The 72089-nt window shown below is 40.0% G+C and overlaps 1 long non-coding RNA gene across 2 annotated transcripts; it reads left to right on the top strand.

The window, feature by feature from the left end:
• The first annotated feature begins 29934 nt into the window (after nucleotides 1-29934).
• Nucleotides 29935-52661, top strand: LOC140849661 (uncharacterized). Of its 2 annotated transcripts, XR_012131801.1 has the most exons (5): nucleotides 29935-30325; nucleotides 33142-33247; nucleotides 35719-35794; nucleotides 39314-39337; nucleotides 41941-52661. It is a non-coding gene; the product is annotated as an uncharacterized lncRNA (long non-coding RNA). The 2 variants fall into 2 exon arrangements; XR_012131800.1 differs by lacking the exon at nucleotides 29935-30325 and having other exon boundaries at nucleotides 31620-35794.
• Nucleotides 52662-72089: the final 19428 nt, after the last annotated feature.

Genomic DNA, 72089 nt, shown 5'->3' with positions numbered 1-72089 from the left:
TAGGCAGGGACCAGACCATGCCAGGCTGACTTACGGAGTTTATTCTGAAGATCAAGGGTGTCATGAGAGGTTTATAAGTTGGGGAGTGGCAGGGTCATATATGATGCTGGAGAACAAATTCTCATTCAGATTCCTAATGTGTGGAAGACTGAGGATGACCCCAAGCCGTTCCTGCCCCGGCATGCAAATCACTTGCATCCAAGGCAGAATACATTCTTCCCTTTCACTCCTCTTGAACCTGAACTTGGTTATTTGACTTGCTTTGACCAACAGGACATGAGTAAACATGATTCAAACAAGGTTGGAAGAGCTGGCACCTTAGGCTTTCTCCTCTCTTGCCACACTCAGAATCCTGAGACCACCAGGGAAGTGAGCCTGAACTAGCCTGCAGAAGGATGAGAGGCCATGAGCAGGACACTGAGGCACTGATGGAAACAGCATACCGATGGTCAGACACATGAGTGCGACCATCCTAGATAATCCAGCCACTGGCCAATACACCAGCTGACCACAGGTCCATGGGCATGCCCGGCAGAAACCAGCAAAGTGACTCGGACTGAAAGAGCTGCCCAGCCAACTCACAGAATAAGACTGATTAAAAAGAAAAGAAGAGAAAAAGAAAGTCTGGCTGTCAGGCACTTAGCAACAGTAACAAACTAGTTCAGAATGTGACCTGAATGTCAACTCCTCTACACTGAGACCAGTATAGTGCTGGACAGTAATAGACAAATAGAGACACTGCAAAAGTGTTCCAGAAATCAATCTCAGCATACTTAAAAAATGTACTATGTGGCAAAGGTGGTACTTCATGAAAAGTGGAAAAGGATAGGTTATTTAATAAATAGTCCTGATGTAGGTGCTTATCTTTCTGAAGAAAAATAAGGTTGGATATCTATCTCGTGCTAAATATAAAGAAAAAATGTAAAGTAAAATAAACTATTTAAATGTAAAACACAAATAATCAGGGGAGCATATACATACACAACCAAGGGGTTGGGGCCACCACAATAAACACACAAAAAGCAATAAAAATAATATTGATATAACTGACCATAAAAATTAAAAAAATATATGCATGCCAAAAGATACCATAAAGTCAGTAAAATGGGGAAAACAGGTGAAAATATACCATAAAATAAATAAAATGGGGAGATGATGGATAAAGGATCAGTATCTAACATACAGTTATCACATATTATTAAAAAATAAAACAGCGAAGTCTATATATGTATAAATTGTAGAAGAGAAAATTCAAATGGACAACAAACACATAAAAAGATGCTCAAGTTCACTCATAGACAGGGACAACAAAATGTTTGTCATATATCCATTTACTACTAAGAGTTAAGAAGTGCAATAAACTGCTGGCATGGATGGGAGGAAGGTATTCACAGACACCGCTTGTAGGCATGGTACTTACTACATCCATTTTGGAAAGAAATCTGGCAATATTATTTTAAAATTACAATACACCTTTGACCCAGGAATCTCAGTTTCAGGAATCTATCCTATAGAAATAAAGGGAGCAGTATGTGTGTAAAAGTGTGTATTGCAGCATTGTTTCATTGGGGACAAAGAATCAGAACAAAAGACATATCCATTAGTAGAATAAGATGGAATAAATTTTAGTGCATCTGCATTCTTTATGCAATACTGAGTGGTCATTAAAATGAATTCGAGCAATAACAGTTAACTTAATGGGATTTCTATTAAGTACAGACAAATAAGAAAAATAAGATGTAGAGAAATGTATATAAGATACAATGCATTTTTTTCTAAAGGAAACAATGAATCCTCAAAACCCTTTATTTATGTATTTGTGTGTGAATAGATATCTGTATGTTTATAAATGGTTATAAACGGTTACAGATGCATGGAGAAATGATGCATAAAAAATGCACTTCTCAAGTTAGCACGGGTTGAGGAAGAGAGGAAGGAACAATGTGGACAAGAAAAATGGCAGAAATTAGAAATAAAAATAGGAGAAGGAGAAAAGATGACACAATAGAGTAACATACAGGGTATAATCCCATTTGTGAAAAACATAAGTTTACCTATTAAAAAATAGAGCAAAAAATTATATACAACTTTTACATGTATTTTATATATAATAGTATTATGGAATATAATATATAATTATATACATACATAATTTATAAATATTATATATAGTCTAGTTTAAACCAAAATGGAGATGATAGAGGTAAGAAGTGTTGGACTTGGAATATACTGAAAGAGAGTCAAAAGGATTTACCTAAGGGTTTGGTGCAGTCTAGGAGAGAAAGAGGACTGATGGGTGGCTATAAGATTTTTGGGAGATGAGCCAATGGAATGATGGGCTTTCCATAAACTCAGATGGGGCAGGTACAGGTGTTTCAGGGGGGGCAGAATATTAGGAGTTCCATGTTGGACATATTAAGTGTTAAGAATCTATGATAGGGGCAAAGAATGACAATGAGCAGGCAGCAGAATGCACAAGTCTGACTTCAGGCAAAGGTCCCACCTATTAGTATAAGGGTGGGAGTCAGCAGCCTAGAGATCTCTAATGGCTTGGGACTGAATGATATCACCAAGAGACTAAGTGGGCTAGAGAACAGGTCCAAGATTAAACCCTGGATGAAAAGAACCATGATTTATGGTATATATTCATGATATGTACATGATATCTTATCAAAAACAAGTTTCAAAGCAGTATGTATAGTATGATGCTTTCTGGTTTAAAATAAACCTAACTGAACCCTTACATTACTTTATATAATATGCATACAAGAACAAGGGGAAAAATAGAATAGACATGAGCTTAGCATCACTGGCTGCGCTTTAGGGCATGGAAAGCAAAGTGCCACTATGGAGGGGATCATTAGCTTTGCCTTTAACATTTCCACGGTGTTTTCTTTTTAAACGTATTTGTTAAAACAGGCAGTTGTTATATGTCATAAAATCTCAAATAATGAACAAAAATTAAGTTTGCTTCCCACCAATATAGTGATTTCCAATTTCCTTCTAGGTGGGAGAAATAATAACACAAGTTCTCTGCAAATCTCCATGCAAATATTCAGGCTAAATTGGAAAGGTAGGAAGGCCTCTTTCTGGACTACAATTTCATGGCATATCATCTGGAGATTCTGAGGAAGGAACTGGTATTCAAAGTTGCCTAGAGAAAGAACTCAGCTCCAGGAAAAGGTTCAGCTCATTTTCTTTGGCTGTGGTTAACTGAGCTGGAGAAGAGCAGAATCCGTTCTGAACACCGGAGATGAAAACTGGGAAAGCATATCCTTACAGACAGGACGTTTCAAATGGAAAACAAGGGAATGGCAGCAAGAGAAAGACCCCACATGCTGGACTGGAGCTGGAAAAATTATTTGCATTTCTGCTGGTTTCAGGAACAATTCCTGGGTTAGAAACGGATGCCAACTGTACAAGATACTGGTTGAGACTATTGGCTCTGGACTCATACTGACTTTCTTCCAACTCTAGCTTGGCTAATTCATTGTCTCACCTGAGGAAGGTATCCGACTTCTCTGTATCTCAGTCTCCTCATAGAAAATGGTGTGATGACGGTTATGATAATGATGAGAATAATCATAGTAATGGAAATAACAACAGGGCTTGCTTCATAAGGGTGCTTTGCTTAAATAAGGCAATACCTGTATAACATCTAATTCAGTGCCTAGTATATAGCAAGCATTTAATAAATATCTGCCATTTTTCCATTATCATCACCATTATTATCTCAGTAATATCAATTTGGTTAATGTTGTGGTTGAATTGTGTCTGCCAAAACAATATTTCTATATCATATTGCCTGGCACCTGAAAATATGATCTTATTTGAAAATAGAATCTTTGCAGATGTAATCAAGTTGAGATGAAGTCATACCAGACTGAAGTGGGTCCTAATTCAATAACTGGTGTCCTTATAAGAAGAAGAAAATTTGGGCACAGACACACAGTAAGAATGTCATGGGAAGATGAAGACAGATAGGAGTGATGCAGTGATGCAACTATAAAACAAAGAACACCAAGGATTGTAGGCACCCACCAGAAGCTAGAAGAAAGGAAGGGAACAGACGCTATCCCAGAATCCCCAGAAGGGATCAACCTTGTGAACATTGATTTCAGACTTCTCACCTACAGAACTATGACAATAACTTTCTGCTGTTTAAGCCACCAAATTTGTAGTAATTTTTAATAGATGCCATACGAAATTAATTATAGCTTAAGATAGGAAAGCAAATGAAGAACTTTTCTAGCAGTAGCCCCAACATCACAGAAACCACTTTGTCTGAGGATGCTTAGTCTTATGAACTTGCATATATTGATAACTGAACATGAAAAGGAATATTTTGTCATCCCTTCTATTTAGTGGGACCTCAGATAACTTATGGACTTCATAATAGGTCAAAGAAGACAGACAGCCCCAATCTTTCCTGGGAAACAAACTCTTCAAGCACAGTAAGCATTAAATAAACATCTATGAAATCAAACAGATTGAAGTGAATACCAGTGTAGAATAGGATCTTGTTGGAACCCTAAATGACCAGTTAAAAAATTAAGCTAAAAGCCTATTTTCTTAGAATATGTAACACAAATAATAACTATTAATTTTATACTTATTTTGTGCCATTTATTATTCTAAGCATTCTGCATTTATTAACCTGTTTAATTCACATTACAACCCTACCTAATAGGATTAAAGAGTAGCTGACACCACACTTTTTCACATGAGGAAAAAGGTATTATATAAATGAATCTCAGAAAGTGCCCAATACATATGACAAATTCAGACTACCAAAGATTCATGTGCCCTTATTATGCTACAGAGTTGTTGCCAGGAAGTAGTTTTCAAATCAGGGATTATATTTCCCAGTCCTCTTCCATTTATTTTACTGGGGCCCTGTTACTCATGGGCCAATATGAACAGAAGGGATATGCATCAATTCCAGGCCAAGGAATTTAAATATATGGCAAACATCCACCATTTTCTCTTTCCCTTCTGCTTCAGTTCTGGAAGCCCAGTGATGAGTATGGCTTCCCATGCCACAAGGAGGCTGCCTCCTTCATTGGAGGCAAATCTCCGAGGAGGGATGCCCCACGAGGAACGCCAATGTTTCCAGGCCACCATGGGCTTCTTGTTTATATCACTGAACACACCTTGTTTCATTATTATTGTCTTCATTAGAATTACTATCACCTAACTTTTCACTTTTAAAAGAAAAGAATGGACAGTTGAGAATCACTGCTTTACTGAAGCCATCCTGACCAAAGAAACTTTGTGGTCTAGAAACTCACTATGATGTCTCCAATGTCTGAAGTTTAGGTCAAGAGAAAAATCTTTCTTGATGCATTTGTTCATTTTCTTTCCAGACTCCATCTAAACAAAATAGAAAAGAGACTTTTTTCCCTGCAGTGCATGGATATAACACTTTTGTTTTGTTATTTGGCCTTCAGGTTGTGACTCTACCTGTATAATTAGGATGGCACCTAGACCTGGCTGATCAAGCTCACCCAGCCCCTGTATCTCGGCAACTAACATGTCAGAAACAATTTGATACGTGTCCACATCACTGAGTGGCTAAGCAGATGAAAAACTTGTTCCTCTCAGACAGAAATTTAAGTTTATAACTTTGCAATGTTTTCTGGAAAGAGAGAAACAGAGAAATGAGTAGCTGCAGTATTGGGTACTATTTTGAAAAAGATCCCTAATAGCCAATCTCCTCTCTCCAAATTTGAACTGGTTGAAACTGATTAAGGGACATTTCCTTAACATGTCAGCAGTCTGTTTTCCCTAGGGTAATATGCTGGATACTATTTGATTTATTTTTTTCCCTAAATCTATCAAATTGTCCTTTATACACTCAAGATTTGCATCCAAGTCAAGGTGGTTGGAGAAAAGCACTTAGCACAATTCATTGCACAACTTGTGGTAAACACTCCATAAAGTATATTTCCTTTCCCTTTCGTCCTTCATCATCTGCTGTCACACATGGCTCAGCTGTGCCTCTGTAGCATGCAAGCAGTTAGAGGCAATATGTAAATGAATGAGCATCACTCTGTTGCAATAAAACTTTATTTACAAAACAAGAATTTCAAACAGCGTTTCAAAGATGAGAAAGCAAGTACAACAAACCTAAGGCATCAATGTGAGCGTCACATTCAAGGGAAAGAAGGTCATCTGACCAGGGATTGATGAGTAAGGAGCACAGCAGTGAGAGAAGAGGTCCCAGAGATGTCAGAGGCCAGACCAGGCAGGACACAGTAGACAACAATTTAGATTTAGTCTCTGTGCTTCTGATGGATTAGATGTGCAGTGAGAGAAAGAGAAATCAAGGAAAATTACTAAATATTTTACTTAAGAGACAAGGTCACCCATAGAGGGAGACTGGGAAAGTTTGGAGAACAGAACTCAAAAATTCTATTTCGGCCAGTATGTGATTTGCAAACTATTCTCCCTACAAAAAGTTGAAATGATAATTAGTAACCTATTTGTTCAGTCTGAAACTCTGGTTCTCATAATTCCCATAATTCTATATCATGGTTTGGTGCCTTGGAAGGAGGGTACTGTAGTGTAGACAGAAGCAGGTTGAAATGCCAACTTTCACACTGTTCAGCTGTGTGAATGAGAGACGCCATCCTCTCCGAGTCTCTGTTTTCTCATGTGGGAAATAAGTCTATTATTATCTACCTCACAGAGTTGTTTTGAAGAAAAGTTCTCAATGAAGGATCTGGCATTAAGTATGCTCTCCATAAAAGTTGTTTCTCTTCCTTCTCATTTATTTATTCATTTAGTCAATATTTATTGTATCTTATGTCAAGTATGTGTCAGATACTGTTCCAAGGACTGAGATAAAAATGTGAGCAAGACCAATAATCTCAGCCCTCATGAGCCACACATATATACTGATGCAATATATATGGATATGGATGCATATAGGAACAGATCAGTTATTCTCAAACAGGAGTGATTTTGCCCCTAAGAAGACATTTGAAAATGTCTGGATATATTTTTGTTTGTTATGATACGGGAAGTTGCTACCTGCATCTAGTGGGTAGAGGTTAGGAATGCTGTCAAACTTGCTAAAATGCACAAGTCAGCCTCACCCACAACAAAGAATTATTCATCCCAAAATGCCAATAGCATGTTGAGAAACCCTATATAGGGACGTGTGTGTGCGCGCACTGGGGGGTGGGGGTGGGAAACCTATGAAGAAGAGTACAGGGAGGGAAGTGACAGAGCGTTCGAGAGTTCCACTTGAAGAGGTGAGCCGTGAGCAAAATCAAAGCTTTGTCTTGGTAATATCTGAAAAAACAAAATAATGTCCCCAATAAAATGACTGGAACTTATAACTGACCATGAGCACAATTTTAAAAAAAAACTTGAATCCAGTCATAAATGTGAATTTCAAGTCAGCTATTCATTTTGCTTTAATCTTCAAGGCTTTATGCACTTTCCTATTTTCTCATATTATGAGCTATGATGAGAAAGACAGTTTTGAAGTTGAAAAGACTTAGGACCAAATCCTGGATTTATATTCATTATATAACCTTGAGCAATCTCAATATCTTGTAGCCCTGGTTTCTTTACCTGTAAAATAAGGTTGATAATAGATAATACATAAAACAGAGTTGTTCGGAAGCCTAAATGAAAGATTCCATTTAAAATGCCTATATTAGTGTCTGACACACAATAGGAATTCAATAAACAACCAGCCTTCCTACCCAGTTGTCTTGGGAATGGGAGTGGCGAGAGGGATGATACAATGACCCCTGGCTTTTTCTATCTGTTCATTACCATCAGCAAGTCAGTGACTAAAAATCCCAGACTCATTTATGAATTTAATGTCTTTCCCTCTTCTCTAGCATTCTCTGTGTGAATCAGTTCCAGTTATATGGATGTAGTCTTTTTGGTAGAAGTGGATGAGTTTAGTATATACCAGTTTATAAGCGAACGGAGGGAGCTGTCCAGCAGTAAAGCAGTACCAGATTATACAAATGAAGCTAATTCTCTCCTTGACATTAGGGGAGTACATCTTATAGCAATACAACAGATGAAGAGAACCTCAAGGGAAAACGAAGATAAATGAACTTTAGGGAAGACTTTCATGTAAGGGAGACTACCCATCCAGTTGCCAGAGAAAGAAATTTCTCAAAAGCCTGAAGAATGGAGGCAGTCGGCAAAATCAGATGTGTGGTAGGATAGTGAGGACAAAATAAATCTGGTAATTGTAAGGGCACTGTCAACTCATTAATTTAGTAGAGTTGGGTGACTGGAATCCAGATCACAGGTGGATCCATTGGAACATAATAACATGGTGGTAGTTTACATACAGGATATTCTCAAGCTGCTCATAGCAAATGTAAGAATGTAATCCTAAAAAGGAAGTAGGAATGGTAACCTAGTGCAGAGGTAAAAATATTAATTTCGGCAAACAGTAGAGGAGAAGCAATGAAAGAGAAGCTTTGTAAAGATATGGAATAGATATGAAAGACAGTAACAAACAAATAAACAACAACAACAAAAGAAAACCTCTTACCATATCTCACCAATATTTCCAGTGAGGCAGGAGTTGAGACAATGGTGAGAGAGTAGGTAAATAATTTAGATGACAATGAAAAAGGTTTGCAAGTGTTATTTACAGAATACAGAAGATCTCTTTAGAGGCAAATCCTAACTTGAGGTTAAATGGAATCAACTCGTCATGAACTTAACTACCACACTTGTGTGACTATCTTCAATGACAGTGGATGGCATGGAGCAGAGTAAAACCAGTAGACTGGACAGTGGATGACCCATGTCAGCATCTTGGGATGACAACAGTGAAGAAGATAAAAGTTGGAAGGTAAAACCTCAGGATGGCAGCAGGATGCAGGGTTGGTCTATACATTGCTGTTCAGTGTGGCTGAGAAGATGTGGGGGAAGAAAAGGAATAGGGGGAGCAGTTATTCTTTCAATTGTTCATCAAGCATGTACACCTAGTACATAGGGCGGTAGGTGAGACTTTGGGGAGACAACTATGGCAGAACACAGCCTTGGCTTTTAGGGATCTTGCCATCCAGTGGGTGAAAGAACTAGTCATCACCTCGCAAGTTTTAGAAAGCATCCAATTCCAAGGGAAAGAAAGCCAGTGAAATTACTTTAAACTCAGTAGGGAATTTTTTATAAGGACAAAGATGTATCTCATAGAACCAAAGGTCAGGGAGTACAAATACTTTTCAGCAGGGGCTAGAAACAGGAATAGGAAAGACCCAAGGAAGAGGAATAGGAAAGCTCTACCTCCTCAGTTCCTATTTTTATTGAATCTTATCATTTTTCATTCCTTTCAGTCATCTTTATCTACAGTCTATTTTTCTCTACTCTCCTATATATTTTTTCACATCAATGCTTTAGCACCTCCTAGTTAAGAATCCAACCAAAAGAGACTAGTGCCATGATATACTGATATTAAATTCTAGGGAGAAAACAAGATTGGATCAGCTCTATCAAGGGTATTGATTCCCCATGGATCAGATGTCCACCCTTCAGTCAATCAGCTATAGTCAAGGGCTACAGGGTTACTCATTCAAGATGTAAGGGGTTGTGAATGGGCAAGAGACTCGAGAGGAAGAAAAAAAGTGCTCAAGAAGTCAGTCTCAGAAGGGAAATTTTGGTGGATCTTTTAGCTGGTTTCACTTCAAAGCAGTGGGTGCGTGAAGTAAACAATTACACCTACTATTTATTGTACTATGTGGCAGGAAATGTGTTTTAGTGGGATGAGGGGGCTTAGCCTGACTTTCCTGAAATTAGGGACTGAATCAAAGGCTTGTACACAGGTTGCTTGTTTAGGAAGGTGATCCCAGGGAGGATGAGTGAGGGTTGGAGACATGAAACAAAGGAGGAAAGCCAATTGGTCATTAGTGTTGAGACTTTCTGAAGATATTTATGAAATATTTCTCAAAACTGTTTTGTGCAGGGGATAGGTGGGTACAGAATTTATGGGTCAGATCAAGGAAGACTCCATAGTTACTTCTTTCCCTGTGCTTCCAGATATCTGTGAAGTGCATCCCAATCTTCAGTGCCAGGGAATCTCCAGGGAAGGAAGTAAGAGGTACTCAGTACAGGTTTAGGTGAGCTGCTGCCAGGTTGCACCTAGTGAAAGAGGTCCAACTTCCATGAAACTGATCACTACAGCAGTGGCTGCATAAAAGTAGTACACAAGGCCATCAAGTGCTTTCCATGAATAATGCATCAGCATGGGACATAAAGGTAAGAGAGACAGCTGTAACAGGAACCCAAAAGGGAAGGGGGAAAATATTTACCTGGCCTGCATTTCTTGCCATGCACAGAAATATAATATGCAGAACCATATTAATTTCCCCAGTAGCTCTAAGGTTTCAATATTCATGTCTCTTATTAAATATAAAGAAAGGTTCAGGTTAGTAAATAATGTGTACAAGGTCATATGACTAGTATTAAAATCCAAGTCTACTCTTCTATACACACTTTTTCTTCAAAACTTTATTACATACAGTTCTACTCTTCAAGAAGCTTGCAGTTTAAGGGAAAGGAATAAAACATATAAACACTAGTGATCAGGATACCATGTGGAATCATCTGACCACTGAGCAAGAGAAAGCCAATAATTGGACTTTGAATTCCAAGGATTGGGTAGAGATGCTCCAAAATATTGATTATGCCATGCCATTAGATGACTTTAGGAAACCTAGGATAAAAAACCAATAGGTGAATACTTTAAAAATTTTTTTTGGCTACCATGCAACACAGCATTTATTAACATTTTGAACAGGTTCTGCTAATAGGAATAATAGAAGGGGGAGTGGGAAGGAACCACATATTCACTTGACGGGCCCCATTAAATTGCTGCCAGGCTGGAGATGTTGGCAGTGTATCAGGTTAGGACTCTGGAGGCAGTGAGCACAGCAGAATTAAGATGGAGAGTTTTACCTCTATAAATGGGGGAAATTAGTTATTTACGAGGTTAAGATTTGCTTGCGGGGACTCTCTGTTTTCAAACAGAAATTTAGTATTTGTTACATACTTTGCATATTAATGAAATAGCTTCTTACAAAGTTGTCTTTGAGGACACATAAATGAGGACTATCGGGGCTGCCCAGTGCTGTAACTCTTGGTGGTTTTCCAAATGGAGTCCTGTTCAAGCAGCATGAATCATGATAAAGTGCAGAGAAGCTAAGCCATAGGCAGAGCCCACAGTTGAGAGTAGAGAATATAGTCCTGCCATGGCTTTCTCCATGTGGCTTTCTTCAGTAAGAGCAGCTGGCAAGGAGAAAAGTAGAACGTGGTATATTTGATAGTGGACGTTAGGCGAGATGTTGGAAGGGTGGGGTGAAGAAGCCAACCTGAGTCTTTGTGGTCACACACAGTCTCATCACTAGGTGGTGAGACCTTTTGGTCAAACACACTGATCCCTCTTCACTTCCCCTAACCACAGCCATTCACACACACATGCATGCACGACACATTTAAATAAGAATCTGGGGGGAGGGGAGGAGGAATAGGAAACCAGAACACTTAGGAGATGAAAATTCCCAGTTGTCAGTCAATTCTTGTTCCTGAGACAATTTGTTTAGGCTAAACAATGATAGCTTCTACTTATTCAGTGCTGATGATGGACCAGACTCCCTCACACTTAATGTTCAAAACAACTCTTCAGTGTGAGTATTTATTATGCTCATTTCACAGATGAGGAAGCTTCAGTTCAGGCAGATTAAATAACTTGCCCAGAGTCCTCAGCTAGTGAATGATGAGACTGAGATTTTATTCCATTTCTTCCTGATTGAGAGCTCAGATCTTCCCAGCATACACATCTGCAGACCCTACCTTAAGATTCTTTTACTGAGGAGGTATTTAATTGATTACCCATCCTATCTGTTCTGTTTCACTAGACAAAAGTAAAAATCACTACCCTCAATCCTAACACTGGATCAAGACTAAAAAGTGACAGATTTTTGTACATTTCCCATCTAGTTTTTACTTCCTTGTATTTTTATGTACTTTTTGGATACCATTAAATGATCATTAAATGATTTTTTGAATGACGGACCATGGTACTACTGCCCTAAATTTTTCATTAATTTATTCAAGAGTTATTATATTGAGCATTGCACCAGAAACTTAACAGCAAATTAGAAATAGTGTGCTAAATATCACATTGACAGTGATACTGTGAGAGTACAAAAATCTTTGCCAAAACAAAATAACACATCCTAAATGAGTTGGGAAGATTCTTGGACTTGGCAAATGAAAGGAAGGAATTATCATCTGAAATGGGAAGGTGGCAGAGTAGATCAAGTTTTGATGGTGGGTGTATGTAGGGAGATAATTGGCATGTTGAGTTTGAGCTATTAGACTTGCAAATAGAGTTGTGAAATCAAGAGCTGAACATAGGATCTGGAGTTTAGGTGAGGTTTGACTCTTCAGCATATAGATGGTGTTTAAAGCCTGATATTGGGTGGGATTATCAAGGGAACAAATTTGTAAGGAATGAGAAGAAAAACAAATGCTGAGCCTGGAACAGCCCCAGATGAAGAGGCCATGAGGACAAGGCACAAATAAAGGAAACTGAGAAAGAACCACCAGTAAAGTAGGAAGAAAATTTTGAGGCTTTAGCATCAGGGACCATAAAGAAAGTATATCAGCGAGAAGTGCATCACTTGCATCAGGTGCTGCTGATAAATCAACTAAGACAAAAATTGAGAACAGACCACCAGATTTAGCAATTTGGAGGTCAGAAGTTTCCTTGAAGTGAGAAGTTTCCATAGAGCAGTGGGAAGAAAATCTGCTTAAAGTGGCTTTAAAGGAAGAGCACAAAAATTGGAAACATTGAAAATAGCTCTTTCAAGATTTGCTACAAAGGGGAACATAGAAATGGGGTGAAGACTCCCAGGAGAATTAGAGTGAAGTAATTGTGCATGCTGATTGGATAGATCCAGTAGAGAAGAACATTCATTGAGGACGTAACACAGGGGCGAAGAATTGGTAAAGCAAGGTCATTGATAGGAGATGTGTATATAGGAGTATGATGTGAGTTTTTCATTTGTCATATTAAACATGGAGAAGGAAACTAGTTTATTTGGCACCCACTACATGCTAGGTAGGCACCATGAAAAATACTTTGCATTCACTATTCTATACAGTTTTTTGAACAGCTCTTTTAGACTGTCCTCAAGGCCCATAAGGATTGAATATCTTGAATAGCAGAGCCGGGGCTTGAATCTTCACCTTAGCCCAAGAACCATTCTCTTATCAGGACACATGCTACTTCGTCTGAGGAGGAAAAGAAGCAAACAAAATGGAGCTTCTAGCACGTGTAAATGATGGGGAAAATTAGGAGTCAGGAAACCAAATAGGAGGCTGGTTTAATCATCAGCATGAGCAGTGGTGACCATAACGGTCCTAAGAGCTTGGCAGTGGGCAGGAGAACTGAGGCCCAACCCAAACACCTCTCTGAGGAGGATTCCCCCGGGCCTGGGCTGCTGAGAGGCGAGGAGAGGCACTGGAGTGAGAAGAAGCATAGGGGAGGGCAGGGGAGGAGCCCCAAATATCTTCTGGCTTCCCCTGTGGGTATATGGTGACCTCTGGGCTGATGAGGTTAGGAGAGGGAGTTCTCAAAGAAGAAAAGAATTAACATGGAGGCCTAATGGTTTTGCCTTTCTCCTTTCTTTTTTTGCCTGTCACTCACTCCCTAATGCCACCTCCCACCTTCACCCCTCACTCACTGAGCAAACAAAGGTCAATTCCTGACAGAAGGATCACCTTGGACAAAGAAGAGTGGTTATAGGAAAAAAGCAATATGAGGGCGGAGAAAGAGAGGCCCTATGAATTGGGTAGAGAAGAGGAAAGGGAAGGTTGTTTCATGTAGTCATTGTTGATATTTACTGACCACTTATATACATGGCAGATGTGCGCACATGTGTGTGTGTGTGTGTGGTGTGAGTTGTGGCAAGGAGGTACCACGTTTAATTATCACAACATCCAATGAAGTAGGTGCTTTCATAAGATCCATGTTACATTTTGGAACAATGTAGTAAAATAGCCACCCGATTGATATCCACACTCTAATCCCTGGAACATGTGAAAGTTGCTTTATGTGGCAAATATGGGTTTTTTACAGATGATTAAATTAAAGATCTTTACTACACAGAGAGGAGAATGCATGTGAAAATGGAGCAGAGAGAGATTTGAAGACGTTGGTCCTGAAGAAGAGAAAGATGCAACCACAAGCCCAGTGATGCCAGCGGCCACCGCAGCTGCAAGAAGCAAGGAATGCACTCCCCCTTGGAGCATCTGGGGGGACGTGGCCTGCTGACACCTTGATCCTGGACTCTGAAATACTGATGTAATATTCTGACCTCCAGAACTGTGAAAGAAAAGATTTCAGTTGTTTTAAAAGACAAAGTTCATGGTAATTTGTTCTAACAGTCATAGGAAACTAATACAGACACCAAGGGTCTGAGAGTTTAGGTAAATGGTGCATTAAATGGCCAGGCCCTCTTACTGCCAGGCAGTTTGATTTAAGTGGCTTTAAGAACTCTGTGACTGTCCCTCTCAGTAACGGGTCTCCTTTAAATGTTTGAAAAGATAAGAGCAAATACCGGAATTCCTGTTCATTTTAGGTCTTGAACAGCAATGCCACTCTGCCACTGACCTTCAGGGTCTTAATTGATAAGTATTTTAGTAGGAACACAATGAAGACAGTGAATTATTAAAGTAAGTTTTTAACAACTACCTTGGAACATCTCTGGATAGGGTCTCTGGGAGGCCAGTGAATAATGCCTGTGGGGTTGGAGCCTTCTAATTTGCAGTCTTGTACTTCCAGCCAGCCTCCAGGGGAGGCAAGTCTACTCCCAGGGCTGTTGTCTGTCTCACCTTTCACCAAAGAGCAGATGGAACCTTGCCTTCACAGAGGGGAGGGGTTTCAACCTTTCTGCCAGCCCTTCACAGCTCCTTGTGCATTTTCTGTGGGCATTTCCCAGTGACTGAAGGAACTATGTTTCTGGCATGAAAAATACTTGGCAAAAAATTAAGTTTCTTCATTCTCCCTCCTTTCCTGAATTGGGATCCCTCTTCACTTATGCTTTTGAATAAAACTGTTTCGTATTTCCATGAAAAATCTCATCTGAACAATTGCAGAGTCTCAGGACTAAGAGTCTAGTCCATCTGTGCTCCTCAGCACCATGGACAGTCCCTCATCCAGTGGAGGGTGAAGCCTGCCTACTGGGTTTTATGCCTGCTTACTCCATTTCCTGCTACACACTCTTTTATGCACACACATTTTATTCCAGTCACAGGATTGCCTCACCTCCTCCTGTGCATATGATACTCTTTCTTCCCAAAAGAACCTTTTCTGCACCATCTAAGATATGCACAGCACTCCATCCTCTTTGGCTTGACTTCATCATACTCTCAATGGTCACTGCTGCCACTTCCTCTAGGAAACCCTTCTGGAGCAACCACCCACTAGATTTCTGGACACTTCTGACCTGTACATATCCTTGTCATGGCTTGTAATATTGAACAATATAATCATCTATTTCATTGTCTATGAGCTCCACAGGCAAGCATGTTATCTCATTTACTCATTTAATTTTATCCAGAATCATAGCACATCATAGGGGTTCACTAGAATTTGTAAATGATTGGATGTGTGTATGAACAAATGAATGTGTGACTTCAGGTCTGCTGTGTCTGCACTCTTTGTTCCTCAGCAGAGAGTCTAATGTGGAGAAATGTATCCTACTCTTTCTTGTCTTTCACAAAGCCTTGCCCAGAGCACGTACTCTATACTGTAATGTTGATTCATTCCCACCAAAAATCAATTTTGATTGAAGAAATTTCAGATGTTTCTGATCATATCAACTTTAGGTCTTTGAGTTCTAAAAACCTAGACCCAGAATCCATTTTCAAATCACTTACAATACCCTCCCCCCAAAAAATCCTCTAACATACTGTATTACTCACTGTTTTCTAACAGGACATACACTTGACTCTCTCTGTCTTTTTGTCCATGCTATCGTCTCTACTTAGGAATCCATTTGCATAGTCTTGGACTTCCCCCTTCTGTCCAGCTAGAAAATACTTTCCTGCTCCAAGTTCCAGCTTTAATATCTTCCTTGCCAGCCAGACTTCTATTGGATTTTTCATCCACTCCTATAATAGTTTATATAATTAAACCAACCTAGTTGTTTAAGTGTTGGTCCAAGTATGCTGTGAAATTCTTGAGAACAGAACAGTATCTTGTTGAACTATATTCCAATGCCTAAGGCTTATTCTAGAGCCCAGAACATTGAAATGTTCAACAAGAGTCAGGAATGAATTGGGATACCCAGCTTGCCCAAACCAGAGCCACGGAGGTCACCCCAAAGAACAACAAATTAAATTCTGTACTTTCAGAGCCACTTTCCTAAGAAAGTATCTGAAACACATAAAAGGCAAATGGCCAAGCCCAATAGCATTGTGTAAGTTAGTGGGGTAGCCAGAACAAGAACTGAAGCCCCCCTACACCCCCAAACCCCTCCAACACCTCTTCCACCTGCCAGCCTTGAAAAGATACAGCTCCGTCTTCTACCATCTTCCTTTATTATTAGGGCTGGCAGGGTCTGGTTGCCTCAGAGTCCTCCCACTTTTTTGACTCCCAGAAGCAAGCAGCTCCTTGCCCCAGCCAGACGTGTCCTCTCTGGGGAAGCTGCAGACAAACGTGATTAGCTCCCTCTCAGTAGCCTATGAAATGCAAATGTGTTTCACTCTTATAGCTGTGACATCCATTGTCTGCCTCTGTGCAGGGGCTGATAATGCCAATTAAATGCCAAGGCTCACTAACAGGTGTGCTGATTGCCTCTGTAAAATGATTTACTGGAGCAACACTCCAAGTGTAAAGTAGACAGGAAAGATCATTCTGCCTCCCCGTGATCCTCATCTCGGTTATTTATTAGCTTTTACATTTGGTCTTGGATGCCGAAAATTAACTTCTCTCCCTAAAAACAAAATCAGAATCATACTTTTTATGTGAAAGCTAAACTAGCAACATTTCTGGTATTCCCCCTCCCCCTCACTGCTTCACCACCACAGTACTGATCCTGAGGTCTTTCTCCTAGTCCCCTCCTCCAAATAAAACACCCAGCTTCTGGGGTGACCTTCCTACTCAAAAGCCTTCAATGACTTCCCATTGTCTGTTCAATCAAGTACATATTCTTCCAATGGGCATTCAAAATCTTCTATTGGCCCTGTCCTATTTTTACAAAATAGTCTCCCACTCCACAACAGCCTGCCATGAACCTTGTGCTCTACTTTTCATGTCTGCTTCCTTGAGCAAACTGCTGTCTGAAATGTCTTTCTTATGACCCCAGTCCAGTGAAGTAATATTTCCTCCAGAGCCACCTCTGCCTTTAAGAATCACCTTAATCAGAACTTCTTTCTCTTTCCCCACAATCCCAAAGTTACTGCTGTAAAATTACCGGTTTTTGAGCATTTGCTGCACATGCCAGACACATGCCAACTGCTTTGTGTAACTTCATTTCATCTTCACAAAATGAAATATTATCATTCTCATTTTACAGATGTGGAAACTGAGTCTCTGAGGGATAAAGTGACTTGCCCAAAGTCAGAGTTAATAAGAGGCAGAGCCTCATATTAAGCCAAGATATGGAGCAATTCAGATGCACAGGCTCTGATTCTGTACAGTATGTGCTGATATCCTGGATAGAATATTACTGATTTTCATGCACATGACAATTACTTCTGTGACTATTCCTATTATCAAGTTATGAATCCTGAGAGAAGAGGGAACATGCCATTCACCTGTGTATGTCTCTTACTCTAAATCAGAAGAGCAGAAATAGATAGAAATAGATGTTGCTGCAATATTTAGAAGCAATTCAATCTGTCCTGGGAAGAACATGTCTGTCCCTGTATCCACCTCTCACTTCAAGAGCATCTATAAACATGCTACATGAACATGTGGATTTAAATCCTCCTGGCATATAGGCTGGGGTCAGTGGTCATATCTCTAAGGTCTATGGCTGGGAGCCACAAGGGCGATTCACTTAATTTTACACACTGTGAAATCAAATGGTATCACCCCAGACTCATTAGAGCACTGTATTGCCATCATCTTTGGTTTCTGCCCTCTGCTAGCCCAACACCCTACTCAGAGAAAAACTTTGCCCATCCCTGTTGCCTCCTCAGGTCTGACTTCCCTCCCTCGAGTCCATGGTCATGATGCAAGTCCCTGCTGCTCTCAGATGGGGCTTCAGAGAGGCCTGACAAAAGACAATTTTCATTTCAAAGCTCAAACATGAAAAGAGCTCCCTTGCTGAGAAAATGAATCCACTGTTTTCTTGTTAAATCAAGCTCTGTTGAAGGGAAGCTAGAATGAAACTGGCAGAGGGATTGGAAAGTGGGGAAGTGGAAACCAAAACTTTGATAGCTTTTCTTTTTCCATTTTCAGTTTTTCGGCTAAGCTTACTTAACTTGGCTGAATAAACAAACTATGTTTTCCTAAGATGCACTGAGAAGGGTGAATAGTGGGGAGGGCTTGTTTAATGATAAGGTCTCAGTCTGTGGCCCTTGATCTATTTAAATGGATAATTAAACTGCTTAATCCAGCACTGAGAGAGCTGTAGTAGTTGAGATTTCATTTGTAAAAAGGTAGAAGTTCAGCTTCCTGGAGCCCATATCCATGAAGCAGCAGTCTCTTTACTACATCGAGAAAACTACAAAAGAAAAAAAAAGGCAGGAAGGTCTTCACAGTGGGCAAGATGCAATTCTACCTTCCTTGAATTTATCAGTGTGCTTTGGGTCTAAGCCGTTTCTTCTACAATAGACTGCAGTAATTCTAGTGGTTGAATGATTAGTAAAACTCAGTTACTTAGTTCCCTGGAAGAAAACAATCTTTTGTTTCTCTGGGAATATCTGTGTCTTCAGATGGTTTTAAGAGAACCCTGAATAGTGAGAAGAAAGGAAGAAGACCGGGAGAGAAGGGGACAACTGCCAGACAGATTGTGCAGCTGGTCACCACAATGCCACAGCTAGAGAGTAGCTTTCCCTTCACAGATGATCTCTCAGACTCTGCCCACATGTGTGAGCTCTGTGATTTTGAGGACACACACTAGTAACCCTCAGATAAACAGCAACAAACCTCATCCACTATGATTTGACTCTTTTCCATGGTATTAGTAACAGGAGACCTTTAGGGCCTCAGGACTCTGGAGCATGCAATTGCTTCAGATGTTTCTTGTACAGCCCCCTTTGGCCATCTACCCCTTCTTTCTTCTTGATGCCTGAATCCATTCCTTCAGAGCTGTGGGAGAGATATAAGAGCACGTGCATGCACACACACATGCACAGGTCGGTGTGGGTTGGACTCCGGCTGAGGCTGGGACAGAGCTAGCAGTAAAGCCCCAGCACCTGATGCAGTTAACTGGGATTGCAGATGGGACCACAGAGAAACTTAACAGTCCATTAGCTCCCCAATTCTATATTACTTCCCTCAATTCTTAACCCCTAGTCCTAAATGTTAAAATATTCTGGTAACTGCAAAGAAGAACAAGAGAACGCCAGTAGGACCTCCTTCCCCTGAGAGTCAAGGGAGGGCTTGCTTCCTCTTTGTTCTGCACCATGTTGAAGTTGACAGTCTGCAAACTGGAAAAGGATTCTCACCAGAATCCAACCATTCTGCCACCTTAATTTGGACTTCCAGCCTCTCAAATTGTGAGAAATAAATTTCTCATTTTTATAAACAATCCAGTTGATGGTATTTTGTTATAGCAGCCTAAGAGAAGACACTGCTAAAATAGAAGATTCGGATAGGAACAAGAATCTTATAATATTCAAAACATCCATAATACAATCCAAATTATTCATATACCAAGAAACAGAAAAATCTCAACTTCAGTGAGAAAAGACAATGAACATATATCAATACCAAGATAACACAGATGTTGGAATTGTCATGTGAAGATTTAAAGGCAGCTATAATAAAAGTGCTCTAATGAGTAATTACAAACACTCTTGAAACAACAACAATAAATCTTAAATACACAGAAGATATAAATAAGAATCAAATGAAATTTTAGTTCTGAAAAATAAAATAACTGGAATAGAGTTAAAGTGCCTGAGTTTGATGCAGCTACTTAATAACTGTGATTCTGTTAAAATGACAGCCTATTAGAATTCTAGCTTTATGGATTCCCCTCTCAGAGTTTGGGTTTAAGTCCTGCAAAAAATGAGAATAAAGCATAAAGTCTCTTAGAGCTGCTGAATTAAATGTTATCAAATAACCGTTTTAAAATGTATTATCAATTGTTATGCAACAAACTTCTACCTAAATTTTGTGGATTAAAACAATAAAAACATTTTCTTTGCTCATGAATCTGAAATCTTGCAAAGGCTTGACAGAGATAGACTGGTCTCTGCTCCATTTGGCTTCAGCTGGAGTGACCAGAAGATTAGGAACTGAAATCATTTGAAAGATCACTCATGCACGTGGGTGGTTAGCAGTTGGGCTGGGAAGACTCAAGTGCGTGAGAGCTGGGACTCTGTAGTTCCTGCATATACTTTCTCCAGCACAGCAGTTTCAGAGCAGATGGACTTTTTATGTATGAGTTCAAGACTCTCAAGTTGTATGTCCCAGGAAAGACAAATGAAAGCTGCCTCATCTTTTATGATTTAGCCTCAGAAATCGTGGAGCACACATCTGCTATAGTGCCAGGCACACTCAGATTCAAGAAGTGGGATTCTAACCTCCATTTATGGGTGTAAGAATATCAAAAAAGCATTATATGAGGAGCATATGAGATGGGATATAGTGGTGTGGCCACCTTGGAAAACACAATCTGCTGCAATATATGAAAGTACATTGTCTAATACTGTAAACCATGGATTGGCAAACTACAGCCAGCTCGCCAGTCTGGCCCTCTTTCTGTTTTTGTAAATAAAGTTTTATTGGAACACAACAAAGCCCATTTATTTACATATTGTCTTCTGCTGTGTTTGTGTTTCAACAGCAGAATTAAATAATTGTGTTAGATACTGTCTAGCCAAAACTTACAATATTTACTGTCTGGTCCTTTACAGAAAAAGTTCACTGGCCCCTGTTGTAGACAACTTCAACATCCTCCTAGAATCTGCACCTCCCCCAGAACTTCGGTAACACTTTCTCCATCCTTTGCTGGATTTGGAATTATCTGTGTAAATATTAGAACTGACTCTTACCTTAGGACTTTGGCTGTTGATGCTTGTTCTGCTAAATGTGTTTCCTTAATCTCCTCTAATGAGTGCCTCCTTCTCAGCATGGGGTCTCATGCTACATGCCATCTCTTCAGAAAGGCCTTCTCTGTCCACCCGGACTGATTCCCTGTTATTCCACCCGGACTGATTCCCCATTATTCATTTCTTTCATCACACATATCACTATCAGAAATTACCTTGTTTACTATTACCCTACTCTTCACTACAATATTAGTTTCAAATGGTACGTAACATGTCTGTTTTTTCTGTTCATTTGTTTTTGATTTTAGAGCATTCCTGGGACTCTAGGCTCTCAATTAATACCAATAGAATTGAGAAAATATGTCAGTTTTGACCCAACAGATTGTGAGTGATTTTAAAGCAAAGTGTTGTATTGATTACTAGCCTTGAGTGCTCAGCAGAGACCAGGACACATAGTTTGCGCATTACAGATAGCTTCTAAGTAATGGTCAGATGACAGACCTCTTAGAGTCTGCATCACAGTGTATTCTACAGAACATTCCAACAGTCTTTGGCTGTTTTCTATGATCTTAACTTGTCTCCTTATTTATGTCACATGTTACTTGAAGACAGAGATTGTTTGTCTACTTCTGGGTATTTAGAGTGACATCTGGGAGTTAATGAACATATATTCACCCACATGTCACCATACACAAATGATGACTGCAACAGGATGATGGCCAGTGAACAGCATCCAAACACTAAGAAAAAGATCAAGTGAGGAAGGAGTTAGGATCAGATCATGAAGAATTTCCTGGAGACCTCAGCAAGGTTTGAAAAATCTCAAGGGGCTAGAGTAGGAAAGAAGGATTTCAGGAATAAAGATCATGTTCAGAGGAATGGCATTTTAAACTTCACAATTCTCCTGTGCCAAATACTATGCTTAGTGTTTGCTTGCATTACCCCATTTTTTTCTTACATTAATCATATGAGAGAACTAATAACTATATCCTGCCTTAAAGAAGAGCAAACAAAATTTAAGTACTCTAACACAGGTCATTATGATCATTAATAATAATGATAATAATAGCTAATATTCACATAACAATTACTATGTGTCAGACACTATCCTGGATAATCTTTGTATATTATCACACTTGGCCACATAAGATCCCTGTGAATAAGGTACTATCATTATTCCCAGTTCTACAAATAAGGAAACAGAAGCACAGAAGTTAATTGCCCAAGTTCACTCACTACAGAGCAAAGGTTTAAACCCAAACAGTTCAGAGTCCCTATTTATAACCAGCACACTTATCTGCTGTCTAGGGCTCCAACATTTCTTTTTGTCTTTCGTCTTGTTCTTACTAAAATCTTTACAGTTAGCATCATCATTGTCAACATTTCCTTATGTGTCCAGTTTAGCTCAATCATAAATTACAGGGTCAGGGATGATGACAAATGAGAACAGGTGTGTCTCAGGTGAGATGACAAGTAAACTTGGTTTATAACAAGAAGGAACTCAAGTGCCATACCTGAAATTATATGGAGATTTACCTACCGGAAGATTAGAGCTAGCAAACAATTTTCAGCAGAAGTCTGGGAACCCAGAAAATAAGCTTCTAGTTATTCTTTTGTTGTAATTCTTGTTGAGACTGGTATTGAAATATCTGTGCAAGATATGTGGGCTGGACTTTATAGCAGATTTAAATCTCATTAATATGGAAGATGATGAGTTGGTTGGAGGAGATACATAGCCTAGCTTTGAATCTTGGGTTCCATTAACTTACTACTCATGTGACTTTAGAAAAATGGCTTAAACTTTCTAAGCCGTTTGAACACTTGTTAAATGGAGCTAATATTAGTTCCAAGCTCCTAGGACTAGTGTTTGAAGTAAGCCAAACCACCTTTACCTTTGATTGTATCCATGAGCAAAACTGAAGTATCTTAACAGATGCCCTGCACAGAGTAGTCAGTATAAATAAGTACACCGAGTAAAGAGTTTGCATCTAGTATCCCAGCTGGTATAAATCATATACCCAGTAAGAATCCACCTGAGATTTTTATATCCAGATGGTAAGAATGCAAAATGGTTAACTGACAAAGAAGGAGAAAGTAATCTGGAAGAAAATTCTTTTAAAAAGATAAAAATGATAAATAATAATCAGAAAAGGACAAAGGGGAGATTTGTTATTATCTGTCTTAAGTGAAAATTAGAAGAGAGATGCCCAGCTTCCATAACCACATCCTTGACTCATCCCCTGTGCTAGACAAAAGGAACTCCATGGGCAGGGCCCTGTTTCGGATAATTAGATGGCAAATGATAATTAATCTTAGGCCCTGAATTAGCCCCCTGCCAGTACGCATCCTTCCTCTCTTCCAGTTCTCCAAAGTCCACACTCCCTCAGCATCTCAAACCCAAAACCACTAATTTTAGTTGGCTTAATTAATTTCCCCTCCAAAGTCTCACCTATTGCTCTGCTCTTTGTTAAGCTTCTATTGACTTTCCCCACAGATTATATCTGTCTCCTCAGAGCCTGAAGGAAGGGTAATACATACGGAATCTCTCACTCTTTGCAACAGTCTTCAAGGGCATGGTGAGGAGCACCTTCCTCTTTTCATTTTTGCCAAAAATCTGCATGAGGTTGACATTATGTTCATGTATAGTTTGTAGAGGATTGCCAAGAACAAAGCCCAAAGAATGGATGTGTTTTTATTTTAAGTTCTGTTATGTATAAACAGGTTGAACATACTTTGGTGGCTCCCAGTGTCACCAGTGACACTTGTTATTCTTGGTCCAGTCTTTGCTGATGCTCAGGTGTGTAGTGTAAAGGAGATGGAAATAAGAAGATCGGGTGCTGACAGGGAAGAACTGGAGATCATGCAGGTTTCTGCTTTTATGCCAGGATGAACAATGTGGGCATTCTCTGAAAACGTTGGTAAAGAAGCTAATTTGAGGAGAAAATGTTGATGGGTTCAGTTTTGGAAATCTTGAATTGGAATTGTGTTTGAGATTGAATAGTCTTATTCCAGTTTCCTTTCTTTATAGGAGAATCCTGTCAAAGAAGTATTTGTCTTAGGTCAGGGTTCTCAGACGGGGACAACACAAGGATTTGTATGGAAGTGATTTATTAGGAAGTGTTCATCAGCAGATTCCCACAGAAGGTAACCTGGCTCAATTCGCTGAGAAGCCGTTGAGATGGTGCAAGTGACAGCTCAGAGTGTGCAGAACTGAAGGGTGAGCACTGAAGCCTCAGTTTTTCTCACTTTTCCCTGCTTGGAATGCTGCCCTCTTGGGCTTTTGCTGGTCTGTCTCCTTAAGGTTCAGATTTCCACTCAGATATCATTTTCTCATGCAGACCTTTACCAGCTTCCTAATCTAAAGTAGCTTTCTACCACTGCACCACCACCACTCTCTCCTCTCCTGCCACTACAGCCACCACCACTTCCTGTGACCACCATGATCACTGCCACCTCCACTGCCTCTGTTGCCACCAACATCACCTCCACTGAGACCAGCCACCCCCACCCTACCATGCTCACCACCATCCCCATCATCACCACGTACAGCTAGCTCCCTGCTGCTGCCTCCCACCTTGTTTTATTTTTCTTCCTGGCCTCTTGTACTACCTGACGCTGTATTACACATCGTAGACTTGTTTAGAGCCTCCTGTCTCTCCCTTCTTGAATACAGACTCCTTGGCCACGAGAACTAATCTGCAGTTGGATCGCCATGTCTTCAGCTTGCCTGCCACATGGCAGACATAAAAATGTCAACAAGTTGTCTGTTAAAAGGATACCTAATGAGGAACTGGAAAGAAATGGAATTGCTATGAGGAATAATATGAAGGAAATTGAAGTAAGAACAGGAAAGAAGTGGAGTTACCAGGGCAAAGAGAAACCTCCCATTCTGATGCTGAAAATAAGGTGTGGGTGGGATTTCAGACCCGACTGGCTCCATTTCCTGTGTGAAATGGAAGGTGCCCTAAACCTTTGCCAACCTCAGCCCCAGATGAACTCCTGAAACATAGTCTAGGGAAATTTCTACATTTTCTAATATTTAAGAATCTTGTTTTATGACCTTATCAATTAATCCAGACACTTCATTCATGTTTGATATTAGAGGCCTTTATGACATTGTATGTGCTTGAAACCAGAGACTTGGGGTTGGGGGATGAAATCTCAGATGGAGGCCTGGGGTTGCCTGCGTCCTGGTCTCACCGGCTGCAGAAGCCCTCCCAGACAGCAGCAGAAGAGAAGCAGGCTCCCAACGCACTGGCATAGACACAGCTGTGTACTGCTTGTTATATTTGATTCCACAGGAACAACACGTTCAAGAGGACAGAGTCTTAGACATGAGCCAGGCTCCCCTCTCCTGGTAGCCAGATGGTCTCAGGCCAACGATGCCTTGTCTCTGAGTGTCAGTTCCTTTGGGTCCACATGCCAGTTGGAGTAAGCAGGCCTCCTGGCCCCTTCAGCTTGGGGTCCTCACAACTGTACAACATGATCAACCTCGTATTGTCACACATTTTTTATAAAAGAGGAAACTGAGGCTCAGGGACAAGGAGCAACTTGCCCAAAGCCACACAGCTCCTGAGCAACAGTCTAGTCTAAAGTCCGAAGCTGTCTAGTCCCAAAGCCGGCCTCTTGCCCTCCATCCACACAGCCATCCTTGGGACTCCTCCCAGAGTAGTCCCCAGACACGCTCCCAACAATCCAGCAGCTCAGTTCCAAGCCCCAGGCTGGGTGTGGTGGAGGTGGCCGCCTGTGCCCTGGCACCTTGGCACTAGCTTGCTTGGTCCTCCCTCCTTGGCTCTGCTGGTTCTGCATTCCACCGAGTTGCATCATGCTCCCTATCTCAGGCCCTGATACCGGTGCTTAGGTCACAACTATCAGATGGTCTGGAGACCCAGGAAGAGAGGGGCAGGGAGACGGGCAAGCCGAAGAAGCGAATGGCTCAGTGAGTGTAGTGCCAGTTTAGACTCAAGGCCTTTGGGGACCACCAAGCCTTGGCGTGGGGAGCAGCGTAGCTGGCTGGGGAGGGCCTGGCCTTGTTCTCTGAGCACACCTGGCTTCATTCCAACATGCTACTTTGTGTGCGGATGAGGAAGGCAATTCTGCTCTCCAAGCCCCAGTTTCCTCCCTGTAAGTGGGAAAACAATACCTACCTCACAGGTGGTCATTGTCATATGAATCAGAGAAAAAAATCTTGCACAATGCCTGACACCCAGCAGGTATTTGATAAAGGGTGGTCATTCTTATTTTCCCCTGAACTGAGCAAGGGAGGGCTCATTTGAAATGGTAGGGGTTCAATGAGCTATTTGCCATCCTGAGAAGGGGGTGGTCTTCAGACAGATGGCTGCACCTTCCTGGGGCACAGCATCTCTCCCTGACATCTGTCACCCCAACCCAGCAGGGTACCACTGCACAATGCAGGCAGGTGATGTCGTTGCCATGGTGATGGAGTTCCGTGCCAGTCCAGCCCTGGTCATCCAGGACACACCAGATGCAGGTCAACAGCTCTTTGTTTGGAATGGAAATGAAACTTCTAATGATGAGGGAGGCACGGGATGATCGGCAGCCTCAGGACTGTCACTAATGCCCAGTGGGTCTGGAAGCAACTCACTTGAGTGCAGTACACTGGTTTTCTTCATCTGTGGGAGGGAATTACTGACACCTGACTCACAGGGCTGTTTGGAAGACCGCATTAGGTCATGCATGTGAAATCACCAAGGATGGTGCCTGACACATAGGAGATCCATCTTGAATGCTAACTTTTTTCTTCCTTTCCTGTTATTTTTAATGAGATAAGAAGGAAGAGGGGAAGGAGGAGGATGAGAAGGAAGCAAGTAGTAAAGAAGGATGAGGGAGAGGAAGGAAAGAGGGAAAGGATGAGGAAGGGGGAGAGAAAGGACAACAACCGCCTGTATACATAGTTAACAATCTCCACTGTATTTGTTTCCCATAGCTGCTTAACTAATTATCGCAAAGGTGGTGGCTTGAGACAATAAAAATGTATTATCTTGGGGTTCTAGAGGTCAGTCTTCTAAAATGGGTCAGCAGGCAGTGTTCCTTCTGCGTGCTACAGGCAGAACCCGTTTTCTTGCTGTCCCAGCTTTTAGAGGCTGCGCTCTTGCCTTGGCTTCTAGCTCCCCCCACCCCCACCCCCACCTGGCTGCATCACACCGGCTGCTCTTTCCTTTGCAGAATCTTCCTCTGACCCTAACTCCTGGCTTCCTTTATCACTTAGAAACGTGCTTGTGAATACACCAGATCCACCTGGACAATCCAGGATAATTTCCTATCTCGAATCCTTAATGCCATTTGCAAAGTCTGTTTGGCCATCTAAGGTAACGTATCTGCAGGTTCTGGGGATTAGGATATAGATTTATATACACATAAAATTTTTTCGGAGGGTATGTCATTATTCTACTTACCACATCCACACAGACTACTAGGTAGGTAGTATCACTGTCCCCATTTTAAAGGTTAAAAATATGTAATAATGAAAATATGACTCAGAAAAATTAATTCTCCAAAGATCACACACTTGTAAGAAAGAGCAAGGATTCAAACCACACTCTGATTCTGCTGCATATGCTCTTTCTGTTGAATATATATTAAGATACTCAGGAAATGTTTCCTCTGAAGCTAGGAGGGTTGTATTGAATGATCTTTGTGGCTCACCTTATGTCTAATATTTGGTGGTTCTCTGCTGGAGGGAAAAATCAAAGTCTCACTTCCAACCAGTCTAGACCATTGTTGGTTCTCCTCTCAGTCTCTAAACAAAAGGGGGAAAGCAGACAAGGCTTGGGCATCTGCAGAGTGGAAGAGAAGGATGGGGAGGGAGCATTTTCCAAGCAAGAATTTAGAAAGATGCAGAATAAGCTCTGCTCCTATATATATACTACCTTGGAATAATAAATACAAAATCTGCTTAAGATCTTGAAATGTTCCCCCATTGGATTTTTCTCCTGGCAGCCCAACAATCAAAATAAATGACAATCACATTGGTGTTCTGCTAATTGAACCAAACAGGAGGTAACTGGTCTTGAGAAATCCTATAATGAAGTAATTAGTTACTCCATCAGAAAACGGAAATAATCATCACAGATTGTTAAAGCTGAAAATAAACTTTCTGATTATAGACGGGATACTGAGAGCTAAGAAGGGTCTGACACCTGACACAGCTGTGAGGGACAGAGTCGGAGCAGGCACCCAGGTCTCCTGGCTGCTTCTCGGGAATTCTTTCCACAGGACCATCAACATCTAGAAGTCTGAACATGACGAGGTGGTTTGCCTATAAACCAGAACATCAGAGGTGAAATGACATATTGCACACACATGACAGGCTTTGGGCCAGGTGAGGAATGGATCGCTGCAAAGTCCAGAGTCTGTATGCAGCCCGGTCTGAGGCTGAGGCAGGAAGAATCTTTAGTGTGACACGACTTGTGTACACACCATCTACTGAGCTCACCAGCACACTCAACTCTTAAGAACCATTTGTTCCTCTTTCTTTTCAATGATAAAAATAATGCATCACGACTGAAGATCATTTAGAACAATTTTTTAAGTAAACCATAAAAGAATCATCCATTATGAATTACACATGTGAATCACTACTAATATTATGGAGAATTTCCTTCAAAAAATTTTTCCCCATGTCTACTCAACAATTCTTTGGCAAAAGCAACCACCTCCTTTATATAAAAATAATAAAATATCATTGTGGTCCAGCAAGCCTCACCCACTGCCCAGCCACTGAGTGTAGTGCAGTGAGCCCAAGGGATCTTTGTCACCACAGTTGGTTTAAGCACGCATGCGTGCCGAGCCCAGGCAATGGAAGACTTCTCTAGAACTACTGGGAAGGCACCCTTACTCTGAAACATGATTCTCTGCATCAGGTTGGCCATAGGCTCTGTTTTCATGTGGGGGAAAATGTGATTGAAAATAAATTCTGAGCTGAAACAAACAGAACTTGGAGAGAGAGAGAGAAAAGAAGGGAAGAAGAGAGGAGAGGAGAAAAGGGAAGGAAGAGAAGGAGGAAGGAGAAAAGGAGGGAGAGAGAGGGGGAGGCACAGAGAAAATCCTGACAGCATCATTCCATGTGAATGCCTCAGCCTAAATTTGCTTAAAACTAGCTTTTGCCTAGTAGATTTCCTAGTTTTTATGAACCAATAAATCCTCTTTTTGATTAAGTCAGTTTGAGTGTCTGCCCCTTACAACTGAGGGAAGCTGAGTGGTACCAGAACTGGTGTCTAGTTGGCATGTACAAGTGGCAGGTACACGAAAACATGAAACCGGTTAGTTGAGGCGGGGTGTGGAGCAGTAATAGGGAGGCTGCCTCCCAGCTTCAAAGCAGAGGTTTGTGGTGATGTGGACTCTGTGCAGTCACTTCATGCAACGCATAATGACACCAGTTTGTAATTACTGAACACTGAGAATTGTGTGCTATACATTTTCCAGGCATTCTCTCATTTTATTACCCACCCTTTCTCATAGGCAAGTGCTAGTATAATCAGCATCTGTGGGCCCAAAGAAGTTAAGAAACCTGCTTGAGTTCAAACAACTGAAGAATTCAAACCCTAATTATTCCTGGTCCAGAACAAGAGTTCTAAACCATTGTTATTTATTTATTTAATAATCCTGTTTCAATGGATTACTTAGACCTTGTAGATATTTTTAACAGAAGCATACTATTCCATTGAGGACATGTAGCAACCATTTCCCTCTTCTAGGAAGTGACACAAATGAAGACACAACACATGGGTCAGGGCTGCTTAGACAAAGTTTCGATCTTGGTGACAAAAAGTTGATCTTCATAGGGAAAGCTAATCAGCTAAAAATCCTCACATGAGATTTATCATTCTCCTTCCCTCCAGGCCCTGGTTCCCACCAAGCCAACCAGCTCTCTTCATCCCCACTCCCACTGGCCCTACACAGATAACAAGGCGGATCACAACAGCAGAAGGAGCCTTCCACAGCTGCATACTGTGTGTGACTAAAGCTGAAGGAGTGAGCTAACAAACAGAAACTCCTATCCTCATAAAGCTAGCATTCTGCTTTGGGGAGACTGGCTAAACCAAGCAGCCAATCAATTGCCTATGCAATGAGAAAGATACTGGTAAATACTAAAGAGAAAAATGAAACAGGGAAAGGGGTTAGGGAGGTGGGAAAGGTTGCAACTGAACAGAGTCATCAGTGGAAGCTTTCAGGGTGAAGTGATATTTGAGCACAGATTTGAAGGCTCTATGAAACCCAGCCGTGTGGATGGACAGAAGAGCATTCCAAGGATGTGTTAAGGCAAACACTAAGGCTCTGGGGCAGGAGAACGCCTTGTGTGTTTGAGGAGTAGCAAGGAGTCTAGGAAGAGCATGTGTCAGGAGTAGAGCATGTGAGGACAGTGTTAAGGGATGAGGTCAGAGACGGGGCAGGATCAAGAACACATCTGGCGTTTCCTGCCATGTGAGTGCTTTGGTGTGTTCTCTGAATGTGAGGAAAAGCCATTTGGGCTGAGGGATGGACTGCCTGACTTAGACTTCAACAGCATCCCTCTGGATTATGTGTCGGAATAGACTGCAAGGAGAGAAGCTGATCACTGAAGTGCAGTAAGCGTGTGTTGAGAAATGGTCAGGTCCTGTGTGAGTTGAATATAGAGCAGAAAGGATTTGGTGATAGGTCACATGTGGGATGAGGGAGTCAAGGATGGCCCCTGGGATACAAACACCTCCCAGAACGTACCTCTGCACTGGAAAGTTGAAGTGGACCATGGCCATGGCCTCCCACTTCCCTGGAAGGAGGAGCTGGGTGACTGCAGATGGCCCATGCCACTCCCCATCTACAGTCATTTTATAGAAAGTATGGCAATTTAAAAATATCCGTGGTAATTGGTGTCTCTAATACATATTTGGTAATACTGGAGAACTGTAGGGCTATTGGTCTTAAAAAGTGTACCTTTCTCAGAATCTTCATGGTGAGTTCTACATTTTTTTCTATTTTTCTAATTTTTTTCTTTTTTTATTGAAGTATAGTTGATATACATTACATTGGTTTCAGGTCAACAACATGGTGATTCAACAGTTATATACGTTAATTAAATCCTCACCCCTAGTGTAGTTAATATCTGTCAACACAGAAAGATGTTGCAGAATCATTGACTATATTCTCTATGTTGTACTTTCATCCCTGTGACTAGTTTATATTATGACTGAATTATAATAGCCCACAAATGCTGATTATAATAGCACTTGCCTATGAAAAAGGGTGGGTAATAAAATGAGAGAATGCCGGGAAAATGAATAGCACACAATTCTGTGTTCTGAGATTTTGTATGTCTTTAACCTCTTCACCTGTTTTACCCACCCGCCCCAAACCGTCCTCTGTGGTAACTACCAACCACTTCTCAGTGTTTATGAGTCTATTGCTGTTTTGCACATTTTGTTTTGTTTTTAAATTCCACATATAAGTGAAATCATATGGTATTTGTATTTCTCTGGCTGGCTTGCTTCACTGAGCATAATACCCTCTAGGTCCATCCATGTTGTCACAAATGGCAGGATTTCATTCTTCTTTTATGGCTGAATAACATTCCACTTTGTAAATGTACCATGTCTTTATCCACTCATCTATTGATGGACACTTTGGTTGCTTCCATATCTTGGTTACTGTAAACAGTATGACAATACACATAAGGGTATGTATATCTTTCCAAATCAGAGATTTTGTTTTCTTTAGATAAATTCTTGAAGTGGAGTTACTGGATCATATGGTATTTTTATTTCCACTAGTCCATTTCTCAATCATGTTTTGCCAATTATTTCTCTTCTGTGCAGTTTGTGGGATTGAACAGTGGGGATAACCTAAATGTCATGAATAATTTAGAGGGCTGAGATAAACTGTGGAAGATAACAAAAGAGTATATTAAATCTCATCATTTTAGTCAATATGTAGAGAGATATTAGAGAAGATTTTAGACACCTACAATGCACAGTTTTAACAGATGTTTAAGTGGGGAAGATTACGAATGTTCTTCCAGATTTCTCTTTAATGAGTTTCCATTACTTCTTTAACAAGAAAAATAAAAGAAATGTAATAAAAAATGCAATAATAAAAGTATTAAAGTAATTCTATTGAAGGTTGTTGGGACATTTCAACTAATCTCTTGCTATTGGACTTCAGGTTCTTTCATGTTATTATTCTTAATGAATAGATAATCAATCACCGGTTGAATCATTTGTCATTGAAAAAGAAATAGAGTAGAAAAATATAAACATTAATACATTCTTAATAATTTTGCCTTTTTTCAGAAATTTTCACTGTAACTTATTTATTAATTTTAATTAGAAATTTGTACCTCTTTATACCGTTTCTAGTTGTCCATTTCCCCATTCTCCTCATCATGGCAACCACCAGTTTGTTCTCTGTACTTATGAGTCTATTGCTATTTTGTTTATTTGCTCATTTGTTTTATTTTTTCAGATTCTACATGTAAGTGAAATCATATGGCATTTGTCTTTCTTAGCCTGACTTATTTCACTTAGCATAAGACCTTCTAGGTCCATCTATGATGTCTTAAATGACAAGATTTCATTCTTTTTATGGCTGAGTAATATTCCATTGTATATATGTTACTACACTCAGTTTGTTTGGGCTAAGTTTTCATCTACAACTTATGCAAAAAGAAAACAGAAAGGCATCTGTGACCTCACGGAGAAGATTATAAGTGGTGGGCTCAGCTCTCCAGACTTTAACTCAGACACAACTTACCATTATCCTTTTGACATTGGGAAATGTACGAAACACCAGTTTTATCTGAACAGTGCTAATGACAAGTTTCTCCCCCTTGAGATTGTTGTTGTGAGAAAAAATAATAATGCACCAAAAGTCCCTAAGCATTTAGGGTTTGTTCTCAATAAATGGTGACTGTTGGTATTCCTTCAGATGACTCCTGAACATCTTGAAATCCCTATGTGTCAATCTTCAGCTTCCAACCTTCCAATCTTCAGCTGCCTGCTAAGCTAAGTACCTACAGAAGACCTCTTATGTGGTGAGCACAGCTTCTCAGGTGTTGCTGTGTTCTAAGGGGATGAAACAGAGTTGGAGCCAGAAAATGCCTATTTACTCATCACCCCAGACCCAATGAAACACTGTGCAACTCCCTTAGTGAGGCATTGAAACTTTATTGCCCAAAAAAAAACTATATGTGGATTGCTATCTATGCAGCACATAGCACACTCTATTACAATTAGCTGTAATGTTTCCCCATTTAGTCTGTTTCCCCAGCTAGACTGAAAGCTCTTGGAAGTGCCTTATGCACATTGCCTTCTTAGTGCCTGGGACAGTCCTTCACACAGAGACATGCTTCTTAGATGACGGATGAATGGGTAAATGGATGTATCAATAAAAAATACATAAGATTATAAATATCATAAAGATCAACAAAATATAAGGCTTTTTCAGGTGTATACGTTTTTTCTAGCTTATTTGTTTTTTGCATAAAACAAACAATTCATAACAACAGGGTAAAAATAGTCATATGAATATCTTTCCAGGTCTATGAATTAGATAGATTTAGCATTCTCTGAGCAGCTACCAATAGTAATAAAAAGGCATAGAACTGATTTCCCAATTCTCTGAGATAATACATCAGTTAATATTTTGTTCACTGGAGGGGAATAGAGTCTATTTAGAACTCTAAAAATGTATTTAATATTCTTTTGCTCAAAGTGGTGAGAGCTTTAGTATTACTAATTGGCTAATGGGAAGGAAGGAAGGCAGAAAACAAAGAAAGAAAGCTTAGTAAATTCTTAAGAAGGAAATGGTCAGAGTATTATTTATTAAGGCTTACTTTAGAATCATTATCTTTTCTCTTATGCAAATACACGTAAATTTTAGGAGGTTCAAATTGATGTTCAGGCCACCTTTTCCACCTGTCTAGCCCTCCAGCTCCTTCCCCTTCTAGGCAGATTGCCTCCTTTCCTGTCTGAGTTTTGCCCCCTGCTGCCCTTCTACAGTGTTCATAGAACAGTCAGACTAAAGTCCTCAAGACGCTAAACTCTCACCAGACTTTATGTTCCAAACCTCACCTGCCACTCCTGCCTGAAATACTGTCTCCATTACCTCTCTTTGACTCACTGTTACTAAATCTTTAGGACTAAGTTAACATAGTCTTTTGCAGGAGCCTTCCCTGGCCTCTCGAACTGTGTGACATTTCTTAGATGCGCCTGAAACACACCATTCTTGCTCTAATATAATACTTACCACACTTACCTGGAATTCTGTACTTAATCTTTTGTTTTTGCATCAAGGCTGTAAGTTCAGAGAGAAAAGGGTCTTATTTGCTGTTATAACTCTGGAATCTATTAGAGGTACCCACAAACTGTATATATGACAAAATATTTATAGAATGAATGGATGATAGATACTCATCAATTGATTAAGCAACCCACTATTGTAGGTGGTTAGTGGGAATGAGTAGAGTTAAGCAACTATTGCCCAGGGAAGTAGGTATTTTCTTGGATTATGTTTAAGACTGAACATGGATCATACTCTTTATCTTTGCTTGATAATAGCTATTGTTGAATATTAATAATCTCCATTCTCATCATGGAGTCTGCAATAGGCTTTAAAAATCACACACACACACACACACACACACACACACACAAATATATTGATGAATTTCCCTATCCTTAAAAGAGCTCATTCATTAGCAGTCTGTCTACGTCACCTTAACATTCTCATTTTACAGCATTCCCCAGCTTTAAACAAACTTTTTCAAGGTTTCCTGATCATTCCATATCCTCTCATCTGTCAGCATCTTTGTGTCTTTATACCAGCTTTTATCTCCCTGAGAGAACTTCTGTTTACTAAATGTTATCAGATTTCCTCCTTCTAACTTCCAAACTTAATTCACCTGAGACTTCCCCTCTTCTCTATACAGTGCCAGAAGTGGAAGCCCATTTTTTTTCTCATCTTATATTTCCCAGTCTAGCACAGATGAGACTTTCAGAAAAATGAATAAATAAAGTAAACAAAATGAAAGAAAGAATAGATGGGTGGATGAAATAATGGATGTATGCATTCAGTAATTAAATGAATGGATGTATTCTTTGGAAATCCCTTTGAATTGTGGCGGGGATGAGGGCATACACTGGCCTCATCTCACTAGTTGCTAAACTAAATCTCAAAGACATACTATATGTACAAGTGATCCAGAAAAAAAAATCATAATGGGAGAAATAATTCATTCTCCTAAGTACACATAAGGAATCTGTGTTCCAGGCTGAGAAGTACAGCTTCTGTCTGACAACATCAATGACAGATACCCCTGAATAAATACAAACTTCTCTCCCATGAAATCCCATATACGTTTCATACTTCTCTGAAACTTTCTCTAAGGGGAGTTTTCCATGAGTGGACATCTAGTCCTCATAGATCACCTCTCCACTGTTCAGAATTTGGACTTGACAGCCTCTAAGATCACTCCAAATTTGATAATTCTATCATTTATTACAGGCCCTGAAAATTACAATGGAAGAAACGAGTCTCAGAGAGGAATCAAGGTGCATCAGGAAAACAGAAGCCACACAAGGTATTTCAAGAGAGGAAATGCAATATTAGGAATTAGTGAAATGGGTGCTAGAGAAATGAAAGGCAAACATACATGGAGATTAACCAGATAGCTCTACAGGAAGCAGCTGTCATGGTCAGGACTAGGGGCCCTATTTGTAACTCTTGGGCAGTTGAGTTCCATTGCTGGGGCTCAAGTGAAAAGAATAGCAAGCAAATAGGAGTCCCATCCTTTGTGCCCATTTCTGCCTTCAAGTCTTACTCTAGCATCCTTCATTGGCAGGTCCTAATAGCTAACAAAGCAGAAATATAGTTTGTGGGTTCTCAGGCCCAGCATTAAAAGAAAGAGCACAGAAGAATGGAGTTGGTATTGAGAAACTGAGAGATGATAGCTTACTACAAGGCAAATATAGTAATCTTGCATCCTAAAAACTGAGATGCTTAAAGCAGTGTAGGGGAGAAAAAAAATATTCTTTAATAACACTAAGATCCTGAAGAATAGCAGCTGAATAAGCAAAATGCAAATGGAAGATCAGGAAAGAAAAATTAATTTTATAACTTTGCGATAGCTTTGGTAGCCAGAAGAAAGAGACTCAAATGGAAGATGCCAGACTTTGGAAAATTAAAATGTTCATATGATCCAAGCTATGTGTCTACATTAAAAAAGGAACCCAGGTAAAAGAGAGTAGAGCGGAATCCTGTTCTTTCCCCAGTGAGGCACGTCCAGGAGGACACACAGAATATCTGTTGAGAGCCAGGTCTCTGGATCCATGAAGCCAAGTGTTCGGTGCTGCTGCTGCTGACCTCTGTGACTGGCACAGTGTATGTTACCTGCCTGGTCTGTGTTTCCTCATCATTAAAATTGAGACACAAGACTGCCTTCCTCCTAGTGCAAGTCAAATTAGATAATTTTGAGGAATAAATAAAATATGATTTTAACATGCTTCATATTATTTTCTGCTCAGATTCTGTAGTTGGCTCTGGTTTCATAGACTTTTTCATCATATATTTTTATTGCTTATTTTATCAACAGAATGCAAGTTTTTGTCCATGTTTGACAAAAATGTCCCCCCAGAATTATTGCGTCCAAATTGCTCATTTCCCTCACCCTCAGTATCCAAAGCATGGCAGCCATTGTTGCATGTCGGCCTAACCCCTCCTCCCTTCAGCGGGCTCTTGCCATATTTTCTTCAAAACTAAAAAGTTGACAGTTCAGGTCTCTTGTGGAAGAGAGTGTGTTAGGGAAATGTCTACAACTAAGAAGGTTAGTAAGTTCATTCTTGTTCTCTGCCTCTACATGTGAAAGCTCCAACTTTCCCCCACTTCTTTCTCATTAGACAAGATTAGTCGAGATTCCTTTGACCAACTCTGTCATTTATACCCGAGGACCAAGGGATTCCCACCTCTGCCCCCAGCTGGTCTAAAATTTTCAGTCATGCCCTGCGTGACTTCTTCCTGCCCCCAAGTCACACTCATAGAAAAGCACATTAATTGATCAGACAACACATGGGTTAAACTCAGATTAGAACAAAATGAAATAGACTTCTCTTTATTAACCCAAGCTGATCTTCAGTTAAGGAGGTGCTGCTACTGCGAGCATTTGTTTTCTCCACTGATGAGCATGAGAAATCATCATTTCCTCTACTTGAATTTGAATTATTCCATTTTCTTCAGAAGGGGGTTGAGGGTGAGGGAAATGAGCAATTTGGACACAATAATTTTGGGGGGACATTTTTGTCAAACATGGACAAAAACTTGCATTCTGTTGATAAAATAAGCAATAAAAATATGTGATGAAAAAGCCTATGAAACCAGAGCCAACTACAGAATCTGATCAGAAAATAATCTGGTTTTTCCTTTGTTTTCTTTCTTTTTTGCTTACAGGATTGAAGCAAAACAAAACAAAATATGCATTTGGCCCATTTGTCATTGATCCATAGAAAATAGTATGAGTTTTACTTAAATTCAGCTTGTTGACACAATCACATAATGGGCAAAACTTATTTAATTTTGTCTCCAAAATCAAGTAAGGGTTGGCTACACTGGAGTCTTCTCATAAACTGCATTACTATTTCCCTTATTTAACTAATTACCCACAAGTGTCCTTCTTCAGAGGGTGAGCATTCTATCATGGATGGTTGCAACCGGTTAAATGAGAGGCGCTTAAAATGTTTTCTGCTTTCCTGGGATCCCAGTGACTCTTCTAACTCAGACTCAGATGAAGCCCTAAGTGGGAAGTGTGAATTACATCTCCAGATCTGGGGATTGTTTCCCATCAAAAACAACATTCTCTGGCCTCTTACTCTAAAAAAATAACAATAATAAGATGGTTATGTGGTTTCAAAGCAAGCTTCTCCATGCTTGAAAATCATATGAACATGCTATCATAGTTTTTAAAGAAAATCTGAAAAGAAAAGATGAGGAGGTGCTAATTGCTTCAGGATAAAATGTAAATGCTATGGATTTTTCCCACGTTAAAATTTTGTTATTTATCAACAATTTATCTCAGTCCTGTATCTCAATTCCCATTTACAGTGTTTTTCAGTTCATGATGTACTCTTATTGTGCACTGAATGGATATCACAATAATATTTGAGCAATTATTCTCAAAACAGGAAATATACTGCTATGCCTCTCTTGCAGGTAAGGAAACTGAGGCCCAGAGATTGAGTGATTTTTTCACCAAGGTGACACAGCTAGCAAGAGGCAGAGCTGGGACTGGAGCCCAGGCCAGCCTGATGTCAAAGCAAATCTCTTTTCTAGAAATCCTTATTGTCAACAGTCCTTGTTCTCCATTTTCTTGGTAACCTCAAGAAATCCCTCGAGAATTTTCCATGCTTGGAAAAGATTTCTAATTCATCCCCATAGATTTGAAGGACACAGGCTAGCCCGTACATTCTTGTCAGTCTGTGCATTCACAGAGTCTAGTAAAGGCTGGCAGAAGAGCATCCATCCATTAGAACACTTCTGACTGAGGGACTGTTTCTCTGTTTAACCTGTACTTGTTGAGCCCTGTGGGAGAGGGAAGCCGAAAACAGTGATGAAGACCTATAGTCTAGTCCTGAACCCCAGTGGGAAAAGGGGAGTGGGGAGGGATGGAAGCTGAGAATGGGGGCAGAGAGCCCCAAGGATCCCCAGAGGAACACTCATGACATGTGATGCACTTGAAACCCACTCAGGTTTTGGTCGACCTCAGAGAGGCCTTTTTGGGACTAGAGTGAGAAGAATAGGCCTGAAATTAAAAACCATTAGGATAAGAATACCTAGTACAGAATTTTCTTGGGTTATCAGCAGGAGAACCAACAAGAGGTAGAGGAAACATAGGTTCTTAATAAAACTTGTCCTACTCTCACACTGTTAAATTTTACACCCTTGAAAATGGAGACAGGCAAATTTACTAGTTTAAAAGCAATGTTAACCAGCATTTATTGAGTTAATAATCTGGATCAGACACTCAGCTAAGGTCTGCCATATTGGTCTGATTTAATTTAATCTTCACAACAATTCTATGAAATAATTACTATCATTTTCCCTTTCACAGATGAGTAGAAAAATACTCAGAGAGGTAAGTAATTTGCCCAAAGTCACAAAGCAGTAACTTTCTAAGTATAAACTTTCTCATCTGTAAAATAGGGATTATAATCCTATTAAGGTTATGTCAGGAAGAAAAGAGAAAGTGTATGTATTGGAACAGAGTCCAGCATATAACAAAAAGCAGGTCTTCATTCTTCTGTTTAAAGCAGAAAAGGAGATATTGTGTGAATGCATGTAGTTAAAATCCCAAGTTTTACAGCCAAATACAAAGGTTCAAATACTTGCTCTGATGTTCACATGTGTGTGGGTCATCTTGGCTCTGTAAATTGTAGCTGTTTCCTTGTCTCTAGGTTCTAATAAAAGCAATAGGATGTGCCTTCTCAATCTGAGAATTAAATGAAGTTACACATTTTGGTAGATAGAATTCTACTGTGTCCCCATAATCTCTGCTCCCTGGTGTTATGCCCTGTGTGATCTTCTCCCCCTGAGTGTGGGTGGGACCCATAACTTGATTCTAACAAATAGGATATGTCAAAGGTGATAGGCTGTTACTCCAATGATTCAGTACCATTACATAACACTATTTCGGCAGTGGGGAGGAATTCACTTGCTGGCCTTGCAGAAACAAACACCAGTGCTGTGAACTGCCTGTTGGTGGGGACAATTTGGGAAGGAACTGTGGGCAACCAGTAAAAGCTGAGTGTGGCCTCCAACCAACAGCCAGTAAGAATTGGGGCCTTCAGTCATAAAGTCACAAGGAAGCAACCTGAGTGAGCTTGAAAGCATATTCTTCCCTAGTTGAGCCTCTAGCTCAGAACACAGCCCAGTCAGCACCTTGACTGCAGCCTCATAATTCCCTGAGTGGATCGGCTTAAAATCCTAACCCACAGAAATTAACATCATAAATGTGTGTTGTTTTAAACTGATAAGTTGTGACAGTTTCTTATGCGGCAATTGACAACTAACCCATGCACATAAAGCATTTGATACAGAGCCCTGAATATGTTAAGGCTGCAGAAATATTAACAGTGTTTTCCACATATATCAATCGATAAATGGATGTTTATAAATATTTGCATATATGCATAGTACATCTCTACAAAAGGTTACTCTAATGCATTACTGGATTCATGCTTTTAATATTGTTGAGAAAAATGTTTTTGTAGAATTTCAGTAGTTAACTTCTCCTTGATAAGGTCTAGAGTAAAAGAATTATATCAGAGGCTGTATACAGTTGTATTGTAACAAGGTTTCAGAGAGTATATTTAACTATACCTAAAATACTAAGGGCCTCCACATAAAGAGGGACCCTGAGGAGTGGGTGGGTGGGAACAGATTTTATATAATAAGCCATGTCATTTCTTCATAGATTTTCACCATATTATTAAATTAAATGACAATTTTTGGCAGATTGAATAATAGCAGCAAACATTCAGTTTAACAGCCATGATACAATATGCACATGGTTTTAAAACTTCTCTAACAGCCAGTTGGAATGCCTGAGATGAATTCTTAAACATGTATTTTATAACCTGCTTAGTGGGCTATTAAAAAATGAGGCTGAATTTATCTAGAAATTATTCAGTGAGTGAAAATAGAATACCTTCTGAGTAAGGACTTCTCCTTCTCTAAAGCTGTCACTGTTTGGGGGTTTCTCCCTCAGATCCTAGATATCTTCAGAGAAGCTGGAACAGGATGATGAACACCCTCCCAGAAACACCAATGACAAATGAGAAGGATGTCAGTCTTTCTATGCACAGAGTTTTCTTTGGCTGCAATGCTGAATGAAAACTCCATTGGCACAGTCTTTTCATACTCAGTCTTGCATTTTTGTTTTCATTCTGTCAACCATGGAAGAAGAAGAGAACTTTTGTTTTTTAATGAATTCACCCATTATTTCAGTAAATAAGTTATTGAGTACCTATCATAAGTCAAAAAAATAAGAACAGAGAAATCTAAGAAAGTTTAGTGACTCGACCGTTGTTACACACTTGGAAAGCAGAAGAATTAGGACTCCAACTCATGGCTCAGCTCTGTTCGGCTACTCCCCACACATCCTTGGCCACAATAGCACCTACTTGTTTCTGTCCTAATGATATAAGACTCAACTTCAAAGGGAGCAGGATTCAGTAAGAAAGACTTAATTCCAAAAGACAACTGATGCCTTTTTGTGCTGAAGGGTTTTGCCTAGGGCTGTAATCATCATTGGGCACATATAGAGGTATGCTCCAACCTCTACCCAACATTCGATGGCTGCAGACAGTGTAACAGGAGGCACCTGACCATCTACAGTCCAACAATATTCAGACTGACCAGTCACTTCTGCTGAGTTTTGTTTGCCATTGTTTCAGTCTAGTATGGACCCCTGCTCTGAAGTATGCCACCTATTTCAATGTATTTACCATACACTACTATTAGTACTTATAATCAGCTACGCTGAACATTCATTCATTTATGTAACAAATGTTGATAGAATACCTCCTATCTAGAGGCAAGTCAGGGTGAAATTGGTTTCCACTAAATAAGAATAGCTTTCAATAATTTTCCTTTGTGTTGTATGTATCTCCCAGCTTTACTATGAATTGCTTCTAATTCCTGTTGTGGTACCCTAACAAAGCATTGTCCTATTTCCAGATCTTGTACCGAGATTGGCATATACTGCTACGCTGACCAAGTGAACAGGCATGGGGAATAATGACCGTAGAAGCAGGGACTCTTGAACCCATGGCCATGAAGGTGAGTGACAAGAGCCCTATAGCTCGACTGCATAGATTTGAAATATGGCTCTGCCACTCAATAGCTGGGCCTGATCCCAGGCAAGCTACTTCCTCTCTCAAATTACCTAACCTTACCTGCTAACAAAAGAGAATAATGACTATCGTAATCATCTCTTAGGGTTATTGGGAGAATAACAAGAGCTAACATAAGTAATGAATGCAGAACAGTAACTGATATTTGGTAAGTAGTCAGGGTTAGCCATTGTTATTATAAAGAATATTAAATATTTTTATCCAAACTCCAAATTGGAGACTTTTTCTTTAATCCTAAAACTATGATTTAAAGCATGCATTTTTTTCTCTTATTCTGGCTGCTTCTTCTCATCATAGTTAAAATTCGTCCGTTCTTTTGTATGTACCGGGCCCTATGCTACTCTCCCTTTTTGTCCTGGTTGCTCTTTTCTGGCTCTCAACCCAGACTTTCTAGGCTGGTGTTTTGGTTCTTCTATGCAAATGTACTTAACTCTCTATGCCTCAGTATTTTCATCGACCCAATGGGGAAAAATCTTGGGGTCACCCCTCAATGCTGTTGGGCCAGCTAACCCTTTGTACATAATAAGATCCCAATAAATTCTAGCTACTGTTATTACTCTGAGATCTCAGGACAATTTCTGACACTGTAGTTGTTAAGACCACTGAATTTATGTTCTATGAACAGCAGTAGCAAAGACTCAGAACAAGGAAAGTGAAGAATGGATAATGAAAAATGCAGAGTTCCATGAAGCCTGAGCATGCGTCGTTCCAGCCGTAAGAGCCAGCACTCTCTCTGATGTCAAAGCACCGCTACTCCCAGGTGTCACCCAAAGCCAGGCCTCCCTGGTTTGCTTGGCAACTACGGCCAATAAGCCGCCTTAATTTGGAAAATTCCACTCACGTTCCTGGTCTCTGGCTCTCCACACATCCCCAGGGGCTTTTATGCCAGCCTTGAATCCCAAATGTTCAAGAGGAAGAAAGGAGGGAATGGAAAAAAAAAAAAAAGAGGGAGAGAAAGGGTTGGAAATTTAAACTGAATTGTTTGGTAATGGAAAGTCCCTTTCAAGTCTCTTTAATTCTTTATTTGGATTCCATTGAGTGTGTGCCAAGAGAGAAAAAGGAAAGGTTAAATCCTTCTATCAGATCTGGCAAAGCAGCTCAGTCAAGCAGCTTAAGAGACGGATTAGTTTGCCTGCAATGCAGAAGTGTTAATACACAGGATGCCAGCAGGCTCTGCAGACCCCTCCTCTCAGGCCTTGGCATCCGCTGGCCCTGGGAGGGGGCCTGCAGGAGGAAATTGGCTCACAAGGTAATAGTTAGATCCCCAAGGAAGTGCAAAATGGTCTCTCTACCCAGGGATGGACCTAAGCCTTACATTCACATATCAATGTGATAAAGCTTTGGCCTCCCAGAAAAATTGTCCCATATGCAAGATTTTGCCAAAAACCTTAGGGGATGCAAAGACCTCATATATCCCCACATAGACCTCAACCCCTGCCTTAAAACTTTGAAAACTTTTTTCCTAAAACTCTTACTGTTTTTCACATGCTTCTTCTTGGCACGCTTCCCTGGAGTCAAAACACTTTTTTTTCTTTTTAACTAGGATTGGATCCAAAACTCAAAATGTATTTGTCTGTGGACTGATGAGTCTGTTTAATTCAACAGAGCAGGAGAGTTCAGTGAAAGAAAAATGAAATGAAATGAAATGAAATAGAATAAAATAAAATAAAACAAAACCACAAAACCTGGTCTTCCTTGGAGTAAATCCTGGGCTCTGCTCTTAGAGCAATCCCAAGCTAGGAAATGCTTAGTTTTCAGAGTTTCTTTAAGAGATTTACTAGTCACCTGCCAGCCTCTTCAGTCTTTTGCCCAGTCACATTTCCTGTATGGCAAAGTGATTTTATAAAAAGGACTATATAAATATGAAAGGTAGTAAGCTGCTCCAACATGACAAACATGGGAGATGCTGACATGAGGGGACACAGGTCCTTCCTTCCCCAAAGGAGCTTCCATGGAGTGAGGAGACAGACCGAGAAATCAGGGACCACAGGCCTCGCAATGAAGTGCTCAGATAAAGGCCTTGTGAGGCCTCATGGGGGAAGAATCCATCCCTTCTGAGAGGATCAGGAAAGGCTTCCTGAGGGAGAGAAATCTCTGAGCTGAATCTCTAAGGTAGTGAGAATACCACCTGGGAAGAGGAGGGACCGGACATTTCAGTAGAAGGAGTCACCAAGTTCAAAATCAAAGAGGAAAGGTGTGACCGCAACTGCTGAGAGTCTCATGCCACATAGGTACAAGTACTTACTGTGTCACTGGGAGTCCAGAATTAAAACATAAATACTTAGAGGACACTTCAGAGCCAGGGTAAAGGGGCTCAGGAGGGAAAGATTTTTGAGCAAGTCCCTTCTTGCTGAGTGTCTTCACTGTCCCACAGAAAGGCAGAGGTTGGTTGTTGAGAACATTCCTGTCCTCTGCCTCCGCAAGTCCTAGACCAATGCCCTCAGCTTCCAGGGCTCTATTGAGGGGAGGTGCTACTAATGGCCACACTGACCCCAGACTTCAGATTCTTTTGCCTTCTTTTGAATTCTTCCACAAATTTCAGATTAGGGGAAATGCTTATGTCCTTGGAATCTTTGGGGTCTTGTCTCAAGTGAGAGACCCAGGAGAGATGTCTAGCTCTCTGGGCTCACTGTCTTCAAGAGATTACAATTTCAAAATATAATTAGTATGATAATATTCATGAGATACTTATATTTCCTTTACTCATACTAAGTCTTCAAAACTTAGTTATGGCATATGTCAAATTGGACTAGTCATATTTCAAGGGCTCAGTAGCCACCTGTGGTGGTTGGCAACCATACTGGACCATGCAGTTCCTGACTGGGAGAAGAGTGTCACAGAGTCCCTTCCAAGTAGTAGCTAATAACTCTGTCTGTAAAAAACTTAATATAGGAGGAGCATGCCCTAATTCCCACCACTGAAGTCCTAAGGCAATAACTGAGCTTTGTCATCACCCTCATCCATAACCCATGCCAATTTTCCCAGGAAATGGTAATTCAGTTCAGTTCATAGACCTTTCAGTCTCCGAGTTAACTCACATTTTTAAACTAAATGAGAAACCACAATTTTCTGTTGCGGAAAGAAAGGAAGAGAGGGAGGGAGGGGAGAAAGGAAGGACACTAGTTATCTATCCATCTGTCCCCTTGCAACAACACTATCTTTTAGCCATTGTATTTATTGCATGCTGTCCTGTGGGTCAAGGTATTCCGATCGCCACTTTGACTTTGCTGCATACACTGTAATTATGCCCACCTCTTTCAGTAGTTAAGTGCCACTGCCTGGGCTTTGCTAATCTAAAAGCCCACCATTTCATTTGGTACTAGAGAACCAACTCCTTGACAATATCTTCCATGGTCAACAGCGGCCTGCAGAGGACTGACACTCTTAAACTTCTCAAGGATCTCCCCTCTCTTAAAGCATTTCTTAGTGTGGGTATGTCCTTTCCTATACATTTGAAAGTGTAGTCAGAACTCTAAATTCTCTTAAACATTACATGTATTAAAAAAAACGTATGTAGACTACTTAACACCAAGAAAATTAATTTAACATATTTAGAAACTTGATTCTCCCAGATAATTTTATAATTTGAAGCTGACATAGTCTTAGTCTTATACATGGTGTCAACGGCGGCTTCATGACTTAAAGAAGGGCTAGTCTCAAGATCCTTGTGCTAAACATGAAGCCTCTCCCAGACCTACTCACCTAAGTCATCAGGCTAATCTTGTGCTTATATTCTGTATTGGGGGGCTCTCGAGATAATAAAATGAATTTTCCTGCTAACTCTGTAGACCTTCGAACTTGATGGGCTCCTGCATTCTTTCCATGCACAATCTATATCGTACTGAAATTATATCTGATTGAAGTCTGGATCTCCCTCATGGCTTCACAGGACTATTTGCTTACAACATCAAAGGCCATTCACTGACAACTGCCACTAGAAATGAGACTTTCTCCACAGCTGCTGTATCTGATGAGTGGTAAATCCAGGTCTCATTTATTGTCACTTCCTCATCAAAACAGGTTGCTATGTGTGGTCTTATTCATCTATACACATGTGTGTGTGTACACACACAATTCTATTACCAATTCTTATATGCTTTTGTGAATTCTTACATTCTTAGAGCCTCAATTTTATATGAATTTTCTCCTCTTCCTGGATTTTTGCCTTTGGCACATAATAAATACTCGATAAAATACTTCTTGGCTAATTGATGTACTGAACAGATTCTAAGAGGGAGTAATTTTTTTAATCCCTTTAAAAATTCACAACTGAACACTTAAACACCCAAGAGCAGTTCTGTTTCTCTAACTATCACTACAATCCCCTCAACAGCCTCACACCATTTATAATGTGAAAAACTCTATAACATAAAGCTGATGCTGTTAGATGGTTAATGGGACAAAAATTACAGTCAGTATGAAAACTTTAACTTAGAATCCCATGATTTGAGGATAATTAAAATCACAGCTTGGATGCTGCAGGAAGAACTATTTGAATTTAATTTATTATTATGTGCAGTAAAAGGGCTGATTATTCCCCCCCCCCCACCAGCATGTTGGACTTTTATATAATTTCCTTTTTGTGAGTTAAATTTACTTGTGTCAATATTTTGCAATTCAAAGTACAAATTAACTTTATGTGTTTTTTTCCCTAATAAAAGCTGCTTTCAACAAAATTGTAAATGTTCTCTTGTTTTGCTTCTGTCAAACATTTGCACTTGAGTTTTGTTTTAGAAATGTGTGTGTGTCAGCACCAGCAAACCCAGTATTCCTAGACCAAGAGCCTTAATTATGAAGTGGATCCATCATAACACTGGTTTTATCCTTGGACTCCTCCTCCTTTTAAACCTGAGAAGGCAGTGTGGTTTGATCAAAAGGGCATGGGGGTCTAGAGAACATTTGATTTGGAACCCAGCTTCTGTGGGACATTGGATAAGAAATTTTAACTTCTTTTAGTCTCTCCAAAATAACAAGAATAACATCAATAATAATTGTTGTTGTTGTTATTATTGAATGCCAGGTTCTGTTTTAAGTACTTCTTGAAAATTATCTCATCTAATAATTATGAAAACTGATCTCTGCATTTTGAAAATAAGGAAAATGAGGCTTAAAGAGCTCAAACAACATCCTCAGAATCACACAGCTAACAAAGAGTAAAACCTTGATCCCAATTCATGCCACAGAGTGCCAGGTGCATGCTCTTTACCCCTCCCTACTCACTGGCTGCTGTTAACTGGAAGTGGCACCATTAGCTGCACACAGACCAGGAAAGTTGATGCAGGGGCCATACACCTGGCTCAAAACATTGTTGAGAGTTGATCATTAGTGTATAGACCCCTAAACTATCCTGAAAAAGAATCATCCAGAACCAGAATGTCAACATCTTTTCAGGGGTCCAAACACACAATCCTGCAAAATATTGAACCAACCACTAGGAGCAAGTTGTTTCCTAGGTTCACTTTTGGACAACCCTACAGGCACAAGTCCCAGACCTCCTCGTGGTATCTGATCAATGCAACTTGAGGTTCAAAGTCATGGAGAACCCCAAGGGGCCTCACAACCAGACAGCATGACCAGACCTGGAAGCAAGGGCTCCAAAAGTTCAGCAGCCCCTGATGTTCAAGCCAGAGCAGGGGCCCCTCTTGTCTGGTTCTCAGAACAATACTATAATCAGTCAGCTGTCTAACTATGAGGAGAGGATGAATTTGAGAGTTGAGAAGAGCAATGGAATGACCACATTGACAGCATTCACTTTCCAGAGGTCATATTGCTCCCACCCCATCCTTTTGCTTACATGGAATGTCCTTCCACTAAGCTTACCTATTTTTGCTTAAGCAAATTTGAGACAAGTACCTGTCTCTTGCCAAAAGAATCCTGAAGAATATACTAATGAACAGTTTCATGCTGGTGATCTGTCCTGTATTTGGCTTTGATAAAAAATTCACAGAGCTGAAGTCAACTAAATTGAGAGTATGAGACCATGAGATAGGACACTGAGGGCAGGTTCCTGTCTACCACTTTTTCACTGCATGACTAAGCAAGTCATTCTATTTTTCTGGCTCAGTTGACTCACCCTGTTTAAAATTAAACACACACACACCAGCACTCCCTATCTTCCTTCCTGGCTGTATTTTCTCCCTAATACTTTCCATTTCTAATATACTAAGTGATTTACTTATTAATTTTCTTAATTATCCTCACCACTAAAATGTAAGCTCCAGACAAATGCAGCTAGATCTCCCTGGTCCAGAATGGAATCCCATATAGAAGAATGCAATACATATTTGTGGCAGTTGCTGAATGTGTTCTGTCGGTTGATTAAACCATACTCAGCGGTTGCCCTCTTGAGAGCCTATGCACTCTGTGAGTTCATGAAGACAGTATTAGAAAAGCCTTAGGCTAATCTGAATATTACTAAAAGCATAATGGAGATAATACATTTCAACCATCATGATGTTTCTCTGGCTTATACATCTACTATCTCATTAAACAAGAGAATTTAATGTTGTTTAGATTGCTATTTATTATTGCTTTTCACTCTTCTCATGAATTATCTATGCCTCTCATTTAGTAAAAATGATAATGCCATTAGTATGACTGAAAGTGCAGTTTTCTGAATGACCAAAACAAGGGAGAAAATGGTGGGGGCAAGGGGGAGAGAAGATGTACAAGAATTCTTTTGTGTGTGACATTTCTAAAGTTAATTAGCCTTCTCCAACTGTATTTCACTACCTTAAACATGGTCATGGCCTAAGATAGCACACATACGTAACACGCCAAGGATTCTAAGTTTCAGCAGTTTGTACAAGTGTAAAACAATGTTGAAGTTCAGTGGAAGTCCCAAATTTCTAAAATGTCCTGTTTTCAGGTTAATTCTTTAAAAAAATTTTCAGCGGATACATAAGATTCAATGAAACCATATTAAACTAGCATACTCGCGACCCTCACAACATTACAAAAAAGGTCGAGGAGATGAGAGCTTAGAAAAGTCAAATCAAATTCAAAGGCAAGAGGTACAGGTAAAGACAGAGCTTACCTCTCTGATTCTCAGGAAAAACGACCAATGAGAATGTTTATTTGATTATTTCTGATTACAAAAGGAGAGTGCAGGCACAGGTGGAGGAATGAGACACGGTGTCAGAAGAAAGAAGAGGACATTGGAAGACGGGGGGCAGAGATAACCACGACTAGGTCTCGCTTTGTGCTGATGGTCCTGTTTATGTGCAATGAGCAGCTGAGGAGTATAGAACAGCATATTGCTTTTTTCTACCGGTTGCTAAGCATCTACCATCTCATTAACAAAAGAATTGAATTCTGCTTAAAATTGCTATGTATTACTGCTTTTTACTATTTTCATGAATTATCTATGTCTCTTGTTTAGTGAAAATTATAATGCCATTAGAATGACCAAAAGTACAGTTTTTTAAATGAGACAAACGGGAGAAAATGGAAGGAAAAAGCTGTAAAAGAATTCTTTGATGTTAGTTAACCTTCTCAAAGAAGATTTTATACCACAGAGAAGGTCAGAAAAGGAAAATTTGAAGTGGAAATTTCTTAAATTTCTCATTATTTCCCATGCTCTTTGATGGCAAGGACCTTTTCATGGTTGCCTCTGTCTAGGAACCGTGAGAGTATGCACTGGATCTTAAACATAATAATAACTATCATTTAGGAGCAATTATCTTATGCCCAGATGTTACCTTGAAGCTTTGCACATATTATATTATTTAATTTTATCCTTCAAAAATCCCACAATTATGTACATATGATTAGTACTGCTTTTAGGAAGAAGAAACTGAGGCTTAGAAAGGTTAAGAGGTTTTATTAATGAAAGACAAGCTAGAATATGTTAAATTAACTAGCATTCCCCAAATCTCAGTTGCTCATAATAAGCATTTATTTTTCACACAAAGTACTTTCTGATCTGAGTCCAGCGGACTCTCCAAGAATGGCTTTCCTCACTGTATTGAATTACCCACTCTTCTGAATCTGTTATCTTAATCTCAGGCCTCCTTGATAATTCTTGCAGTAGAAGAAAAGAGGAGATGAAATGGAAGAACTCATACTGACAAATGCTACAGCCCAGACGGCCTGTGTCATTTCCACTCACCACTCACAGGCAAGAATAAGGCCCCACTCAACTGAGGTTACCCACAAAGAGAGAAGAACTAGATGTCAGTGAGGTTGCTACCCAAGGTCACACAAGGAGAAGACAGAGTGGCAAAGATCCCATCCTAAATCTTTTAATACCAAATTTCTATTCTATTGCTTTGTCAAACATCTCAAAGAGAGTTTGCATTTAAATAGAAACCTCAAAATGTATAAAGGAAAGATTCTTAACTATTGACAAAATTTTAGGAACCATGAATACTTAGGAGAGATTTAGGACAAGTGAGAAGGTTCTTCCCACCTTGAATTATACTCTAGTGTCAGCCAAATATGCAGGACACCTCAGGAGCTTTGGAAGAAGCAGAAGAAGCCTAGCCCTCCTCCCTAGTAATGCCATCAAGATCAGCTCGGTGCACTACCCCACATAAACAATGTAACAGCGAACATTGCTATTGCTAATGTTATTATAGCCTGCATTTTTTGAGCAATTCCTCCATAACAAATGTTCTTCTAAATTCTTTACATATATTCTTTTTTTTTATTTCACCCTTATAAAAATCTCAGTGAATTATATACTGTCTTGTTTTCTCCTGTGAGTAAAAATGGGGTCAAATAACCTAAGTTCAAACTGTGGGCTTGCTATGTAAATACAATTGAAGAAAGATTCCATACCTTTACCTTCTTCTGACAGATTGCTCTCCCTAGGTTACTTATGTATACAAATTCTAGAGGTATCTCCACGTACGGCCATCTCCAAGCAGGAACTGAACATGGACAAGTCAACACACCAAGTATCAATAAATCAGGAAAAGCAACTGGCCATGTCTAGAAAAGCTGGTACCAAAGTTCAAAGTTTTGGTTAAGTACTAGGTTATACAAATCAGTTTCCAAGTAACTCAGTGAAAGAAAGAACACTAGAAACAAAAGAACAAGTGCTGGTGGAAGCTTGTTGGACCAGCGCAGCGGGAAAACTCAGCGTGCTGCAGAGGTCAGTTCTACGATGCAATGCCAGCTGTCCGCACGGAGCAGCAGCCCTGCTGGAAGCTCACTGTCAGCTGTGACAGAGTCGGCCTTCCCAGAGCACCCTCCTTCTCTGACCAGTTTTCAAACAAAAGAAAACAGCAGAGTAAAATAAGAATCAACTCTCCAAATGTAACAGCTTTTGGGTAACAGGTGAGCACTGTTCATGCAGCTTCGGTAGCTAGATCGTTACAGATTAAAGCTCTAAGAACACACCAGAGGGGATTCCGTGTACCGTCTTTCAAGGCCCATCTGTATCGGTGGTGGAAAGACCACTGGACTTAGAGTCAAAAGAGGAGATTTTCAGTTCACTATCCATGGCCCCATGAGCAAATCGACCAATCTCTGTGAGACTCATTCCCTTATATTTTAATGGTGAAAACCTGCTTCTCTTACCTCCTAGAGGAGGACTGAAGATCAAAATAATAGTGCCTGTGGGAAACACAGAATTCTCATAATACCCCAGATTCATCCTCTAACCCCGGGGCCTCTGCAAGTGTGTCTCCCTCTTTCCTGAATGTCCTGTCCCACTCAGTCCTCTTTCACGGCTAACTCCATGACAACATGTATAATCCTGTATTGTAATGTCCTGTTTGCACACCTGTCTCCCACCTCTACTGGGACCGCCATGGAGGCAAGCATGGTGTCCTGTCATTGCATCATTGTATTTCCAACACACATAGGGGGTGTGCTGCATGCTGGGGACTTGTAACTCCAGAAATATAATAAACAAGATATTCTTATGTTTATAGCCCTGAAAGCATGGGATACAATATAGAAAAGCTTTCTAAATGCATCAGTGAGTTTTGACAAGGAAGAATACATAAAAGTCAACATCTAAGTGCAAAAGGGAATTCTAGAAAGTCAAGCAAAGAACTGAAGTCAGCTCTCATAGTGCAGGGGTGTTTGCTGAACCCCAGTGACCTTAAGCCCTAACTAGCAAGGAGACAAGCCCAAGGCCTACCAAATAGGGCATCTGATAGGAGATTTCCCACATGTTTATAGTTGGAACTTCAAAGGGCTACAGTTGTAATTTAAGGGTAAACACAAAATAATCCCAACCTCTCTCAAACCCCTACACCGGAGAAGGGGAAAAAGTTCCCTGAAAATTCTTTACCACAAGTTGGCTCCCAATCATGTGTGCAGTCCTGAATCTCTGTAACTAGGTGGCCTGGAAACCTCTAATGGAATATTTTCTTTAAAGTATTCCTAGACTGGCAGAATAGTTCTTGTCTGAAGGAATCCAGCTCTATTTCAGCCTCAAATAATTCTTTGCATCAGAAATAAGAAAGTAGAACTTACTATCACATCTTTCATTAAATGTTTGTTGAAAACCCTAGTAGAACAGAAAGTCAAGAAAAGAAGGTGTAAGTTCATAAAAATAAAATAGCAAGACCCTCATAATTCATGTATATATGATTATCTCACAGAAAAACCCAAATCTATAGATTGTTATTTGACTCAATAGATACATTATCAGAGATTCTTGATGAAAATAAATACAAAACAATGAATAAGAGAAAACACATTTTTAAAAAGAAACAATGTATAATGGCATAAAGTATCAAGTACTTAGATACAAAGATGGGAAGGAGCTTTATGGAAAATCTGATAAAACTTTATTGAAAACATCAAAGAAGAACAAAATTAAAGAAGCACTATACCATGTATGTGAACAGAAAGTCTCAAATTCATGCCATTTCTTTCCAAATTGATCTGTATATAAAAGTCAAGGTAATTCTAAAAGGTTATTTTTAAGAAACTTGACAAGTTGACTCAACCATTTGATGTGGAAGAGCAAAGAGTTAAGGAGAGCCAGGACACTCCTGGGGAAGAAGTGTTAGGATTTGACTTTCAAAATACCAAGTGTTATTATTAGGTGACGGCTATTAAAGCAGGCTGGTGCTGCTGTATATGCAGCCAAATAAGAACAGGAGGAGAAAGAAGATCCTACAGAAAGGATCCACCCATGCATGGAAAGCTGATTCATGGAAAGGCCAGCATTACAGATCGGTGACAAAAGATGAGCTAGTCAATAAATGGTCCTGAAGCAATTAGTTATTCACATGGACAAAAATGAAATTTGACCCCTATTTCATACCAAAAACAATGCCAATTCCAGGTGGATTAAATATTAAATACTAAAAGTAAAACTGTAAAACTTTTAGAACATAATATAGGAGAACACCAGAATATCTTTATGACTCCTGTGTAGGCAAGGGTTCCTAAACAAGAAATAGATAGCACAAATCAGGAGGAAATGATGATATACTCAACAATATTAAGAACATCTGTTCATCCAAAGACATAATACAAAACTGATATGAAAAACCACAAAGTGAGAGAAGATGTTTGGGAATCTGTAATGACAAAATTGGTATCCAGACAGTAATAGAATGTATATTAATATATTAAGGACAACTCAGTAGAAAAACATGGGCAAAGAATTTAATAAGTACTTCATAAATGCAGAAATGCTAATGACCAATACAATTTAAAAATATTCTTCAACTCTCTGGTAATCCAAGAAGTGCAAACTAAAACCACAAGAAGGTACCATTGTTCATCCAACAGAATGGCAAAAATTAAAGATTGAGAATATCAAATATTGGCGAGGATGGGAAGCATTCATAACCTTCACGTACTACAGATGAGATTGTAAATGTGTACAGTTACTTTGTAAAACAAGACAATAGCTGTATATAGTAACATGGAACCTGTTCAAATCCTGGAATGTATTAGTTTCACCCCAAAAAATCTGTCCTACAGAGAACCCTGTTCATGCACATCATGAAGAATAATGCTGATAGAAGCACTAATAGAAATAGGAAGCAATTTTAAAAGGAAGCAATTAAACTATCCATTAGAAGGAAGTGAATTCTGCCATATCTATACACAAGTATACTCTACTGTATTAAAAAGAATAAATCATAGGTACATGAACAAGGAAGGATCTCAGAATACAATGTTCAGCAAACAAAGCAAACAGCAGAAGATTGATAGCTATGTGATTCCATTTATATAGATGTCAAATGCATGCAAAACTAAAAAATTCTATTATTAAGAAATACCAATATAAATGGTATACTTATGAAGAAAAGCAAGGGAAGTCTCAACATAAAATCCAGGGCTGCTTTTGCTCTGAAAGGAAGACAGACATCTGATGAGAGGTTCATATGGTCGCTTTCAAAAGTATTGGGTGATGAGATACAGGTGTTTGTTTTATTGTCACTTTACATAATGCATGCATATTTTAAATTAATATATTTTTCAATATTTAATATAAATTTCAAAAGATACATTGAATGCCTGAATGACCTAATTATATACCATCTCGCATTGGAAATCATTAACTTACGAGTTTCCTTTTATTAAGTATTTTAAGTCAATGACATTCATAATTGAAACTTACTAAACACTTACTACATGCCAGGCACTGAGATAGTACTTCATATGTGTTATCCCACTTAACCTTCTCAAATCTCTTTATCTTTATGCCCATCAAATAGATGAGAAGACTAAGGCACAGAGTGGTTAAGTATATTCCCAAGGCTTCACAGGCATTGAAGTGGCTCCTGTTGGCTCCTTTGAGCTCACCAAGCCTTAGCTTTCAGTACCCATGCAATATCTAGTTATTCAATACATAGTTAGTGATCAATGGACTAGAGGTATGGTACTGCCCAGAAGCTTGAATAATATGATTCAGTAATCTGAGGCTTGAGAGCATGACTCCTGTAAGTAGAGACTGGTATCTAGGTAAATCAACAGGAAAGATGTTAAGCATCTATTGGACACTATAATTAAGTTAACTCATAGGATGAATCCAAACAATACAGGAATATATGGGTTTGTTTCCTAATAGGATTATCGAGAAAACCTGAAAGCCTGCTGTTATGGAGAAGGAGTAGAGGGAATCCACAAGGATGGAGTAGTCCTCTCGGTGATAGTTTCTTTGTCCTCTCACTTTATTTTCACATTCGTCCTGCCATGGCATATTTTATTTATTTTATAGATGAGAAAACTGATGTTCAGTCATGCTTTCTGCCTCATACAAGGGTCTGTCCGTCTACAAAGCCATCTTTCCTCTACAAGACCGTATCAAGAATGAAATGCTACTGAGCCTCTGCTATGTGTCAGTCTGTCCAGTAGGTACAAAGAAGAGGACACTATGACATCTCATGGAATATCAACTTTGGCATCAAATGATATATTCAGGTTTGAATACGCAATTCATATGAACCTTGATCTTTACAGATTTCACTTGGGAACTTATGATCATTTATAGTAATAATGGTAATAATAACAAAACCAAACTTCCAAGATTGTCATAGTGATTACAAAAACTATTACATATAAAATGTTTTCCATCTGGTAGGCATTTATACAGTTCTGTGCTCTCACTTATCCCTCCTTTTTCTAGGTAGGAAGTGAGTGAGCTGGGCTTGGATTTTCCACTGAGTAGAGAGGCCCTGGTGAATTGATTCCTCTCCTCTGAGGCTCCATTTCCCCATCAGCACTAGGGCGGTAGATGAGATGACATTAGGAAGGACCAACCCCCAAGGGCCCCAGGGGACTAATAAAGCTTCAAATGTGAGATGACAAATACCTTCTATCATGTGAATGCAGAGGAGGGAAAAATGAATCTTGATCTATTCCTATTCTCTTCTGATATAACAGGAAACTTAACTCTCACCACCCACCTTGCTGGGATCTGGGAGGGATTAATGAGACATGATGCTCAGCGCTCTGCTGAGAGCTATTACTGCCTTACAGAGGGAAAAATCCTATTGTTGCCAGCAAACAAGACTGACAATTTGATGAGGTGTGAATATTTTTAGTGTAACAGTATGTAAACACTGTTTTTTCATCCAAGTCATCACTCTATGCACACACCCTTATGCATTTTTATGAGGCCATTTCTACATGGCTGTAAATATTCGGTGCTTGCCCTTTTCTATGAGCTCAAAGAATGTGCTGACCAGAGTCCCAGCTGAGACTCTAAGCTGATTCCTAAGACTCACCACATTCTCTGGGAGAAATGTTAATAGGCATATTCATATTTCATGCTAATGTACACGCCTTCCTCTGGTCAATACAAATTGCATCGTGCAAGGTCAGGGGCAAAAAGAGCCCTGTGTTGGAGGAGGTTCAGCCATTTCATAGCGACAAATAAAGAGAAGCAACATGATTACCAAGACATAGAAGTGGAAAAAAGGCAGGATGCCTGGTTCAAAATTGTGTCCCTACAAGACTTGCTTAAAATGTCTGACGGTTTAAATCTTTAAACCAATACCATTTCAATAAACAATTCCACCATTCGTTCATTTGACAAGTGTTTCCTGGACATTAAGTGCCTGATACTGTGCCACTTACTAGGATAAATAAACGAATACGACTCAGCTCCAGCCTTCACTGTGACTATATTTTGGTGAAGGACTTGGCAAATAAATAAAAAACAGTGACAACTCGGAGGTACGTGTGCAGTGCAGAGGTTCTCTTCCACCCCATCCCTCCCTTGAAGTGCCTCTACAATAACTGAGAAAGAGGAGGTTTGTCTCATGTCTTCCTTGGAGGGGTACCGTGGGCAACTGTTTCCACACTTGATATCTGCTCCCCGGTTCTCACTCCATGGCCAGTCTCATCTTAAGCTCTAGGTCCATGGCTGTCTGGGACCCTGTTATGTGCTGTTGATAGGTGCGGGCAGTGGACGAATGAGGGGAAAGTCACGTTTGGCTCCCACACTGCATTCCTTAGGGAACCACTGCACAGAGCTTTACACACATATCTAACGTCATTAAAAGGTGTCGTGCATGGAAATAAGAAGGTAAAACCATACATTAAAAGCAGCAAATACTGCCATGTCCTCCTCCAAAACATCCCTAAACTACCACTTGTCACTGCCAGTGTAATCGTCCTGTCTGGGCAACTCACAATTATTTATAATTTGGTTAATATAATAGGCTCCTAATGAATTTTTCAGATTCTACTCTTTGTCCTCCTACCCCTAAACTCTGTTTTCCCTCAACAGCCAGAGCAACTTTTAAAAATATAAATTAGATGATACCTGCATTGCATGAATTTGCCAATACTTCCACCACACTTAAAATCCAAATCTTCACCATGGTCTTCAAGATCTGGCTCCTGCTGACCTATTCCAATCTCCCTCTGACTTCTCTCCTTCTTCCTCTCTAGATTCAAACCACAGCTCTCTCTGTGCCTTGAAGGTGCTCAGCTTTTTTACCTTTGGGTCTACTCATTTCCTGTTTTATTCTGTTTGAAATCCACTATAGCCAGGTCTTCACTCAGCTGATGCCTTCATATCATGTCTCAGTCCAGTCCTCTCTTCAGTGACTCTCCAGTTTATCCCACACCACTTGATATGCTTGCCTGACAAACTATACGCTTCTGTTTCTTGCATAGCTGTTATCATGACCTGAAGGCATCCTGCATGTTCTTGTTTTTGTATTTATTGTATGTTTTGCCCCACAAGGTTCTAAGTCCCATTAGGAAAAGGGTCTTGTTGCCTTTTTATGCTGTGTCTCTAGCACCTAGCACCTACTAAATGGCAGTGGTTCAACAGATGAATATCCTCATAATCAAAGGAAAACTATAAGAAAAGTTGAACTGTTCATATTTCTCAGACTGTCCACCAGTCCACAGTTCAGTATACCACCTTCTTCGAGCCTTCAGCACTGATCCCTGATCCTTAGCCATAAAAGTTGGTCTGAACATATAATTGATTCCCTGCTAGTTGACCCCTTTGCTCTACCCCAGGTACTCTAGAACATGCAGCTATCACACAGCAGTACATTTTTCAAAGTCTAAATCTTTTAGTCCAAGGTTTCAACAAGATGTTCCAAGATGAGTACTAGCTCTCAACATTCATCGTAATGGTTCAGCCCCTTCAAATTATTTTTTCTGAAAGAGGTCCTGAAATGGCCCCCACTCATTCTTCTTTCTCATCCAATGATACATATTAGTTCAAGAAAACACACACATTTTCCAGGAATAAGCACCAATTGTCAAACACAACGTCTTCTAAATCCATCTTAAATTAGAGGAACATGTTCCTAACAGCAATAATATCTGCATAATTGTTATAACCCATTGGTTGTAGCATCTTCCAATATTACAGGCAGCAATGACCACTTGCCTTCAGACTTTTTCCAGGATCCTTAATGATTTAAGAGAAACAAGGCTCAGTATAGAACCATCTGCTCCAACTGACCACCCCTTTTAATTATCAATAGGCCAATAGAAGACTTGAAACTATTTTAATGTTTTTTTTCTCTTACTTTTTAGACACTTCTTTGGTAGATTTGGTAGGGCTGTGTAAGAATCTGTCTGTCTAAGCCGGGGAGGAAGGCTGTTTTCCCAGGGAGGAGTTGCTCTTCCAGGTACAGATGACAGTGGTGAACACTGAATGCTTTGACTGCCTGAAGGAGAGGTCCCTGACACAGCCCAGGAGGGACAGCTGGGTGCGGCAGAAACGGGAGGAAGAGGTTAAAGAAGAAACTTCTCAGGCAGGTAATACTGCAGCCTAGGCAAGGAAAGAAAGAGGAGAATTTCAGACAGGATCGGCATGGGCAAAATCCTGAAGGCAAGTGAGAGCATGAAACAGCCTGAGAACCCAGGGAATTTCACAAAGCCAAAGTTTAAGGAGGCAGAAGGGAGGAGTGGCAACAAAAATGTCTGAAGTAAGACGTGTCCCTATAATGCATAACCTGGTGACTAATAACAAGAAGTCTGAACACTTCTCTGACAGCCAAAGGGTGACAGGTTTCAAGCAGAGGAGAATGGAGTTTGGATTTCAGGACTTCGTGTCAGCAACAGACCTTGCCTGGAGGACACCCGGCCCTCCTCTGTTGGTGGGCATCCAGTCAGGCCCTGTTTCCCTCCCTTGCTGCCCTGTACCTAAGCACTGAGTCATCACCAGGCACTGGGATTTCTAAGAACGCTAACTACAAACCATTACCTGAGAAACAGGTTTGGGCTCTTCACTGGGGAAGAGGCCTAATTGAAGCTCCCAGTAATTAAAATAGGCAAATGTTACTTACGTAATGGTTATTAAATTAGACTGCTTGTGTTTCCAATGTCTTGTTTAAATAGATCTTGATATTTAGAGGGGATTTTTCATTGTCAAAGGTGTCTTTCTCATGCCTTATACTTGACTGTTGATCCTTATCCAAAACAAATTGAGGTCTGCTAGCTAATATTTAGGCGATAGACCTGACATTTTCATTCTTAAGGTTATTAATCAGCTGTTGTATACCAAATCAGGTTCATGTAAGGGAAAAATAATAGTGCTCATGTATTAGTCACAGCTGCTCTTCAAAGCTTCTAAATATTGTGTGTGTATTGAACCAGTATCCTTCTCAATAGTGTTCCCAGCAAGTCAAGGAAGGAAAAGATCAATGTTTAGTTGTGGTAATATGCCTAAGCCTAACACACAATAAATGCAGCTTTGTTTTACAAATGGAAAAAATAGTGATAAAAAGTAATTGAAATATCAATTGCTGAATATATTTTAGAGGCCCTTCCAGGTAAAGGAATGAGCATTAAACTTGGGATCAAAGACTTCCATTTGTACCTAGCTCTGTTCCTGGGTGGTTTTGTTACTTTGGATAAGTTCTTTGGCATTTCTGAGCACTTCTTCATCTGTAAAATGGGTTACATGAAGGATGTTAACATGAGGCTCCCCATCAAGACTGAAAGCAGTGTCCTGATTAGGAAACAGTGGCATTACTGTAATCATCACCACCATTATACTATTGGGTTAAGAAAAAAAAAGGAATGATTATTAGAGACCAATTTTTATGGTATTTCCATTGTTGTAAGCAGGAATTCAGGTTTGTTTCATTTTTCCTTTAGTAGGAAAGAACATTGGATTGGAGTGGGGGGGCGCAGAAGGAATGGGGCGCGCACTCATCAGTTGTGCAACCTCAGCAAAGTTAGCTGATCTCTGCTAGCATCTATATTGCCATGAGCATAATATCTTCCCCTCAAAGAGCTTTTATGGTGATGAAGGAAGCCCTTGCCCAGGGTTTAGCTTGTGCTAATGCTTTGCTAATGCTTATTCTCTGCACCCTATAGAAAAGCTTTGCCAATATTTTCCACTGGAACAAAGGAGTTACTGTCAAGAAAAGCCGACAGGATCAGGAAAGATAAGCAGTGCCTTCATCTCTCTGGGACTTCCCTGACCTTCCATCTGTCCTCTGAAGTACTACTTCAGGACACTGAGCTTCCCCTAGTGTAATTACTCATGCCATGTTTTTATCTACTGTTTATTGGATCATCTCCTCAACCAAAAGTTCTTTGAGGAAAATAACTGTACTTCCCTTACCACTGTCCCTTCAGAACTATCTACATTGTCTAGCACATTTTCATAAATATTGCTGACCACAGATAAAATGAATGAAATTCGCTAAAATTTTCAGGACAGATGTGGTACATATACACAGTGGAATATTATTCAGCCATAAGAAGAAAACAAATCTTACCATTTGCAACAACGTGGATGGAGCTAGAGGGTATTATGTTCAGTGAAATAAGCCAGGTGGAGAAAGACAAGTACCAAATGATTTCACTCATATGTGGAGTATAAGAACAAAGAAAAACTGAAGGAACAAAACAGCAGCAGAATCACAGAACCCAAGAATGTACTAACAGTTACCAAAGGGAAAGGGACTGGGGAAGATGGGTGGGAGGAGAGATAAGGTGGAAAAAGGGGTATTAACAATTAGCACACATAATGTAGCAGTTGTGGGGGACACAGGGAAGGCAGTATAACACAGAGAAGACAAGTAATGATTCTATAGCATCTTACTACATTGATGGACAGTGACTGTAATGGGATGGGTCATGGGGACTTGATAATAGGGGGAGTCTAGTAACCATAATGTTGCTCATGTAATTGTACATTAATAATACCAAAATAAAAAATAAATAAATAAAAATTCTTAGGACTCCTCCACATGGGCCATAAGAGATAATGAAAATGTACAAGTGTACATTTATTTCAACCAAGTTTTTTCAATTCCTGTTATGTATCAGGCATCTTAGGAGATTCTAAACTTGGTTTTTGAGGTGAGCTCCATGACAAGGAGAAGCAATCTTATATGAAAATCTGAATGTGTGTTTCAAAAAGAGTTGTTGAAGCTCAAGAATTGGACATATGAAAAAGAGATCCAGCCTTGAGTACATATAGTAAAGGAATGGAACACAGTCCTCTTTGGAAAAAGGAAAAGTGAATACTATAAACATAATTAGGAAAAATGCATTAGGCTGCACCAGAAAAATCTTGAATAGGACACTGCTTTCAGTCTTGATGGGAAGCCTCATGTTAAAGCATTAGCACAAGCTAAACCCTGGTACTTTACATGCAGATTTGGGCTATAATCTGCATGTAAAGAGGAGCAACTACCCATTACTGATCAAGAGAATAACAGCAAAATAGGGGAAGCACACATCACAGTCCTTGCCAGGCACCACTCTCAAGCACAAACATTGCTTAGGATAGCTCATTTACATGACAAGCTGGTGATTCTGTGGGAATGCCTTTCTTGATTTCTCTTTCCTTTGTTGGATAAGCTGATCTATATTCTCATTAAATAATTAAAATTAAATAAGCAAAATAAAATAAACCATTTCCTCCAGAAAAAGAAACTTTTCTGTAACTGCCCACCCCAGTCCACCACCTTCCTCCTTCCCCACTTCCTTCTTCCTATCAAGAAATGGTAATGGACTATTAGGGATTAGAGATGCAATGGACCCAGCTGTGGGCCTACCCTTCACGGAACTTACATTACCCAAATAATCATTTAAATTGTACCACTGCCAATTTTGATGAGTGCTATAATGGACAAGTATTGAGTACTGTGAAAGCACAAAACAAGATAATCTGATCTCTTCTGGGAAGTCAAGGACATTTTTTACTGTGAAAGTGTCGTTGAAACCTCAATAATGAGTACAAATGTCATTTGTATGTGTGTGCATAGGTGTTTGTGTGTATGAGAGAGGCAGGAAACATTTCTAGGAAAGGGTGTAGCATTTATTCATATCTTCAGGCATGAGGAAAGATGGTTCTTGAGCACTTAAAGAATGAGGTGATATTCAACAAACATTCAGTGAACACTTAGTGTGTGCTAGGACTTTCAGGTAATAAGACAATACAAAAAATAAGTGTGAACTCTCTGATATAAAGAAATGTACAATAATAATAATGAAGAACCATAGGCAACTGATATTAAACATTCATATAAAATAATAACAAATTCACATACTTTAATGTGCACTCACAACATGCCAGGTAGTGCTCTAAGCATATTTCCCCAGTATGTTGTTTCATTTTTAAAACAACTTTATGAAGGAAATTCGATTTTTAATCCAACCTTATAAATGATAACACTAAGGCTTAGAGACATAAAGTATATTGCTCAAGTTGGTACAGATAGTAAATGATGAATATCAGATCCAATCATAGAAATACTTGCGTTCAAAGCTATTGTCAGACCACGGAACATTATTCTACCAATAAATATTCATAATCTATTATGTGCCAAGTATACTGGTTCTAAACATTGCCCTCACGAAGCTTACATTCTAGATTTTAGTGGAGGAGACTCACAATAAGCCAACACATGAAATTGATAATTATTTTAATAATTTAAGGTATGATTAAAAAATATATATACCAATATTAAGTTTAAAATTAGATGAGTTTTGACAAATAAACATCATCATACATGCACTGCCCTCATGATCAAGGGCATACCACTACTCCAGAACGCAGACTTATGCCTCTTTTTAGTCAATCCCCTACTCTACCCACATCTCCTAGCAACCAGTGACCTGATTTACCATCACTTTGCTTTTTTGTAATTTAACATAAACAGAATCATGTAATGTGTAGTATTTGTGTCTGGCTTCTTTTGCTTACCATAATGTTCTGAGATTTATCCATGTTATTGCATGTTATAGCACTAATTTCTTCCCTGGTATTGCTGAGTAGTTTTCCATTGAGTAAGTACACTACAATATGTGTCTCCATTTACTAGGTAATGGACATTTGGGTTTTGTCCAGTTTTTAGTTATGAATAAAGCTACTATGGACAGACAAATATATGTATGGGCATATTTTTCCATTTCTCTTTGGTAAATACTTAAGAGTGGGATTGTTGGAGAATTAGAGTATATTGTACTACATAAGGAACCACCAAGGTGTTTTTCAAAGTGGCTATTCAATTTGAATTCTATCACTCTGCCCTCTGGACCTGTCTGTCATTCATCAACCAAATCCTTCCCCGTATTCTCAACCTCTTCACTCTGTGCTCCAGTCACCTGTTTCCTTTAGCACATACTGTAGAAGCAAAACGAGCAGTAGAAAATTCTGGATCCCATTGCTGTTTTCAGACCATCTCTCCTCACTTGTCCCCCAGAAACTCAGCTCCCACTGAGGCATCCTCCACGACCCTGCTTTGTACAATGCACCCATGTCGCTCTCATCTACTGTCCCCTCCATTACAGCTCCTATTTCACTGAAGGTGTTAGGGCCTGCACCCTTGTCTTTCAACTATTATTCCTTTCACCACATGTATTTTATTCAAAAAAATATTTATATCGGGCTTATTTGGTGGCAGGCACAGTACTAAGTACTGGTGATAGAGCAGTGGACAACAAAAGCCTCAAATCCCAGTTCACATCCGGCATGCATTTTATTGAGGAGATCCATCCATACATACATATATAGGTATATGTGCACTATGCTTTTCTCCCTATTTCTCTTATATTATATATTCTTCCAATATATACTTCTATTTCTTCTTATATATTCTACATTCTTCTAATATATATACTTCTAATATTATGAAAATTAGAAGCACAGAGAAAATTAAAACTGAAAAGGGGCTAGGCAGGTCATTGGGAAGGTTAAGGGGTAAAATTGTTTTAATTTTTAATAGGATATTGAAGAAAGGGACCAAGAAGGTGACAGTTGAACAAGGTGACAAGTGACAGACAAGGCCATGCATATGGTGGGAAAACAGTTCTGAGTAGAGTCAACCACAAATACAAAATTCTTGAGTCTGGAATATGCCTAGCATGTTTAAAAAACAGTGAGAAAGCCGTTGTGGCTGGAGCAGAATGAGCAAAAGGGGCAGAGAAGATGAGGTCAGAGAGATGAAGGAAGGATGCTGTCAGTAGGCCATGGGAAGGATCTGCAAGTTAGTTTAGGCTGGGGTGTGAAGCTACTCTTGGGTTTTGAGCAGAAGACCAACATTATCAGGCTTATATTTGTAAAAGTTTACTCCGGCACTATATTGACAATAGAATAGTAGATGACAGACCAGTCTGGCAAGTTATCACAATAGTTTGGGAGACAGATATTTCAGGTGAGAGTGGTTGGATTCTGTGTATATTTTTAAGGTATAGCCACCAAGATTTGCTGAGTAATTAAATATGGGGTGTGAGGTAAAAAGATAATTCATTTATGTTCCAAGGTTTGGGGCAAGAAATAAGTAGAAGTATGGAGACACCATTTAACTGAGATGGAGAAGCCTGCAACAGGAGCACATTTGGGGGTGAGATTGAGAACCCAGTATCTAATGGCTTTTCTTGATGACTTCGACATCTGCGTGTAGCGCTCTGACTCCCTGTTTCAAGAAATATTAGCCCCTGTTTTGTTTAGGATGCTATTCCTAGGGTGTGGTCTCATAGTCATTTCCTAGATCTTGTCACCACCAAACATTGCTTCACCTCCAAAGGGCTGATTCTAAGCATCCCCCTCTCTGGTCACCACCTTGTCATCTCTACTCATTCATCAGAGCTCTACTTCCTCCTCCCTCTGTCCCCGGCGGGAAAGTCAGCCCATCTCTCTCACCATAGCATTGCAGTTGTCCTGTGTTTTTCTTCATGTTTCTACAACCTTCCCTATTCACCTTAGATGCCATGGCCCATTATTACACTGACATCATTGCTCGCTTATCCAGCTCATTTTCTCCTTCTGTCCACACTCCACATCACAAAACCCTGTCCTATTAAGCCTCAAATGTCCCTTGCCCTGTTGCTATACTTGAATGTGGCTAGTGAAAAACTCAGCTAATGTCACATTAAACAGGATCGCAAATATCCGATGTCCACTCAGCTCCACTTGACAGCCCTGATTTATGTCCTTAATAAACTTGCTTACTTATGCTTTGGAATGACCATTCTATATCTTCTCAGAACTTTTAAACATGTTAATTCTTCCTTTCCTGTATTCTTATCTGATGGTCATGTTTCTTATGAAACTGAGAAAACAGAAGCAGCTGTGAGTGTCCTAAAATCTACCACCCTGTCTGTATCTGTGTGTTTTGACTGGTGTCCATTTAAATGGATGAACATCTCTGTGACTGCCTGAAGCCAAATCTCTGAACTCGATTTTTTCTTGTCTCACCTAATAAAGATTTTTGTTCTTACAATCATTTTTCTCCCACCTGAATTTTATCCTGCCATCTATTAGACTATTCCCATTATCATTCAAACATGCCATAATAAAATTCATCCTTAAAAAATCCCCACTTAACCCATATATCCATTTACCTGCATCCATATTTCTTTGCTTCCTTTTAAAATATAACTCCTCCAAAGTGTTTTCTATGTGTGATTCTAGTTTCTTCCTCTTTTTAAAATTTTTTTGTTGAAGTGTAGTTTATATACAATATTATATTGGTTTCAAGTATACAACATTGTGATTTGACAGTTATCTAAATTATTAAATGCTCACCCCAGCTAGCATACTTTTAACATAGAAAGATGTTATAGAACTATTGACTACATTCTATATGCTGTGATTTCATCCCCATGACTAATTTATATTACGATTGAGATTTTGTTTCTCTTTATCACCTTCACCTATTTCACCTGTGCACCCAACCCCAGCCCCTCCCACCATGGTCACCACTAGTAACTTCTCAATGTCTGTGAGTCTACTGCTGTCTTGTTTTGTTTTTAGATTCTACATATAAGTGAAATCATATGATATATGTCTTTCTCTGCCTGGCTTATTTCACTTAGCATAGCGCCCTCTAGATCTATCCATGCTGTCACAAATGGCAAGATTTCTTCCCTTTTATGGCTGAATAATATTCCACTGTAAATATGTGCCATATCTTCTTTATCCATTCATCTATTGCTAGGAATTTATCAAAAGAAAACAAAATCTCTGATCCAGTTTCTTACTCTTATTCTCTCTTTAACACATTTTGATCAGAAACTTCCCTACCAAGCCACTGAAACTGCTCTTTTCAAAGCCAATAGCAAGCTGCATCTAGCCAACTTGAACGTCCAGTTCTCTTCACCTAACTCAAAACACCCATAGCATCTGACACAGCTGGTTTCTCCCTCCCTCTTTAAACACTGCCTTCACTTGGTCTCCAGAGCACTACCCTTTCCAAGTTTTTCTTTCTACCCCAATGGTGACAACTTCTCAGTCTCTTTTGCAGGGTCTACCTTGAAGAACCTCAAGGCACAATCCTCAGGCCTTTTCTCTCTCCTGACCTCCTTGGTGATCTCATCCTTCCCTATGATCACAAATACCTTCTGAGTGTTCCCAAGAACCACAATTATATGTTCAGGTACCTACCAGGCATCTCAGCCTGAACAAGGTCACAACAGAACTGTTGGTCTCCAGCCACTACCATCAATCCCCACCACCCAACACATAAAAATCTGCTTTTTCCCCCAATTTCCCTTTAATAGGTGACAGCACTACCTTCCTCAGTTTCTTCATTAGTTTGCTAGGGCTCCATAACAAAATACAACATACTGGGTGGCTTAAACCATAGAAATTTACTTTCTCACAGTTCTGGAAGCCAGAAGCTTGGAATTAATGTGCCAGTCAATTCGATTCTTTCTAAGGCTTTTCTTTTCAGCTTACAGATGACCACCTTCTAGCTGTATCTTCATATTGTTCTCTGTATGCATGCCCATGTCTGCTATCTTTCAGTGTTTCCAAATTTCCTCTTCTTTTAAGGATTAGATTAGATCAGGGTCATAATGAGTTAGGTCCACCCTAAAGACCTCCTTTTAACTTAATCACATCCTTGAAGATCTTATCTCCAAATATGACTATGTCCTAAATACTAAAGTTTGGACTTCAACATATGATTTCTGTGGAGTTACAATTCAGCCCCTAAGAGTTTCCCAGTTCAAAATCTTAGATGCTTTCCTTATTCCTCAGTTTTCCTACTCAGAATGTAAATTCATCTTGTTCATACCTCAAATATGATCACATACTGTCTCTACTTCTAGAACCCAGGCATGAGCCACGCCCATCACTCAGTTGAATATGGGACACTAGAGTTGCTTCTTAACCGGTATACCTGCTTCCACACTTACCCACACAGTAGCTGAGAGATAGTAAATAAACAAACAAACAGATAAATTATTCCATGGTCTCTTGATGCACTCAAGAGTAAAATCCCACTATGACCTTATCCTAACTAATTACATCTGCAATGTCCCTGTTTCCAAATAATGTCACATACTGAGTTCCTGGGGGCTAGGACATCAACATGTCTTTTGGGAAAGTACAATTCGACCCATAACATGGGAACTGGGAGAGAAGCATGGGAAAGGAACATGGATCCAAGCACTTTTCATCTTTCCAAAATGTCCAGCAGGACACAAATCCAACCAGAATGTTCCCACACTGTAAAATGGAGAACGAGCCTAATACATTTTCATTGACAATACTGACATTGCAAGGAATTTTACAACCTCTGCCAATCAAATTCCAGCAGCAGCTGGCTCCCTCCCAGTGCCAAGTCAGCTTTCCCTAAACAGCTTATGACTGGCTTCTCAGCGGCTGTTTATGTTTTGAGAATATTAAGCAGTGTTTAGTCACTTTCTCAGGAAGGGTTTCTCAGTGCGGTTTCTAAAAATGTGCTGAATGTGTTTCCAAAGAGGAAAGGCGCCAGAGGGCCTTTGGTGGGGCATGCTGAGCCTTGTAATCACAAACAGATGACACAGCTTCCTGGCTCTGGCTCCAAGAGACTACCAAGGGTCCTGAACACCAGCTCATGATCAGCCTGTGTAAAAATCCCCATGGTTTACTTTACAAAGATTGTCAAAAATTGTCATAGACTCAGTTCTACCAAGTCTCCAACCCCCCTGAAGGGACTCAGTTTTCTGATATAGAAGGGAACCCAATCTTTCTAGCACTGTGTTAAAAAAATAATCCATGAAAGCACTGCTAGGACTTCAAGTTGCCAACAAAGCAATCCCCAGGGAATTGAGTATTGAGGAAAGCCAGGACTTTGGCACCACACCTCTAGGTAATCCCCTGCCTCTGGTGAGCTTTTCTTTCTGCTAAGGTTCTTAGAGTGCAAGCAACAGAACCTGACCAATGTAAACAAGGGAGAAAAGTGCTTATTAGATGGAAACTATGGGGCCATGGGAAGCCTGAACCATCTCAGGCCACAGGAGGGCAGGAACAGGGAACATGTTGCAGACCTAAGCAATGGAAGATCTCCCATTATAGCATCCTTATAGTGGATGGATCCAAGAGCCCTGGGTATCTATTATCTTTGACTAAAGTGTTCTCATATAGAAAATGAGGAGGAGAACCCTTACCTTACAGAGTGTGAGGATTAAATGAGACCTTTGCAATGTACCCAGTGGAGGGCTACACACAGCATGTGCTCAGTGTATATGGGCCCCCTCTCTGGTCTTAGCTCTGCCTTTTTCATAGTGCCCTTTCTGCTCTTACTCTTCAAGATGATAATAGGAAACCACTTCCTCAGTCTTCAACAGCCCTAGAATTCCTTGGCTTGAAACTGTAGCATGTCATTCTCAGTCTTCATGGTCACATGACATTCTCTCCTGTGTGCCTCGTCTTCACATGGTATTTTTCTTTTCTTATAGGCAAACCAGTCATACTGGATTAAGGACACATCTTAATAACCTCATTTTAACTTGATTATATCTGCTAAGACCCTCATTCCAAATAAGATAACATTCATAGGTCTCAGGGATTAGGAATCTGTGTCTTTGGAAGACACAATTCAACCCACAAGAGGGAATAAAGATGGCAAACACAAAGAAGTCTACCGTCGTTGCAGGGGAACCAGTACTGAGGAACGTGCTTGGATCTTTTGGAAGATTTGCTTCTCTCAAGTAGGAAACACGAATCGCCCACCAACACACTCTGCAGGGAAGCTATCAGTGGATCAGGAGGCCAGATGTGTTGAGGAAAACTGCTTTCTTAACAACAGGAGGAGTAAACTTTCTCCCCTAATATCTACTATGTACAGAACCCAGTCCACATCACCTCATTTAATCCTCCAACACCTGAAGACATTACAAGTGAGGAAAGTGCATTGACACCTACAAATGATTAAGCAATTTGCTCAAGATGAGACCACTGGTAAATTTCAGGCATGGAATGTGAACCCGGCTCTGCGTGACTCCAGAGCCTGAGAACCAATGAGAGTCACTACAGGAAAACCCCATCACAGCTGTTGAGAGCTGTACACACACAAGGAATTAAGGTTATTATAGTTTAATATAATTGTGGGCCTACTATTAGAGCCACATGGAAATGGCAACCATTAGATGTGGATAAACTCACCAAGGGGATCCAGGGCTCCTTGTTCAACTGATCTGACTTCTCTAACCATCCCCATCTTCCTCCTCAGATGCCAGATTATCTCTGGGCCCAGATGGGCAATCCCTGAGGTGTTTATGCAGCTATAAACCATGGGGACTCCCAAAAATTGGCCACAAGGTTGAGGGCTAAGATGTTATGCAGAATCTGAGTCTCTCACCCCTGAGTTGACAACCTTACAATCTTTAAATAGCTCTGTGACTTTAGGCAAGTCACCTAATATTGCTGTACTGCTGTGTCCCCATTTGGAATAATTATATCTAGTCATAGAGTTGTTGCAAAGATTAAATTAAATGTGGAAACACATGAAAAATACCTGGTACAGCATCTGACATCTAGTATGTATTCAACTAATTATAACTGATACAATAACTTACATACCTCTATAAGGCAATAGACTCTCCCTATATTTTAGCTCATTGCACTAGAGTCCTGTAACTTGATCCCAATGGAGAAGGCGTGTAATAAAAGAGCACTGGAATCATAAAACACAAACACAATAGGATTTTGCCCAAGGGCAACCATATTTCAAACCAGGTGGTACAAGATACAAGAACACACAGGGAACATTTCTTTCCTAGGGTTGCTGTAACAAAGGGCTACAAACTGGATGAGTTAAGACGATGGAAATGTATTGTTTCACAGTTCTGGAGGCTAGAAGTCTAAAATCAAGGTGTTGGCAAAGTCATGCTCCCTCTGAAACCATTAGGGGATGATCTATCCTTGCTTCACCCAGTTTCAAGCAGCCTCAGCAGTTTCTCACCCTATTAACACATGACTCCAATCTCTGCCTCCATCTTTACATAACCTTCCAATGTGTCTCTGTTTCTTCACATTGGATATCTTCTTATAAGGATACCATTCACTGGATTAGAAGCCCACCCTACTCCGCTGTATTATATATGACCTCATCTTAACTAATCACTCCTACAGTGACCCCATTTCCAAATAAGGTAACATTCTGAGGTCCTGGGGGTTAGCAGTTTAATATATCTTTTGTGTAGGACACAGTTTAACCCATAACAGATCATGTAGGCTGAATTCCAAGAGGAGGGCTTTCCAATCTCTCTTCCAGGACCCACACTATGGTCTGACTGATGAGGGCTTGAACCCTCAGATTCAGGAGAACTTACTGAGTGCATCACTTTTCAACTCTGCTTTGAGTAACATCACGCTGATAGCTTGAAATCAGCCATGCTGGGAGTATCCACACCATAACAATCAACAAACACTGCCCAGAGACACTGTTATTCAACATTTACAGGCCTACAGCTGCCTATGGGAATCCCTTAGTCCCCATGGGATAGAAAAGAGTCCAGACCTCTGGATTTCAGGGTAGAGTGGGCAGAAGTGAGAAGGACTCTCCCACAGGGACTGAGGAGTCAGTTCACTCCTCTTGGAAAGTGTGTACTGAAGTCAGATTTCTTCTATGCTACCCCATAGGCCTCTGGTAAGGACTGAAGGAGACAAGGGGTGGAAATGCACTGTGTTCTTTATAAACATGGGATTACTATGTTGCATTTTTCTGGCATAGACCAGTTGCATTCCCTTTGAAAAATACAAACAAGCCTCAGGTGTGACATATGGTGGTTGCTCAATATTTGCTAAATTAAAATATTATCATCCCGATCAGAAATTCAGGTTTTCTTCACCTTGCCTCAATGTGGCTTCAGTAAAAGTATACATAAATGTAGAATACTGGCCAATGGCTAAGCCAGATGACCTCTAGAAAGACCTTGTCAACAATTCACCTTATCAACAATCACACACCACTGGCCAGTGTTTTCTCGTCTGTCTCCAGCTGGAACCTGAAACAGAGCATCAAACCCCTTTGTTCTCTCCGTCATGCACCACAGTCCTGGCAACCTCTTGCAAGCCCTTGTGTTTAAGGCCTTACTTGGACTGTAACATCTAACACTGGCATCACAGTGGGGCCTCAGGCTCCTATCAGCTCCACTACTCAGTCATTTGTCCACCCTGCACCTGGGGTGCTGTTTCTAAACACAAATCTGTCCATTTCATTTCCCTGCTTAAAACCTGAAAATGATTTCTGCCACTCTCGCATGCAATCTGAACTCCCTAGCATGATATCCAAGGTTTGGGGACAATTATTTGGTTTGGGTCTGGGCAGAATGCTTTCATCTCTCTCTACTGTAAGCAGACCCTGACCCCACCACAGATACAAATGGGAAGTAACCCAC

The sequence above is a fragment of the Manis javanica genome, chromosome 5, assembly GCF_040802235.1.
Source record: "Manis javanica isolate MJ-LG chromosome 5, MJ_LKY, whole genome shotgun sequence".
Classification (NCBI taxonomy): Eukaryota; Metazoa; Chordata; class Mammalia; order Pholidota; family Manidae; genus Manis; species Manis javanica.
Note: the sequence above shows the minus strand (reverse complement) of the source record. Positions and strands in the feature narration are given on the sequence as shown.